This window comes from Medicago truncatula, chromosome 1 (genome assembly GCF_003473485.1).
Source record: "Medicago truncatula cultivar Jemalong A17 chromosome 1, MtrunA17r5.0-ANR, whole genome shotgun sequence".
Lineage (NCBI taxonomy): Eukaryota > Viridiplantae > Streptophyta > Magnoliopsida > Fabales > Fabaceae > Medicago > Medicago truncatula.
In genome coordinates, this window is record NC_053042.1 from 35,085,652 (window position 1) to 35,153,575 (window position 67,924).

At 33.4% G+C, this 67,924-nt stretch overlaps 7 protein-coding genes across 7 annotated transcripts; 4 read left to right on the forward strand and 3 right to left on the reverse strand.

Annotated features, from left to right (window-relative positions):
* The first annotated feature begins 280 nt into the window (after positions 1-280).
* Positions 281-2,659, forward strand: LOC112419114 (probable aquaporin NIP7-1). Its single transcript, XM_039828139.1, has 5 exons — positions 281-935; positions 1,061-1,480; positions 1,585-1,646; positions 2,140-2,348; positions 2,460-2,659. Exons 1-5 carry the CDS (start codon positions 747-749, stop codon positions 2,594-2,596), a joined length of 1,017 nt encoding a protein of 338 aa, XP_039684073.1. The 5' UTR covers positions 281-746; the 3' UTR covers positions 2,597-2,659.
* Positions 2,660-4,605: 1,946 nt separating this feature from the next.
* On the forward strand, positions 4,606-8,739 carry LOC25484326 (calmodulin calcium-dependent NAD kinase). Its single transcript, XM_024775029.1, has 9 exons — positions 4,606-4,615; positions 4,734-4,910; positions 5,272-5,495; positions 5,567-5,628; positions 5,721-5,942; positions 6,040-6,166; positions 6,940-7,262; positions 7,578-7,722; positions 8,473-8,739. The coding sequence occupies exons 1-9, from the start codon at positions 4,606-4,608 to the stop codon at positions 8,737-8,739; spliced, it is 1,557 nt and encodes a 518-aa protein (XP_024630797.1).
* A 1,455-nt stretch (positions 8,740-10,194) lies between these two features.
* Positions 10,195-11,210, forward strand: LOC25484327 (histone H1). The gene is made up of 2 exons (XM_013613108.2): positions 10,195-10,481; positions 10,572-11,210. The coding sequence occupies exons 1-2, from the start codon at positions 10,278-10,280 to the stop codon at positions 11,112-11,114; spliced, it is 747 nt and encodes a 248-aa protein (XP_013468562.1). The 5' UTR covers positions 10,195-10,277; the 3' UTR covers positions 11,115-11,210.
* Positions 11,211-16,246: 5,036 nt separating this feature from the next.
* Positions 16,247-31,261, reverse strand: LOC25484329 (myosin-9). The gene is made up of 23 exons (XM_024779924.2): positions 30,889-31,261; positions 29,514-29,642; positions 28,559-28,702; positions 28,301-28,446; positions 28,068-28,224; positions 27,003-27,061; positions 26,385-26,541; positions 26,140-26,289; positions 25,890-26,026; positions 25,653-25,799; positions 25,413-25,514; positions 24,798-24,855; positions 24,582-24,683; positions 23,384-23,421; positions 20,059-20,185; positions 19,799-19,969; positions 19,569-19,700; positions 19,180-19,289; positions 18,052-18,112; positions 17,590-17,767; positions 17,089-17,303; positions 16,899-17,003; positions 16,247-16,592 (listed from the first exon to the last, which is right to left on the reverse strand). The coding sequence occupies exons 1-23, from the start codon at positions 30,889-30,891 to the stop codon at positions 16,287-16,289; spliced, it is 2,934 nt and encodes a 977-aa protein (XP_024635692.1). The 5' UTR covers positions 30,892-31,261; the 3' UTR covers positions 16,247-16,286.
* Positions 31,262-46,331: 15,070 nt separating this feature from the next.
* LOC25484333 (RING-H2 finger protein ATL39) lies at positions 46,332-46,874 on the forward strand. Its single transcript, XM_013613114.1, has one exon. It carries the CDS (start codon positions 46,332-46,334, stop codon positions 46,872-46,874), a length of 543 nt encoding a protein of 180 aa, XP_013468568.1.
* An 11,041-nt stretch (positions 46,875-57,915) lies between these two features.
* On the reverse strand, positions 57,916-58,979 carry LOC25484335 (histone H1). Its single transcript, XM_013613116.3, has 2 exons — positions 58,700-58,979; positions 57,916-58,609 (listed from the first exon to the last, which is right to left on the reverse strand). Exons 1-2 carry the CDS (start codon positions 58,901-58,903, stop codon positions 58,049-58,051), a joined length of 765 nt encoding a protein of 254 aa, XP_013468570.1. The 5' UTR covers positions 58,904-58,979; the 3' UTR covers positions 57,916-58,048.
* Positions 58,980-63,028: 4,049 nt separating this feature from the next.
* Positions 63,029-64,125, reverse strand: LOC25484336 (histone H1). The gene is made up of 2 exons (XM_013613117.3): positions 63,966-64,125; positions 63,029-63,855 (listed from the first exon to the last, which is right to left on the reverse strand). Exons 1-2 carry the CDS (start codon positions 64,008-64,010, stop codon positions 63,226-63,228), a joined length of 675 nt encoding a protein of 224 aa, XP_013468571.1. The 5' UTR covers positions 64,011-64,125; the 3' UTR covers positions 63,029-63,225.
* Between the last annotated feature and the right edge of the window lie 3,799 nt (positions 64,126-67,924).

The window sequence follows — 67,924 nt, forward strand, 5'->3', positions numbered from 1 at the left end:
CCTAGTGGTTGGTTTGAGATCTTGGATTGTGTTTCTCTTAAGGTTTTAGGCTCGATTCACTCTGGTACCAATTTCGGTGGACAGGTACATACAGTGCTTTGCTCTAGCTTTAAATGGGGCCCACACAAGTGAGCAGTGAGATTGGTCATCTCTAATTAGTCGATCCTTGAATCGGATACCGAGTTTTAAAAAAAAAATTGAAAAAATTGAAAGGTGGGAGAATATAAGGTTGAACAAATATAATACATATATAACAATATTAGAGTTTAGTGGTTGGGAAATTGAAAGGTGGTAGAATATAAGTGGTTGGGGTGTAGAGTTTAGTTTGGATTCTACATGATGAAGAATCAGTAGAAAGAAAGAGTAGATTGACATTTGTAGGAAAGTATTAGCTAACCTTCTAAGCTTGAGCAGTTAATAAGCACAAATTGATCTTCCCTATGAGTCATAGGCTATGACCCTATCTCACTATAGGCAACACATGAATCGTGTGTTGAAGCCATTCTCAGAAATCTTTCATAAGCCAAATACGTGTGAGTAACATAAAGTTCCAACCATAGTAAAACTTACCCTCGGACTGTTACATCATGATGGTTCCATGTAGTTCAACTTTCTTTCTTTCTTCCTTCCTTTTTAAGTACGTAGCATCTTATTTACACCAACTATATATATATGAGGTCTCATCAAAGACCAAGTTAATAAAATATTTTTGTTTCACAAAGTTGAGTTAGACTTTAGTTTTGATCATGAGAGATATATTTGAAAAACAATCATCATCTCCCCAAGGTTCAAATTATGCATCAAGTAGTGGCTTGTCTGGGGATGATAAAGAGCTTGGCTATAGAGCTGCAACATCAGTGCATCCATATCTTTTGGCCAAAAACATTTATCTTCATTTCTTAGCCAACAAAATTGACCTCAATTTCGCTCGCATGGTAATAGTATATTCAACATTTTTATGTGTATATAGAGTGCAATTGTCCCTTGATTATTTTGTCAATAGTCTTTTGATAAATGCAAAATTGAAGTTATTTTGCTATGTATGTATGTATGTATGTAGGTAATGGCAGAGGTGGTGGGTACTTTTATATTGATGTTTTGTGTATGTGGAATCATTGCAAGCACACAACACCAAAATGGTGCAGTTGGCCTTTTGGAATATGCAGCTACAGCAGGATTAACTGTGGTTGTGATAATTTTCTCTATAGGTCCAATTTCTTGTGCACATGTTAACCCAGCTATCACAATAGCCTTTGCAACAATTGGTCACTTTCCATGGTTCAAGGTTCCAATTTATATAATAGCACAAACAATTGGTTCTTTGATGGCAACATATATTGGTAGCCTTGTCTATGGCATAAAATCAGAGGTTATGATGACTCAACCACTCCAAGGGTGTAACTCTGCCTTCTGGGTGGAGGTTATTGCAACATTCATCATCATGTTTTTGGTTACTGCTTTGACATCTGAACATCAATCAGTAAGTACTAATTAAGGAAGAAAGTTACATATTTATATATGTTCCTTAATAATTAGCAATGATTCCACTTTTTTTGCTAGCTTAAAGTTAAACATATTTTGCAGGTGGGACATTTATCTGGTTTTGTTGCTGGAATTGCAATTGGGCTTGCTGTACTAATTACAGGGTACCCCATTCACATATATAGTATAACACAGAAATTTGATTGGATATCTATTTAAAATTCTTCATATGATTAGTAGTGTGTTAAACTTTTATACTAAATGTTAGGTCAGGTATAAGGTACACAACTAAAAATTGTGTATCAACATACAAATAGTAGATTATCACTTTAACCACTATTCTTAGGGTGTATTAGTCTATTTGATCACGCTTTGTGCCGTGCACCATCGTTGTGATGTCATATTCCAACACTCATCACTTTGTGTTTATGAAATTCACTCTGACCGTCATGCTTCAGTGAACCTACAACCCAACCAACAACATAGTCAAGTGCCCCACCTCGAGGCCGACCACTTAGAATGTTATACCTATTTGTCTTGCACTGTAACTTAAGTTGTGTAATAAAAATGTTATATGGATTAATTCTATATCTTACTCTTTATTAACATGATATTTTTATCTAGTAACGAAGTAATTTAATTTAATTTTTGTTGCAGCCCTGTGTCAGGTGGATCAATGAATCCAGCAAGATCACTTGGTCCAGCAATTGTGTCATGGAAATTTAAGAATATTTGGATATACATCTTAGCCCCAAGTGGAGGAGCTGTGGCAGGAGCTCTAATGTTTCATTTCCTACGTCTTAAAGACCAACATTGTACCTCCCCAAACACAAGTGAAGTTGGTCATCCAATACCTTTTTGTGCAAGTTAGTACATGAACATGAACATGAAATACCATGTTTTTAGACTAAGACAAATAAACCACTTATTCAAAATAACAATCATTGGCTATAATTAATTGTACCTTTTTTACCTAGGGAGAAGTGGGCCCATGATTTTGCTGGTAGAGAAAAATTGGAGTATATTGTGTGCCAGATTAAAAGGGTTCAGACAAAGATATGACTTAAGAACAGAAGCAATATCTGATGGTGTTTATCATAAGTTGTCATTGTAATTAGTAGAAGTCTGTTCACGTTCTGTAAGATGGATTGATTACTAATTTACATGATTCAAATCATGGCATAATTGCAATCATAATAATACTAGAAAGAAAAAAATTGGAAGAGAAATATTTTATTTTAGGCCAAATAACTTTTCCGGTCCTTTAAGTTATATGTTTATAACAGATTAGTCATTTAAATTTGTTTGTTACCAACTGACCCCTTAAGTTAATTTTTTACAAATTAGTCATTTAAGTTATAAAATATTTACACTTTCATCCAACTTCGTTAAAACGTGCTTATAGACCATTTAACATTAAGATGGTAGGTCCAAAAGTGCTTATGACATCAAACATGATTACTTATACACATTTTCTTCTTCTTGTTTTTGAATTTCAAGCTTAATTTTACATATAAATATTTGTTCAACAATATTATAAATCAAGTAATCGGTTAATTTTATTTTGAATCAAGATCGAATAACACACCTATGAGCTTTAGTTTTGAGAGCAATGAATTTGGACAAACCAACTTAACATTAAACATCCACATAAACACTTTTTGATTTTGTTTGATGAAATTAAGATAATGGTGCAAATATTTTATGACTTAAAGGATCATTTTGTAATTTTTTTTTTTGAAGAGGTGTAACTAAAAAAACTTAAGACTAACTTATTATAATCATGTAACTTAAAAGACCGTAAATCTGGCTTTTATTTTACAAGGAACTGTGAACGTCAAATTGCAGGAGCTCTTAAAAAAAAGACAAAAAAGAAATGAACTTCTTGAGGATTTTGAATTTCTTTTTTTCAGCCAAATTTATTAAAATCAATTACAAAAGGGTATAAAAAATGCTTAAGAATAAAATCAGAATAAAGAAAAACTAACAGAAGAGTCTATCAAAGGAAAAGGACTCGGAAAAAAGTAAAATCATGCCCCAAATAAGCAAAACAAAACATACACCTTAAGAGTGTGTTTGGATGAGGGAATGTTTTGAGATAATGTAATGTTTTGATGGAATGCAAATATTTTGAGATGAATTCTATTGTTTGAATAATAATTTGAAGAATTTTCAAAATGATGGAAATTTATGAAGTATTTTGTTCAAGTTAAATTTATAGAATTTCAAATGACATCTAAAAGCTAAGAATTTCAATTTTCTTCATTGTTATAATATTTCATTTTGGTCCTTAAACTTTAAAAAAATTTCAAATTGACCCCTAATTCAATTTTCAAATATGGCCCAAAAAAAATTAAATTTATAAAATTTGCCGAAAAATTACGACAATGAATTTTTTTTTGAATACTCCATTCAAACAAAAGTATTGAGAAATGAAAGTAATTTAATCGAATCCATTTAAATTGACTAGATTTCTAAATTCTTTACAATTTCTCAATTACCTGATCCAAACACACTCTAAAAGTGTTCATGAGATTTCTTGACAAAATTGTTAATATTTCTTGAAGTAAAGTAATTTATGTTTAATTCTTTTTATGGATTTAACTTTTTCATTAGACCAAAAGACATGTTCTACTTCTTGAAAGGCAAAGTCGAACCCGAGACCTTGAGAATGAGCACAATCCAAGGTCTCAAACCAACACAATCAAGCCAACCCAAATGGGTTATCTAAGGCTAATATCATATGGAGGGAAGACACTCATGTGACAAGAAATAATTCTATCCTTTTTTTGATGTATACAAAAATTTAATATGAAAATTAAGATTAATTCTTATAATTAAAAACTAAAATCAAATAAATTGAAAATACATTTATATATAAAAAAAATATTAATATTAGTTCAATTTATATGCTATATCATGCAAAGTTTTTTTTTTTTTTTTTGAAGGATGTTGTCATGCAAAGTTGTATGTACATCCACGTGTTATGAATTTCACTCAACATGATAACAAGAAAAACAAATTGTTCGGAAACCAAAGAAACCAATGAGACAAAGAGTGATCCACCACATTCTCTTGTAGCTCCGGTAGTCTCTATCAAACTATCTTTGATTTCTAATCGAAATGCAGAAAGGTACAATGAAATCAATGTTTTTATTGCTTTTTTTTTTTAATTGATATTCATTGATGTTGTTATACATATTAGTCATGCAAAGTAATTAAACTATATGATATATGATTTCATTTCTCAGATTATAATGGCAAGCCTAGTGTCACACAGATCGTGGTGGCCTCTTCCATTGGGTTGATAATTGCTGCAGCAATGCATTATCGCCTAAAAAAGTTAAGAGGTCGAAAGATCATCCCACTTGTGAGATTATCAAAGACTGGCCAAAGTCCTAAGCTTGAGAGATTCTCTCATTATGTAGGTACGTATTTATTTTTGAGATTTCTTTCAAATGGATCTATGATATAATGTATCATCTCAAGGTGAATCATATATATAAATGTATGATACTAGTGTCTAGAACTCGTACACAGGAGAAAATCGTGGTATAATATATGTTAGTTACGATTTATAATTTGTTGCGTTTAATTATTGAGAAGCAACAACGTACACATTCATCTATCCATTGAGACATATTAAACGATATTTTACATTTATATGTCAACGTTGCATTTATTGATAGACATTTGCAAAAATTTACCTACGAAGTGTTTTTTTTATTACTTGGAAGTGTTTATTTTATGTATATTATTAAGATTAAGATTTTGTATGATTTCTTGCAGCTAGGCAAATGGGGTTCAAAGATAGGAGGAACTGTCCTAATTTATGTAAATTGGCTTCTGAATACATAAGAAAATCTGAGGGATGTGAAGATGATATCTATGCTTTTTTTGAAAATGAACCAAATGTGGATTCACTTTTTGTCAAGCTTGTGGAAGAGTTTGAGAGATGCATTCTTAGTTACTTTGCATTCCATTGGAGCCTTGGTGATTTATTGATAAGTCAGGTATTTTAGGATAATTTTTTTTAAAAAAAAAAAAAAATATATCCTCATAACCATGCATTATCACATTGCAGGTCTTGAGCTCTGACACTGAGCCAAAAAAGAAATTCAAGCACATGGTTATGGCAGCAACTAGGTGTGTTTATTTTTGTACATTTTATGAAACATGATAAAAATCATAAAGATTTTAATTTGAGTATTTGCTTTGTGTTGTAATCATTTGTACAGGGATCAAAGGGTTGAAAGGGTAACAAAGAATTTGAAGGTGGCAAGGGTTTTCAATACACTAGTAGAAGAGATGAAAGCAATGGGACTTGTATCAAATGACGAAAATCGCTGCACAGAGGTGATGGCACCAGTGGCTCACAGTGATAGGAGCCCTGTGCTCCTTTTCATGGGCGGTGGTATGGGAGCTGGCAAGAGCACGGTGCTTAAAGATATTCTCAAAGAGTAAGAAATTATTATGTATATTTGCATGAACACAAATGAATCATTGAAAAATAGTAAGAACTTAATGTTGTTTCCTTTATGAATGGAATTTAAACAGGCCTTTTTGGGTAGGAGCAGCTAGCAATGCTGTTGTTATTGAGGCAGATGCATTCAAAGAATCAGATGTTATCTATAGGGCCCTTAGTTCAAGAGGGCATCATGACATGATCCGAATGGCTGAATTGGTGAGATGATTAAGACTCTTCTCTCAAATTACTAATATTCTAAGATGATCCTTGCAAAGTGTTAATCAAATTTGTTATTATTTTTGGATTTATTGTCAAATGCACTCCTAACATTGTTCACTCGGTTTCAAATTCTTCTCTGATATTACCTAATGTACCCCTAACATTATTCATTGTGTTTCAAATTCAAATCCGATATTGCCTACTTAATATCATTGCAAATACCAATGGAAGGGTGACTTTGATTACATTTTGCAACTTTAAGATTCATTTTAGAATAGCGACAATGTAGGGGACAAGATTGATATAATCCTATAATTTCAAAGACAAATTTAGGTATTTGCTTCATTATGTGAGGGTGATTGTTGAATTTGATTACAACTTTTTGGATATACTATTTGACATGAGCACTTACGCAGTTACGCTGCATATTGGTGTGTATATATATGTACTTTGCGGTAACTTGCAAAGCAAGCAATCTGGCAAACTAACTAACTAGATAACTCAAGTTAAGTTCAAGTAACTAACTATAGTTCTGACCGACTAACTACTATAACTGTCTCATGCTTCACTTGCACAGCTGCTATGAGAGCAGCCGCGTTCTCCAATACAATTATTGGAGAAGAATTGTGAAAATGACTTATAAGATGTCTACAATCAACTTATATAAAAAAAAAAACCCAAGATACATGTATGAAAACAAACTCTCTTTAATTATAGAAATAGTTTATACATATAAGATCTTATTTGCATGATAAAGCTGTTTCAAACAGGTACACCAATCATCAACAGATGCGGCCTCATCGCTCCTAGTAACAGCACTGAACGAAGGAAGAGATGTGATTATGGATGGAACATTCTCTTGGGTACCATTTGTTGTGCAAACAATAACAATGGCCAGGAATGTCCATCGCCGTCGTTACAGAATGGGAGCTGGCTACAAGGTTCATAATGATGGTACTACAACAGAGAGCTATTGGGAACGAATTGAAAATGAAGAACCTGAACAAGTTGGAGGCAAAAAGAGAAAACCATATAGAATAGAGCTTGTTGGAGTAGTATGTGATGCTTACCTTGCAGTCATTAGAGGCATAAGGTAGATTCACTTCATTATTAACCTTCATATTCAACAAACTTACATATTAATCATAATTATTTTAGTGAAAATGGGACAATCCTGCCACTGCGGTCTGACACATCGATGGTTGTTCGATAAAGATCATACAGTCCAGATATCAATGTAGATTTTGAATTTTTTTTAAAATAAAAACAAGTTTGAAATACGAGCCATCTCATATTGACCGAACACTTATGAGTGTAGCTGACTGCTTGTGGTCACAAGATTGTGACGGCACACTACTCAAATTCGAGAAAATGGACTTTACTAACAGATACATTTGAATTCCAACAGGAGAGCTATCATGTGTAGAAGAGCAGTAAGAGTGAAATCACAATTGAAATCCCACAGGAGATTTGCAGATGCATTCATGACTTATTGTCAACTAGTCGATAATGCTCGGCTATACAGCACAAATGCTTTGGAAGGCCCGCCCAAAGTACACATTTTTCTTGTCTCTTTTCTTACTCTTTTTTCTTTTTGATAAAATATATTGTTAGTCATATTGATTCTTAAATAAGGAAATTACATTTAAGGATTTTGAATGTATGTATTTAGTTGGTTAAATTAGTTCTCAATCATGAACCCAAGAAATAATTTGACAGATGAAATACATATTCAATGAGGAAATGTATATTTAGCAATCTTAAGTATGCCTTTCATAATCCAATTTTGATTGATATTATATCTTTCATAAACTAATTTATCTTTTGACCATTCATTTCATAGCAGAAAAAAAATCATGTGTTAAGTTATATACATATGACTAATGTTTGTAATAGTTAATATCAATCTCATTTCCTTTCAAAAATGTGTCTTCATATGCATATAAAACTTTGTAGCAATGGGGGATTTTCTGTTCCGGAACAGTAACCCTCAGTCGAGGATAAAGGGCTAAATAGTCTGTCGATGTTCTAACCTCAAACCATATTTTTTATGCATTGTCTGCTTTAGGATCTTGTGCAAAGCCCTCAATGTTTTGCCATTTGTAAAATGTGTCTCAGTGAATATAGAACTGTATATGTTGTTTATAAACTACACTTAATTTAGATTTCTACGCAATGTGAGACTTTTTGGTGTGACGGAATAATGATCATTGAAAATTGTCATTTCTAAGGTGGAACTTCTATGTTATTTTCATTTATGTCCAACATTATAACCTCTTAGTGACCAGATTACTGTTGTAAAGTTGATAGGATGGAAAGAGAGGGACAAGACATTGCTAGTTGATCCAGATGAAATTGATTGTTTGAAGAGAGTTGCTAGGTTGAATGAAGATGCTGACTCCATATATGAACTTTACAAGCACCCTAACCCGACTTGTGAAGCCGGATCAATATGGAAAGACATTGTATTATCTCCTTCAAGGTTGGACATTCAACAAGAGCTGAAGTATTCAATTCAAAAGGTTGAGAGATATGCAATGCAAAATGCTAGCTTGTTGATGGAGCAATGATAATATTTTTCAACCTTAGCATTTAAGATTAGGTTCATAAGATGGAAATGGTCTATGAACTTTCCTAGGTTATTGAAATTTTGACACCAGAATTTTTTTAGTAGCGTTGTATTAATGTGAACTTGAATGTACAAAAGAACACCATATAGTCAACTTATCATATCTAATTAGTTGTTTTCAACTTATTTTTATATGCTCTCATGATAGCTTATAGTTATAGAATCAACTTGTGCAAAAGTTATGTTGAATTTATCCTAGTTTTATTTTATTGTAGAGCAACTTATACCATACCAACCAACATATGGTTGATTGAAGGGGCAAGAGATTCACACGCCTTAAATAAGTGGTCATGAGTTTGATTTTTGACTCTTTCGTATAAACAAAACTTGGATGGAAGGAGACAACTTATCTTATTTGTTCAATGGATTTCCGAATAAAGATTGTCATTACTAAACGGCAGTGAATAAATAGTTAAACATATAAGAGACTTAATTGCTCCCTCACCCTAAAAGCCACCATTTTTTTTTTTTGTTGAGATTTTTCCCAATATAAATGACCTTAATATAACTTTACAATACCTCTTCTATCAAGAGGAAAGTGTGCTTGCAATGGAATTTTATATAATTCATATAGATGCTCAATCAAATGAGAGAAAGAGATGAATATATTCGAGAAATTGAACATCCAATGTACATAGTTTTGCACAAAATAAATTTAACATCCAATATACTACTATTTAGTTTTTAGAATTAACTTATGGTGACTAAATTAACATGATTAGTTTGTGACAATATTAAATTTTTGCAAATGAATGACAATCATCATTATATATGAGTAATGACTATGTCTTATAGTCTACACACAATATTTGGTAACACAAGTTTCTTAGTAGAACTTGTTCAACTTCAATGACCTTTTAAGCAATTGTTCTATATTCAAATCTCATCAGATTTTCATGATTCTTGATGCAATTAAATCCTCAGTTAACCTATTATCACATGGAGTAGGTTAATCTCATCCCCAATCAAAGCATTCCCCTGAATTAAAAAAAACATTGATAACATCAACAAAAACCCTAGTCATGACCACTGTGCCTTCAAAACCAAAATTCTCCCAGACCACAAATCCATTGTAGAAGCTGAAACATTCATTAGAAAGCTGATAAAATATCCTACAAGATGCAAAAAATCCCAGGCAAATCCATGAAGCACAGGTGAAGTTATGAGCAAATGAATATAGCTTAAAAGCACACCTAAAAGGCCAAATCACACAATAACATTCCTTCTTAATTATTTTCCACCGCTCAATTAATCAACACCAACCGTCGATAGCAGGTCAATCGAAGGGCTCATATTCAAACTGGAAGAAAGATATCGATCCTTGTCGGGTTCCCTCAACCAATGAGAATTAAGTAACAGAATATTATTTCACTATTTAAACCATAAAATTCCATCATCTTCTCTCACATTCAATTCCCACTTTCAACAAATTCTTTCTACGTATCAATTTGTTTTCATTCATACTTCAATTCTGTTAACATGGCCACAGAAGAACCAATCGTTGCAGTGGAACCTGTTCCCGAACCAACCATCGCTGCCGAACCTCCAGCTTCGGAGAAAGATCAGTCCGAACCAAAGGCTGCTGAATTAGCAGAGAAGAAGACGAAGAAAGTAGCAAAGGAATCCAAACCTAAGAAAGTTTCCAAACCACGAAACCCTGCTTCCCATCCTACTTACGAAGAGGTTCGTTTCGATTTCAATTCATTCTTTTTCTAATTCTTCGTTTTGTTACAAATTATAGTTTCAATTGAATGTAATTTGAACGAATTGCAGATGATTAAGGATGCAATTGTGTCGCTGAAGGAGAGGACTGGTTCAAGCCAATACGCAATTGCGAAATTCATCGAAGAGAAACACAAACAGCTTCCTTCAAATTTCAAGAAGTTATTGCTTCAGAATTTGAAGAAGAATGTTGCTTCTGGAAAACTTGTTAAGGTGAAAGGTTCATTCAAGCTCTCTTCGGCAACAAAGCCAGCTGCTAAGGTGAAGGCCAAGCCAGCCGCTAAGCCAAAGGCTAAAGCTGTTGTCAAGCCGAGGACCAAATCTGTAACTGCTAAGCCCAAGGCTGCTGCTGCCAAGCCCAAATCTGCTGCCACAAAGCCCAAAGCTGCTGTTGGTAAGGCCAAAACTGCTGCGAAAGTGAAGCCTAATGCAAAGGTTGCAAAGACAACGACAAGGACTTCTCCAGGGAAGAAAGTTGCAACTGCAAAGCCAGCAGCAAAGAAGAAAACTCCAGTGAAGAACGTGAAGCCTAAGACTAAGACTGTTAGGTCTCCGGCTAAGAAAGTTGCGATCAAGAGAGGGGGAAGGAAATGAGAGTCAGAATCTTTCTAGTGACTTAGTTTAGTAGCATTGTAAATCTATAATAATGTTTTTTACATATATAAAAGTATTTTCTGGTTTTATTTTGTCTCTCAGCCATGCAAAATTGTTTACTCTATGATGACAAAAATCAATTTCTTGTTTACTCTATGATGAAAAAAAAAAATCAATTTCAATTTAACTCTAAAGTGGATTTAAAAAACTAAAATTGAGACTCCCTCAACCCCAGTAAGCAACAATGCCTTACCCTTAGTACAGGTGTTCTAGTTTACTTTTCTTATAAGCTAGAACAACATTTTGAGAACCAGTCTCTTTACAAAGGCTGTGACAACCCTTTTGTTTAGTTGTTTTAATAGCAATCATTACATCAAAAAAATCTGCCATTACAGCACTAAAATAACCAATGTTTTGTGATATTTCTCGCATGAAGTTAGCATGATGATCCCTAAAGGATGATTTCACTAGCTATAATGTAGTGGCGGGGAACCCAACGGCAGAGCCATATGTATTGGCCTCGACCCAACTATAGATAGGTGGTTGCGACAAAACCTCTACAATGTTGTTAGCATTTCTGGCCTTTCCGCTTAAGTTGAAGAACTTCGGGACTTTAAAAATCATCCATTAGAATTTAAAATTGCCCCTTAGACAAGCTACCACTATGCTTAACCTCAGCATTTATCAGGTTTACACCACTTTCAAAACTGCAATCATTGCCTTGAAACTTGATTCTATTTCTATTTATCATGCACCTGTAAGCTCTAGTTTCTATAGCAACAACTTAACCCGTCAATATTTGTCATATCAATACTAAAGTTCAAGCAATTTTCAAACCAATTCCAAAGAAAGGCAGCAAATGTGCAGTGAAGGAAAAAAATGCTAAGATGTTTCGTAGTTGTTTGTTCTGAGTTCTGACATAAGCTGGATACAACACGGTCAACACCACAATACATCCTCTAGTCCTAAGCTTTTCATCTGTTTGGAGCTTTTTGTATAAAAGTCTTCATAAGATGAATGACCTAAATGGAAGGGTTGTATAATAGTTTGAAGCATATGCATATGCATAGTATAGAAGTGCCAGATGGATTCTTGAAAGCATATGCATCTTTTGCAGTGAGCAAGCCATCAAATGAAGATGTCCAGTTGATAGTGTCTTCTGTTAGATTCAAATGGTTGGAGTCTTCACGATGGTTGCAACTTCTTAGGGTAATTTCTCAAAGAAGTAATTTAGGATATTCGATTGGCCATTCAAACTATAACCTGAAACCTTCATATCCAACTGCTTGTGAATATTAGCTGGAATGTGAAGCAAATCAGCTAAAGGAGGATCAAGTCATTTATCTGTCTAAAAAGCAATATCTTGGCCATTGCCGATTGAAAAAAAACTTAGTCTCACTTTGGTTAGTTTACGCATATTGTATAGCTTTCAACGATAGAAAGAGTGTTAAACCTTTTGAGAAAAACACATCAATTCTTGACGGCCTACCAAGCTTTCTCTTTTTCCTCTTCTGTTCTACGCACTTTTCGAGCTTCTGCTTCTCCCCTTTCTTTTCTATCCCTTCGAAAAAAATTTACCCTTTGAAAAAAATCTTTGATATTAAACATGGTCATAATGTCATTGCCCCTTCAATATTTAGAGTGGTCATAATACCATTGTCTCTTTGATATTTGAAGTGACCATAGTACCATCGTCCCTTCGACTTCAGAGTGGTTTTTGTACTATAGTGCCTTCAGTTTCAGAGTGGTATCAACACTATATTTGGTATTTGTTGGGTGGCTTATGCAATATTTGAGGGTGTAAATTCTAGAATGGATCTTAAGAATGAATTTAATTATTCGTCGATTAAAAATAATAAGTTTAATATCAATGTTCTTAACAGAAGTAGTCTCACTTTACTGCCAGTGGCACTTCAGTTGTCTGTATGAGTCTCTCATTTATAGTGTCGGTTTAGTTGGTATTTGTGTTTCAATATCGTTTCCAATCCTTAGCCTTATGTACCTGTGTCACTCATTCAGTTATGAGTATTCGTTTGTAACTATGGTGTGGTTTCCCTTTTTCCTTGGAGGTAACTTCTATCATTAAATATGTGTTTGCATTGTATATTTTTATATGCCTAACTTCTATGCATATTGGCTTACTTAATTGTCTGCATGTTCAGTTATTTATTTGTTCGTCTGTTCTACTCAACTTATTGTTTAGTGGATGTTGACATCTATTTGTGTTACTCTCATTTGTTAAAACCAAGTTTGCATCTATTAGGATATTATCAAGTTATCTTTATATCATCATGTATGTCCATCTCAGTTCAATATGAATTAAGTTTTTTATGCTTGGAAAAGATAAAAATGCTGAATGTCTAGGAATAGCTTTCAAGTTCATAGGAAGGTTTTGATATTTTTAATGTTGCATGATTTACTTAGTAAGTATGAACGTCGGAAGAGTGTTAGTTACTTAATCCTAAGTTAATCATGATAGTAAAGACAATGGTGAAGTTAAGAACATCACAATCCATGTGGATATGATCTTTATGATAGTTGAGACAATGTATACTTGCAATATAATTTTCTCTAAGTATATTTTTCAAGCAACATGTGTTTAATGTCTCAGTTTTAGTAATAATATACCCTGCAAATGGTATCATTAATCCGTATCAATCTCTATGTCTTAGTTCTTAGTTAATAGTTTCAATATGTGTCGTATTTAGTGATCGTCAGTCATACGATTTAACTGATAAGTTGTCCTCAATGTATAGCTCTTATCAGTTATAGGTTCTTAAAATTGAGAAGGTGTCTTTAATGTATAGATTAGCAAGTCTTAGTGAGCATAAATGTGTCTTCCCTTATGGGAGAAAGTAAGTAGGATAGAACATAGGATATACATGTTTTAGAAAATAGGGTAGGAGGTATTGTGAATTAGTCTGTTTGTGATGAAGAAAATATTATGGTTAGGAAACAAGTTAGATTAGTATAAGTTAAGAGATACATTAGAACTTAGTAGGTTAGATATAGACAGATTTAGAAAGTAAATAGGAAATAGAAAGTAAGAGTAAGGAACTGAGAGAACATATCAGGAATAGCTCATTCATCACTGCAATCGCTATATCAGTTTTGTCGGTTTCTGTATACTTACATTCGGACACTTTCCTCTACCTTCAATCTTTATGTTTAAAGTAAAGCATCTCAGTAATGTTAGAGTGTAGCATTATTCTAATGTATATTTTCAATTCATCATTGTTTCTAGAGGCTTAACATCTTGGAAGAACATGTATTGTTCTATTTAGGTTTAACATTGTAAAGAGAAAATGAATGCTAAGGCTTAACATCCAAAGAATATGTGAATTGGAAATAAAAAAATTTGAGCTCGCTCTATAGAGACTAGCCACTAGCCACTCTCATTGCGTGAATCCAAAGGAATTAATTGTCCCAAGGGTTTCTGTTGATCTAGTGAAAATTATAATCATAATTTTAAGACAAGCCATAATATAACATGTTTATCAAAATCAGGGGGTTCCTTGAAGTCTGATTAAATATATGTTGCTAGATTTGTGTTTGTATGCATCTTCGTTCATGTGTCATGTCTGCATTTTACTACGTGTCTGGTATATAAATTTGCATTATGAATTTCTTTCAAAGTATGAGTATCATATGTAGGGGGAGATTCCGTGTTTAGTAAAAGAAAATTGTTCATCAATTGTTAGTTGTTTGTCATCATCAAAATGGGGGGATTGTTAGAACCAGATTGATTCGGATACAACTTCTACTATTTATATTTTGATGATAACAAACTTTGTCAACTAAAAGTTTGCATAACATGATATGTGTAAGCATAAGCTCGGGATATCTCGCACCAAGTCAACACTCTAAGAGCAAGTCTGGATTCTATGGTTAATCAGAAGACAATATGGACCAACACTTCAAGTAACTCAAGATAATCTAGTCCTTCATTAAACTTTGATACTTCCTTACTCCTTCCGCCACTTTACTGAACAAAAGCTCAGCCTTATAAACTGGTTCACAGATCAATAAGGTTAAGATTGTCCATGAAAATCGCACTAGTTCAATTTGCATATATGAAAATCGCACTAGTTCATTTTTAAGTATGCAGAGCAATACAATCTACTCCTTACTCCAATTCCTCAAATTACTTTCTACTATTTCCTTTCAAATTTCAACTAACTCTTGTATACTATACTATCTAAACTACATTTGAAACCCACATTACTATCTCAAAAATTAAAAAGAATTAGAGATCAAACATTTGACCGCTTGTTTAAGGTGCCGAGTTCCTTACCACTCGGACCAAGCATGTGTTGGTAGGTATAAGTTCTTTTACAATTAAAGAAAACAATGATGAATCCGACATATGCTTTGCACAGGTTTGTTAGGAAACTACGCAAAATTTCCCCATTGTCAGATAAGTGGAAGTAAAATAAATGCGGAATAATAATAACACACAAAATTGTTAACGAAGTTCGGCCAATAATGCCTACTCTCCGGACTGTTGCAGATCTCTTTAATAAAAAGGGAAATATATGTTTAGAAACACTCACAAACTCTCACAATCCAATTACACCTAAGAATTTTCTCTAAAATTCCCTCACTGAGTTTTTCTCTAACTCTATTGATGTAATTCACTCACTTTACTTGTGTTGTTGTGTTTTGCTTCTGATGCCGAAGCCTCTATTTATAGATGCAGGAAGTTGCTTGTTCTTCCATGTTCATACAATGTGAACTTGTGATGTTCATGTGTCAACAATTGATGCACCGTTTTTTTACGACTTGCCATGCTTTCAAACTTGGTTCTGACACAATTTGAAATTAGCACCATATGCTACTATTCATATAGCATGCTAGTAAATCAAATTGGTTGAGAAAAGCTTTCGGTACATTTACTATTTCATAATTTATTTTAAATACATAACAAAAATGTTTGTCATAAGATAGAACTTATATATGCACATATAGAATATGATGAGCTTTAGGGGGAGGTGTTGTCTCGTATCCATGGAGCTCTCTAAATAGGGACTTCATTAAGATTAGATGCTATTTAGTGATATTGCTTAATTTTTCCTCGTTCTATTGATTCCAGTTAAGAGTCTTGACATGTTTGAAAATCTCTCGTTGTAAAATAAAAATAAAAACAGAAAATACTCATATATTAGAAAACTTTTATTTACAATATAAACAAGTATATGACAAAACTAACAAAAGGTAAAACAAAAAAGAACTATACAATGCTAAGGATAATGCTACTATGATGGGACTAGAGAGAGCTTCAATCTTTTCAGTGTCTCTAAGGGGACTAGAGAAATCCCTAATAGCTTCATTGCTTTCAGTGTCTCTGAGGGGACTAGAGAAATCTTTAATAGCTTGAATGCTTTCATTATCTTGGAAAGAACTTGAGGATTCCTTGTGGAGTGAATTTGAAGATTCTTCCATGGCAGTACTTTCATTTTCAACTGATATCTCCACAACCTGGCAATCCATGATAACAAACCATTTCATTTAGTTAAGTCAGCAGCAAATTCTTCTAGAAATTTATGGTAAAAGAGGGTTCTTCAGGTTTTTATATATTCATTATTGTCAGTGCCATTTAAAGACCAAAGAAAATCCTAATAATGTTTCTTTCTTAGTGAAAAGGAAGTAGTCCACCTTAAAGTTATAACATATTCCCCTATTGTATATAAATCATAATAGTTTCTAAGAATAGTTCTCAAGGCGAGAAATTTAAGAAAATCAAACACATAGGAATCTTAGAAAAGAGTAAATGTTATATAGAACCTTCTTCTCATGTTCATTGATAGAGTGATTGACACTCTGTGAAATGATTGATGCTTTCTTAAGGTTCTGATAGTCAACGGGAGCTTTATGTCGCCGCCAATAGGACTGCATATTTTTTGTTCCTAAAACTTCAGGAAAAAGAAAAATGTTTTGGAAAACCATATTAACATTACAAGGACACGGATCTAACCTGAATAATAGTTGATGACCTAGTTTGCCTTATATGTCTGAATTTATCACGAGCACGTCGAGCAGCCATAGCCTGAAAAACTGACTGTAAGACAACGACAGAAATCTTTATTTCAGAGTAGCATTTTCTGGCTAATCTTCCACGTGTATAGGCTTGAATTTTGATGGTAGCTGCTTTCCTCTTCATGTGATAATATTGTCTCCGTGCCAATTCTCCTAAATATCACAAAAATAAAGTATTTCAGGATTTTTTTTTTTTTGTTTTTGAAGAAGCTAAAATGTATTTCAGGAATATAATGATTGGATGAATGCTTGTGGAATTCTGTATGCAGAACTTCTTAAATCTATGGTTCGGTGTCCTATTGAACCTGTAGAGAGAAAGAAATGAAGAAGCTATTCCAAGAAAAAAGAAATGTCAGGGAGGACAAAACTATAAAAATCCTCAAGACAACCATTTCATTACGAACACCATAACGACAGTTGTAAAATACAAATATCGAACCTCTGCAAATAGACTGCACAAAGATAGAGGACTTCCGCAGTGTAGTATATGTTTTCCGACTAAAATGAGTTCTAGTATGCTTTTGGATAATTGTTGCAGAGTTGCTAAGCATGTATGCTCTCAGAGCATCCAATTCTGCCATATGACCAGCTCTTAGGAATATTTTCGTTTGCCCCATCTGGAAAATTAACTTAACACGATTATGAAAAGTTCGGTTCAGCATACAAGAGCATCTTGCTAAAAAGAGTTTCGGTTAACATATGTGAGTTAGAACACACATTTTTCAGCATGAGCAGTTTACATGCCCCAACAAATGTGTAAGAACCAGAAAAAGATTTACGAAAATACCACAACAGCAGAATCTAAACGACAGCAAGTTTAATGTTAAAGGATAACAATTTTTAATTTTTTTAAATATTAGATGGTAGTAACAAATTAAATTCAATAGAATTCCAGTTCTACCTGATAACCTGTCAGCCCAATCTTCTCTAAAATCATTTTGCACGATTCCTTTTCTTCGAAGCTGCACACATGCAGATAATTTTCAGGATGGGAAACCCGGTAAATATCAAAGCAGAAACCGATGGTATCATGATATTGGATAAAAAAAGCTGTTAAAATCATACTCCCTCCGGTCCTTATCAAAAGAAGCAAAACCAAAAAACATCAAAACCAATGCAATCATTAATCATATAACTTTTTGAATATTTTTACAAGTATACCCTTATAGAAAATTGTGAAACATTAAATACACTCGCTAATATTAAAAAAAAAAAACATTAAATGAAGTGTAAAAAAGTCTTTTAAACAATAACTATAAGTTAAAAGTTGTGACATTTTCTTATAAATAAAACCAATTATTTTTATGGAAATCTTATAATAAGGACAGGAGGGAGTACATAGATACTACCTCCGTCCCAAATTATATGTCGTTTTACAATACCAATGAAGCATTAACGTTCCTTTTCTTTCATTTATCTTTCTCATATCATTTATTAAAGACAATTTTGTAAAACAACTCATAACATCTCTTTCCCACACAAAATTAATTACATTTCTTAATACGTGTGAAATGCCCAAAATGTCATATAATTTGTGACAGATGGAGTAAAATTACTACAAAACACTATTGATTTGCATGTAGATAAAATATAATTAATGTTCTTAGAATTTGTGGTTGGGCCTAACACAACCCCATAAAACCAGCTTGTGAGGTGAGGATTGCCCCCACTTATAAACACATGTTCAGGCCATCTCTTATCCAATGTGGAACTCTTTTAACAGTTCTAATACAACAGTACTGAACCATAGTTAATGTTTTCTTTAAAGTAATTTCTACTTAGACATTTCCATTTTTACAAATAAGGATTCTCCATTTTTAGATGGGTGATGGGAATAGACCATCTCAAACTTAAGATATTCCTTTTACGTTGTGAAACTTCATATCCAAAAAATTCTGCTTCAAATCCTATTTTGCCTAACTTTTTAAGTTGTTTTTGCAGTGATTTATAAGATTCCCTGCAAAGAAAATTACCAAAAGAAGGAGCTACGAAACAGCTTTGGCTAAAATAAGTGTTAAGTTACACTTACTTCCCTCGAAGAATCTCTGGAGCAAGAATGCCTACTTGAGTTAAAAATTCATGAAAGGTCCTGTGAGTGGGGAATCCAGCACATTTTATTCTCACTGCTTCAAGAACACCCTACAATATCAACAACGGGGATAAATTCTACAAACGCTAGTTCAAAGAAAGCAAAGGGCTATTGGCACTTGTGGTTGCTCATTCACATTCATAACACTACTTTAATAGCAAATTATCATTTATTAAATACAATTAAGATTTCACTAAACAAAATCATTATTTAATTGAAAGAAATGTAGGAAAGTGTTAGTAAGTGGAGAATGTGAAGAGACAATGGAAGAACATGTAGTCCAACCCTGTAAGCAATAATGTCAAAACTCAATTTCAAAATCTACTTACACCAGAACGTAATTGCTGCATGACGTTCATGTTCTCAAATATCCCAGGTTTTAATAGATTATTTGGCTTCACACATCTAATATAGTGGGGCTCTGTCAGATTGAGCGCTTCCATCAAATGTTTTAGTTGTAGCTGCACAAATAAGTACAAGTATCCACCTTTCAATTGTGGTCAGGCTTATCAGATAGTATATTTTCTTCTTAAAAGGTAAAGAACTATATTTTAGATACCTTAAAACGAGAGCCAATAGAAGAAAACTTAGCAGATTTTGCTGTCTCCTCAGAAAGTGGAGGAAAAAGGCCTGATACAAATGAACATTTGGAAGTACTTAGCATGACTTGATGTTCAGGGACAACATAGTCTTTGTTTTTATCTATGAAAAGCTCAGATTGATACTGGACCTGAAAAGAAGTACACAAAAAACAGACTAAAGCAAAAACCATAGTGAAAAATGGTATCTTGCATAGACACGATGAAGAATCAAACTCACCACCCCTGCATAATGAACAACATTGAAGTCTGAGCGTGCCAATTTTGGCTTGATGAAGCGTTTGTGATCTTTGAATGTCTGATAAAGCTTTGTTGAAAATGTTTCATGAGTTGATTTGGGAAACATGCTGCATGCAGACAATGATCATGTCAATACAAAAAAAATAAAAAATTGAAAGAAGTTTAGACCTGCATATGAACAATTTTGCAAAAAATCATTAATTACTCAATAGGATGAATTATCAGAAAACAATCTTAACATAGTTTACGTTTGATTTTAGGAAAGTTACTAGTGAACAAGAGACAAAACTTACACATTCTCAAAACCTGAACTCACGAGAAAGAGTAAAGGTATTATTGATTAAAAAGATAAGCAATGTTTCAGGAAAAAAAATCCCCTCTAATCCCACAGCTAAGCTCTACAGCTATGAAGCTCGGATACTCCAAAATGGTGCCGTACCCGTGTCAGATACGTATCGCATACCGATACTCCGCGGATACTCAGGATACCGTATCCACGGAGTATCGGAATTATTTATTTTAATTTAAAATATATATTTTATCAGATACTTATAAGATACTCGACAGATACACACATATACTTATAAGATACTTTCTAGAGACGTATCCTAGGAAAAAAAAATGAAGGGTAAAAAAATGAGACTTGTGAAAATTCAATGGATATGTATATAATTCAATTTGAGATATGAATCACTATAATTGCTTTTCGATTAACCAATTAAAAATTATGTTTTTGGTGATGAAAGTAACAAGAGAGAGGAAATTCAATCAATCAATATTAAACAAACTTTGTTTTGAGTTCTTCTATTGATACATTTGTTGATATCCTAACATATGAAAGAAAATAGAATATGATTTATATGAAAACTTTACATTTTTTATTTTGATTACATGTATTATTTTTTGTAAATGGTGACTTTTATGATTATATAGTATTGAAGAGTAATCAATGTTTTTTTTTTTTAAGTATTTTACATGCATATAAATTTTAGAATAAATATTTTGTTAACGTATCTTAGCCGTATCGTATCCTAAATTTTAAAAATTTTGCATATCCGCATCGTATCGTACCCGTATCCTACTACGTATCCGGACTTCATAGCTCTACATAGAAGAGAGTATTTTCTCTCCACCCAAACCTCTAATCGAAATACAGAATGGTTCACCTTGCCATGCTCTCTCCTTAAAACTATGTTGCATTCCCCCAACTAACTACCACGTCATCAATTCTTCTCCAACTTCCCTATTAAGTTTAGTTGTTGGGTTTAGGCCAAACTTAGTGTCTTATCACTGCTTGCCACTAGAAAAACATATTTGTCTTAAACCTGAGCTTGAGAAGTTGACTACGAACATTGAACTCTTCCTCCCATAGAGCTTCTTCCACGACCTCCCCTCCCCTTTCCACTGAAGTAAAAACTGACTAACGGAGTCATTTCCAAATCGAGAAATGATATTTGTACAACCATTTTATGACAACTTTTTAACAACTTTATCTCTCATGCTCAAATTATATTTTTATTCTCTCTCTTTCTTTTTCTCTCTCTATTGTTTTGGATCAATAAGAAAAGAGAAAATGAAAGTTGTCACATATGATTGTACATATCACTACTCTTCCAAATCAGCAAAATAAAGTTTCCCCAAGCAATTTCCTTTCAGCATACAAAGGCCATAGATGTTAAGATAAAGTGGGATCATGCTGGTTGTTTGGTAATATACAAAGCCATTAATATCACATTCTTTGTCATCTAGTCATCTTCATTTTCTATAAAAACCCAGCACTGCTAATTGCCAGTTTAACGGTAAGTATCCCTCCAGGAATTTTTCCTACCAACAACAACCCACCAGAAATTGAAACAACATGCACTTAAAATATCCAACAAAGGGATTTTCACTGCCTTCTCAACTTCCCAAAAGAGAAAAATAGTTGTTCTTCGGTCCAATGCACTGGCTGAAGTATCGATAGATCAAGATCCCATCTCGACACCATCGTACTTTGACCTACTGTCAAGAAACGTATTGTCGTTCTTTTTTGCTGTGTGATGCAATCTCACTTTAGTTCTTTTGTTTCAAGGTTGTCAACACTCTAAAGACAGCCCCCGTGCTTGTCTCCTAATCTTTTGATCACAGCCACATCAAATGACTTCCGGTCTAAATCTAGGTTCTTTTGGCACCATAAATGAAACCAAAGCATGGCTAAACCTTCCATGCACATGAATAATCAACGCAACTATTCATATAAGTTAAATTCTTGCTCCTTAGAGAACCTTTCAGCGCTAACGATCAACCCAATTGGATATGTCCCCGTAAAGTCTAGCGACTCCACTTTCTTAGCCCAAATTTCCTCCATCTCTGATAGTAACATTGCCCCCCCCCCCCCCCCCCCCCCCAGCATCACGATAAATGGTATTAGTAATAGTGAAAAGATAAGAAATATTACACAAGAAAATGCCCCCTATAGTCCCACAACTAAGCTCCTTAAAGAGGAGATAACTGTCACTATACCTAAACCTCAAAGGTTCTAACCGAAAATACATAATGAATCCCCTCCTTTTGATGCCCTCTCCTTATAACTATATTGCATTCCCCAAACAACTGTTGCGTCATCAATTCTTCTCTGATTTCCCTATAACCAAAGCATGGATACAAATGCCATACTCATGAATGTCCACTGTAACTCATCGTCTGAGTGAAATTCATGGTCCTCAAAGAAACATTCAGCCTAACAGTCCACCCAAATTCGATATGTCCTCATAAAGTCTAGCAGCTCATATTACAAAAGAAAACCTCTTAAAATCCAACAGATAAGCTCCTCAGAGAAGAGGTAACCCTTATATGCCCAAACCTCTAATGTTCTAACGGAAAATGCAGAATAAGTTCCCCCTTGTGATGCGCTCTCGTTATAACTGCAGCATCATTATTTCTTATCTGACCTCCCCATTCATCTTAGGTGTTGGGCATAGGCCCAAACTCAGTATCCTATCACATTCCTTCACCATATACGAATAAATATCAAATCCTATATATCCCAATTACTGCCAAATATCAATTTGCCGCATCCCATTACTTGCAGATATCTTAGACTGAATTTACTTAAACAGTAACCATCAACTCAGAAAATAGAATGCATGGTAAAGTAATGAAACTTAGTCTATCACTTGGTACGTCGGCCTGATAACATATTAAATTATATCTAGCAACCCTAAAAGTTCTCCCATTTCACTAATCTTCTATCTCTTTTACCAAATATACAAATACATACATGGTATATCAATATAAGAATTAAGAAGGGGAAAGAATGTGCATACCAAGCCTCATCAAGCAGAGCAATTATTCCACCTGGTTTCTGCAAAATAATAAATTTGTACCATGTGTTATAACTTTCTGAAAGCAGATTAAGAGGATTAAATCTATTCAAATTCCAAAAGAAATATACTACAGATATTAAAAACATGAATTTTACAGATAGAAAAATCATGATGTGAGAAGCATTTATCACAAATATAAAGCACGGATACAACATGCCGCAGACACCAGAATATAGCCAATTTAAAATATTATAGAACATGACACATCTGTGATAAAACACATTTTCATTTGTATCAAAAATAGTAGAACAAATTTCTTTTTCCATGTGATAAGATAGGCAATGGAAAAAAAATGAAAAAAGAGTGAAACCAAATATTTTAACATTGAAAACCCTCAAGATGTAAAAGAAAAACCATAAGATCTTACGATCAAAAAAATTCTCCACCATCCCCTAGAATTACAATGACTCTCTTGATACAAGAGGATTTCCCTCGTTCTTACCCAACTAGAAGGTTTACAATATCCCTTCCAACTCCCACCAAATATGGTGGAAATCTATAATCAAGACTCTTTTTTGAAGAGGATTATCATTACTCCTTCTCACTCTACAACTCTTGATGCCCTTAAAGTAGGCATGTGCTGAGCACCAAATGGATCAAAATTTGGGATACCTATAGATTATTGAAATTTCATACTCAATAATATCTTTTCTAATTTTCACTTGCATACTTTAAATACAAAATGCATAACAAAGCACGCAACTCACAACACATGTCAATACTTCATTTGATTTGCTGCTACTAAATGATTGGAACCTAACAATGTTCGTTAAGCTTTGTACTAAATTTGAGGAGCATTTTGACGAGCTTATATAGATTTATCTTATCTTATGATATAAACACTTGTATCTTATCTTATGATATAAACACTTGTGGAAGTGTTACTTGATCCTATGAATATTGTTTATACATAAGCTCTCATATGATAAGCAATTAGGAATAAGTGCTTAACAAGTGCTTAACTAAGGTTTATACATAAGCTCTTACCCAACCACCCCCTTGGTAGTGCTCCTTGCACTAGAATCTGGGTCAGTAATTTTGTCTCGTTTCAAAAAGGTTACTAAAAAATACACGGGTACAAATTATATTTTCATAAGTTCCACCAAGAGATACTAAGCCAAAATCAGTTTGTAGAAACCTTTTCAATGAGATCTAGCACATCTTGATTATCTACAAATTCTAAGTAGCTCCAATCAATCCCTTCTTTTGTGTATTCCTCTTGCTCCATGTTAAAAACGTGCTGCAGGACATCATCAACATCAGATTGCATGTCAAGATAAAAGTGACAGTTGAAATTGTCAAATATGTCAAATATATAAAATAAAAAAATAAATAAAAAAAACTAACCTCATACCTGGTTGAAGTGCTGCTGCAGCTTTTCATTCGTAAAATTAATACAAAACTGCTCAAAACTGCCAAGAGTAAATTAATATTAGTTTGGGTTTATCTTCCTTGGTCTAAGGTGTACCTCATTGGAAAGGATACGCCAATGACCCTCTTTTATAGACCGTTGATTCATTATTTACAAAAACGTGATCAATTTTCAATCATAACAATTCACAATTTTTTATTATAATCTGACATTTATCTATAAGGGAAAGACTTGTGATCTCATTTTCATGGGGGAACACCGTATATGCTGTCAGGCTTATCTTATTTTTAGAAGTTACCAAAAGCAAAACTTGTACAAATACATCTGATCTAACTCAAAATGTCAATTGTATTAAGGGATAAATATTATAGAGGATAAGGGTGTTCAAGCAACCTAAGACTAGAAAGAAGCTCGGGATCAATAGGAACATTGAAGATATATAAATGGACATATATATTACCAGGAATGACTGAAGGAATGTTGAATATGTGAGACCCCGTTTAAGTGTGTGTTTGTCTGTTTCTTCCTAAATTAGTATGCAAACATAATAATACAATAGTAAGATCACAGATTCACTGTAATATGATATATTCTTACCTATTAGTTTGAAAGCTTTCAAAGCCATATATGTCAAGAACACCAATGAGCCATTTTGAGTTACTATCCTGCCCAATGGAGATATTAATTTTCTGGACTAACCTGGACAAACAAAAAAACAGATGATTGTAAAAGACATTTTTGTTTGCTCTTTCTATGGTTGAATAAGAAATAGTTCAAACTTAAATAGCAATGATCAGACATTTCACACTTTATTTACACATGACAAAACCATATTACCAGTCAAACAAACGAGAATATAATGTCTTCGCCAAACCATCCCTGCTAACTGTTGCGGCAACAGGATCAAGACTTCTTTCGATGATTTCTTCGGGGGTGATCATCACACGTTTACATAGTGCAACTTCCACAGCATTAGGATCACACCTGAAATAAGAATAAATTCAATACATAAATAAATAGTATTAATATAAAGAAAGATGTTTCACAATGATAATAGTAAAAATTCAGCCATACATTAGAAGTTCTGCAGTTGTTTCGAGATGGAACTTGGAATCTTTATCTGCTAGAACTGATGAATCTGTTTCTTCTGATTTCTCAAATCTAATGTTTCCAAGATGGAGAATAGCAGCAATAACTCTGAAAATTGCATCCTGAGAGCAAGGCCGAAGGAGGTATATTGCTAATTTTACTTAAAAGTTGTTTGATGAAGCATATAGGCAGATATAAGAAATATTGGAGTCACCAACAAAGGTCAAAGCCATACCTGCTCCTCCTGACTGATTCCCACAATATCCATGGCTCTTTTGGTGCTAAGGTACTCTTGAGCAGCATTAACACCAGCTAATTCATAGCAACTGGATTGATTAAGGTAATGAAATGATCTTGGGTCCCCCAACTTATATTTCTCCTTTTCCTAACAATAGCAGTTAAAATTCAGAATGCTCCCAAGAAATTTATACAATTCATGAAGAATAGCCAATAGAAAATATCATGCTTTGACTTGCCTACCTCAGGAGAAGCGCAGAGAAGGTAGAAACAGTGATAATTACGCTCTGGATCTGAGATTTGGCAAACACGAGATTTCTCGAGCAGATAAGTTCTAATAGCTGCACCGGATATTCGTCCATACTTATCAAATTGAATCTCAACAAATTTTCCAAAACGGCTGCAGGAAAAAGAAAAAAAAAACAGAAGTTGATGTGAAGCTGCTACTTGTTATTGAAATCACTAATTTATAATGAGCAAGAACCTTTTCTAGGTTAGCTAATTCTCTCCAGTCTTGAAAATAAGAAGCATGAAATGATGAAATCGATCCTGCCGAAATTTTTTAACAAATGGAGAAATATCGCCATTTTTAATTCCATAATTAACTAAAATTTTCCTAATAAAATTCATAACCATATAACATCCATGGGATAAGTATATGATGGTGAAGTCAAAAGGATGAAGAAAAAAATGATTCAAGTATTCAATTCAAAATTGAACGATATACTAGTAATCACATATAAGGAAGTGTAGGTAAAGTGTTAAGAAAATACACTTACTAGTGTATATACTTATATCACATTCATTTTGTAGCATTTCAAAAGCCAAAGAATCATAGAGCATAACTATGAATTTTCTTACCTGGAATTGTCATTTCTAACTGTTTTTGCATTACCAAATGCTTCAAGAACTGGGTTTGACTGCATCATTAAGAGTTAAAAATTTGTAAGGAATCATGAGTGTAACATTTAACAACTTAAACCACAAAAGAACAAATTAACAAAACAAAAGAAGTAATGGATACAAGGTTGGTTTGTAGCTGGAGGAGTTAAGGAGTGAAGTCGAGGGTTCAATCTCCACTGCCAGCATAATAATGCTGACAATTACTAATAATATTCACATCGGCTGTTTGAAAGAAAAAAAAAAAGAGAAATCAAAATATTCAAAACCATAATTTTTTATAGTAGGAAAATATGCTAAGCTTTCTATTTTATTCATACAAAAATATATTATAAATAAGAATTGAGTACAGACAAGATTATAAGATATGAAAAAAGAAGGTGAAAAGACTAGAGGAGGAGCTTGAACTAGTTTACTGCATGATCAAATCGCAACCTAAATCTAGAAACTAATAAAATACAAGTCTATTTCAGCCATCTCTTGAAACTATTTAAATTAGCCTTATTTTCTTGAACTGTGTCGACCCCACTTAGTGGGATAAGGCTTGGTTGCTGGTGTTTATTTTCTTGAACAGCAGTATGTTACCTATTCTTCTAGTAAATTCATAGTAGAAAGTCCTAAAATAGGCCAAATCCATCTTGAACTTGTTAAATTCATAAAAACCGTGGTACCTGTGTTTCCTAAATGATGCACCAGCGAGAGCTCCCAGGAAATATTGAAGATAAACCAAATTATCAATAAATAAAATAATATTAAATCATGTGCTAACTGATACCTATTTAAGCCTAATATCTCCACACTTGAATACATTTTCCACTTTTTACATTTCACTCCTTAATCGGTTAAATATTTGGTCTTCATTATATATTTTTATACATTCCTTCATTATTGTTCTCAAATGTCCTTGATAATATGTTTTTCAGACATCACTATGTGGTTCTTACTTTGGTCAAGAGCAAGCATGCAGGTATAAACAATATGTCTTGGGATGAGCAACCATAATCCAGAGTTAGATAACCTTCTTACTTCTAGAACTTTCTGTTGAACAGTCCGTCCTTCAGATGCAGTGTTGCCACCCAAATATGCCAAGTAAAGCATAAGCATTTTGGTGGTTTCTGTCTTACCAGCGCCACTCTCACCACTAACAAGAATAGAGTTGCTCTTCTCCTCAGTAATCATAGCCCTTATTTAAGAAAAATAATCAATAAGAATACCATTTGAAAAAAGACAATTTTACAGTAAAAGCAGACCAAACTCACCTATATGCTGCTTCAGCAATAGCAAAAACATGTGGGCTTAAATTTCCGATTCTCTCTCCCTTGTATCTTTTCATTGCATTAGCATCATACAGGTGTGGAAGACTTTGAAAGGGATTGATCGCAATAAGAATATTTCCAGTATAAGTCTGCCATAATGTCAAATTATTATAAAAGAGATGCTCATAGCTTCAGTAATAGGTCATTGTCTTCCGTAAAGGTTAACATACTTATTTCAACTGAACGTGGGGATAATCTTACATATATTTCATTGATCTTATATCGACTTTTCAAATTATACAACACTCCTGGCTCATGCAAATAATCAAGCTTGGTCATGTCATCAACACCATCGGTAGGAGCATCTGTATCCTTGGGATGTAATTTTGACAGACGGGAAACTACCTATGAACATGAAAATAAAATTTAAGATAATTGATCAACACATTATATGACCACAAATGTGAACAGAAGTGTTGCTAATGTAAAGTAAAATCAATTGTGTAGTCTTTTGACATCATAAACAAATGTTCGAATTAATGTTTCTAACCACTTTCTTAATTTGCTTTTTAGTAGTAGACATTTAATTCTTAAGAAGTGAGGAGTGACACAATTATGAGTTGCATTGACTTAAATTGGTTTTCGAAGTCCTTGGATGTGTATTTTTCCCTGCCAAACCAAAGGAATTTCTAATAAAGAATAACTTGTTGAGTATTTTAAACAAGAGGTAGCTTATCAACGTGTTCTCTCTCAATCATTGATATCTAATATGACAGTAGAACAATTGCTTATACTTTCTTTCTTAAACACTTTATGACCTTGCAACTTGGAAGGCTCTGAAACCAATGGTTTTCCTCAAAGAGAACGACTATAACAGAGAAGAAAAAAATATAAGACAGAGCGAGCAAGGGGGTGAGACCATTAAAAACCAATCATGTTAGTGAACTGGAAATGAAAGAAAGTAATTAGAAATTACTATATCCCTGTTGGATAGGAAGTGCAAATTAACTGCTAAGATTGATGTACTCCAAAAGAACAGAAATAGTAATTACATACATCTATCTTAAAATGTAGATAAATAATTATGCCAAGCACAAAATGCGGAAGGAGGTTGAAATATCTAGAATCCTTAAAACTAAACCATCATAAAGTGGAACTAGAGATAGTTAGAAACATAAGACTGAAAGGTTCTAACCTAGAGGATATTTCAACTTACCATCTTCTCATTGCTAGTTTGAATTTCAGCTTCTTCTCCATTAATATTCAGTACTACTCCATCAATCCAAACTAATTCTGGATCGGCAACCCAAACGTGAGAACCGACAATTATGTTTTCGGGCATGCCCTGTATCATATGTAATCAAAAGTATTAAGAAAGTTCTTAGATCTTACATATTTGAAAATTAAAACATTTATGTTTCTATTTTTTGGAGAGCAAAATATGTATAACCAAGAACAAATACAAATTACGAAATGATTAATCAATCATTAGTATCAGTATGTATAGCAAAGAACAATCTACATATTGTTCCATGATTTCATAAAACAACACTCTATAAACATACATAAGTGTAGATCCATAGGCACAACAAAAGAGCAAAAGAGGGTCAAATTTCTGTGCTTGAATTATCTTTTGTAGGGACTATGCAATATCCTTCCAGAAAATAACATTATATCCACTGTGCTATATGGTTTTTAAGAAATAGTTTCTGCAATGAGGTTTATATCAATGTTATAGGCATTTGATGTGCAGGGACGCCGCACTTGAAGTTTGCGTAAATTTTCTGCAGCAATAGTTTTGAACACAACATGAAAATGAAAAGGTGTTGACAAAAGACAATGTTATTTTGCAGTGATTATTGTTCCCGGTATGAATTTTACTTTGTCTTCTGCCCATCATCAGTTCAGATGAGCATCTCAGTCGGACCAGCAGGAGTACATAACAGAATGAACTTAAACAAGAACACACAGAAGTCACAATCTCAAATAAATCATAAAATATCTACATGCAATGGTTACAAATCAGCTAATTTCAAAACCAACCTAAACAAGAACACACAGTTACACTCCTAGGTAACAAAGATCTGAATCTGCAAAATAGAATTAAATCAAATCATACAAAGATATCATATACAGTCTTGGAATTCAGGCTGGGCCTAACTCAACCCCTAAAAAACCAACTTTTAACATTAGGATAGCCCCAACCTATAAACATATTTTCAGGTTTTATCTCGTCCAATCCAATGTGCTACTCTTAACACACACCCCTCAGCCCAATAATGGAAATCTGGAGTGTGACCTTAGTGGCCTGATAGCAGTAATCTAATGCAAGCAGGTGGTCCAATTGATCTTAGATAAGCTCTGCTACCATATTAGAATTTGAGTTCGGCCAAACTCAACCCATACAAAATTGACTTGTATGGTGAGAATCGTCTCCACTTATAAACACATTACAATCAAGTTGAAAGAAGCGAGAATCATCTACTTATTCAATATCATAACATTAAGATAATAGCATACATTTTTGCTCCAAATTAAATCCACTAGGCTGCATACGGAAACTATTATAGAACAATTAAGACCTAACTTACCATTTCCTGGATTTTAACCTAGGCTGAACAGAAATCACCGTCCACCAGTATCATGCGTGTGTACATTTTCAACAAATTGAAATCATCGATCAAACACGCATTGAACATCAAACCTAAGTAACGTAATCGTGCAAAAATTGAAGTTCGTAACAGATTCGAATTCGATGGAAATGCGACGTAAAATGAGAGAGAAAGAAATGAGATTGATGGAATGAGGAAGTTTTGCTTGTCTTTGTTTTGCCTGATTGGAGGAGTGGTGGAAGAGTTTGTGAAAGCGAAATTGAGATCCGAAGACCCTGCAAAATCGCCATTTTTGTGGATATTCTTGTAGCTCGCTCGCAATTTTCCCTCTCCGTGGCGCGTGGACTTAGAAATTGAAGCTACCTAACATATTTGAAAGTTTGAATTTTATTTTATTTTTCTAAAGGGCACTTTTCACCCTAACTTTTAAAAAGTTACGAATTTGGCCCCACATGTACAAAAACTAAAATTTTGGCCCTTTAAGATTTAGCCTTTTTGCATCTTTGGTCCTTTTTGCCAATTCTGACTTGGTCAACGCTGATATGTCATCTCATTAAACGCGCTGGCAGGTCATGTGTGTATATACCGATATTTTTAAAATTTTTAAAGACACACATGAAATTACTTGAATTAAAAAAAAAGGAAAGGATTGGCACATGAGGGAGCTTTACAACCGGAATAAATTAGGGTTTAAAAAGCCCTAATTATTACCCCAATCTCCATTGTTCTTCTTCCTTTCTTCTTCCTTCCTACTTCCTTTCTTCTTTCGATTCATCCTACTCCATCGTTCCTTTCTTCTTTGGATAAATTTCCTTTCCTCTCCTTCGATTTTCTGTTCATCATCCTGTTCGATTTGCGGAAACAAAAAATGGGTGGACCATCTTCATTAGCTTCAACCGTGAGTGGGTCATCATGCTTGGGCAAAACGAAGTTGGTATGTTACTGTGGCGTTGACTCCCCTCTAGTAACAGCTTGGGCTGATGAAAACTCTGGAAGGAGGTTCCATGGATGTGGGAAGTATTGGCAGAGAAGAAAGTGCAGTTTTTTTCGATGGTTCGATCCAGAAGTTCCTGATAGGCAGAAGAAACTAATTAGAGGATTGTTAAAGAAGAATGATGCATTGAAGAACAAGGAGAAAATGCTATTGTTAACTATTGTAATTTTAGGAATGTTGTTGTTTGTGAGTGTGTTGGTGATTCTCATTAAACTTGGATAAGTTATGTAGTGATGTTACATTGCTATTATGTAATGAAAACTTATGTAATGTTGTTATGATGCAAGAAATGAAATGAATTGAGTTTGATGTTTTGAATGAAAACTTATGTTTAATGTTGCCATAATGTAATGTAAAGTTATGTATTGTTGTTATTATGTAAACTTATGTAGCCTTTTTTTTTCTAAATACTTCATTCGTCTCAAAGTAGGTGTTATTAGTTATATATTCACTATATAGTTAAGTAGCTTATAAGTTTATCATTATAAGGTTATTTATCATATTATTCTTTATATTTTACCGAACAAGTCAATTTTTCTTATCAAAATACTTCATTATGAAAATTATCAAAATAAACTTTTTTTTTTTTCTAAATACTTCATTCGTCTCAAAGTAGGTGTCATTAGTTATATATTCACTATATAGTTAAATAGCTTATAAGTTTATCATTATAAGCTCTTTTCTTTTTATGTTGTGACAAAAAAATTATCAAAATACTACTTATGAATTTCTTTTTCACCAAAATACTTTTGTCTCTTAAATATATTGAGTTTATTATTTTAAGTAAGAACATTCAATAAATTCTTAGAGTGCTTTGATGGAGGAATATTTTGAGGGAATGTAATGTTCTGAGGAAATTTAAATATTTTGAGGTGAATTCCATTGTTTGTATAATAATTTGAAGAATTTTTAAAATGATAAAAATTTACGAAGTATTTTGTTAAAGTCAAATTTAAAGAATTTGAAATGACACCTGAAAGCTAAGAATTTCAAAAAAATTCATTGTTATAATTGTAAACTCAATATATTTCCAAAATTCATTGTATTTTGGTCCTCAAAATTCATTGTATTTTGGTCCTCAAAATTTTCAATTTGACCCCAATAAATTTCCAAAAAATTGTAAACTGGCCCATTAAAATTTTCAAAAATTATAATTTAACCCCTAAAGTTTTGAAATTTACAAATAGACCAATAATTTCAATTTTCAAATTTGACCTAAAAAGTTAATATTTATAAAAGTTGCCCAAAATGAAGATAATGACAGTTTTTTTTTTTTTGAGATAATGAAAGTTTTTATTATTCTATCCAAACAAAATTATTGAGAAATGAAAGTAATTTAATAGAATCATTTAAATCACCCAGAATTCTAAATGAGTAAATAGTCAATTTTCCCCCTGAAATTGTAAGTTTCATCAATTACCCCTCTGAAATTAACAAAACTACAATTACCCCCCTGAAATTTCACAAAGTTAGTCAATTTACCCCCTCCGTCAAATTTTTCTGTTAGTGAACATGACGTTTTGCAAATACCCCCCCTGAAGTTTTGCACTTATGTGCAAAATGCCCCCCAAACATAAAAATTTATATTATTTTTTTCTTAAAAACAAACAATTAATAGTTAAATATTAAAGCTAACTATTAATTTTGGAGTTTGGAAAAACTACATACATATATACATCAAAATAGGGAAAAATGTGTATTTTTAAAGTGATAATAATGGTTATTTCTAATAGACAAATTATTATTTTTAGAGGTTTATAAACAAATTAATAATCAGATTTAAATTTATATTTTCTCCTTCACCATCTTAGTCTTTTAACTCCTCCAACTCCTTCAACAATTTGCTCAAACCATTTAAACTCTACAACCCCCAAATTAATCCACAAATCATCTCATTATTGTCACTTTAAAAAATACATATTTTTCCCCATTTTGGAGCCTATTTTGATGTATATATGCATGTAGTTTTCCCAAATTCCAAAATTAATAGTTAGTTTTAATATTTAACTATTAATTGTTTGTTTTTAAGAAAAAAATAATATAAATTTTTAAGTTTGGGGGGCATTTTGCACATAAGTGCAAAACTTCAGGGGGTATTTGCAAAACGTCATGTTCACTAACAGAAAAATTTGACGGAGGGGGTAAATTGACTAACATTGTGAAATTTCAGGGGGGTAATTGAAGTTTTGTTAATTTCAGGGGGGTAATTGTTGAAACTTACAATTTCAGGGGGAAAATTGACTATTTACTCAATTCTAAATTCTTTAAAATTTCTCAATTATCTCATCCTAACACACTCTTATTTGTTCTGTTTCACCTCAAATTTGGAGAAGTTGAACTGTTGAAGCATTATTTTTATGAAAAAAGTTGAAGCGTTTTAAAATCATTGTAATTAGATTTATTTTATTTTTTTGGCTTAAATATGTATTTCATCCCTGCAATTAGGGGTCATTTAAAAATTTGTCTCTGTATTCGTTAATCCTGGAAAATTACCCTTGCATAATCATTTAAAATTTCATCCCTCATCCTAGTTAATCACTGCCACGTCACTGATTAACATCTGATTTCGCAGACAAACATGAAAGGACGAAAATGCCCTTGATTTCATCTTCTTTCTCCTTCTTCTTTCTCGTGTTCTTTGCCTTTGTTCGATATTGTTATTGTTATTGTCATCATCACCAGCAAACATCATCCACACCATGCCCTTTTCACTTTATCTTCAACCTCCCTCTTTTCACCACCACCAAACTCAATAACACCATTTTTAGCTTTAAGAGAATCAGCAGGTTCAAAATCAAAAACCTTTAGAAACACACTCATGGCTTCTTCTCTCATTCCCTTCCATTCATAACACTTTCAATGAATCAAAATTAAGACAAAACTTTCAATGAATCAATGAACCGCAATTGACTATAACATCTTGTGTGCGTTGTTTTTGTTTGTTAAAAGCTAAGAACAAACATTACAAGCTTGTGAACCATGAACCGCAATTGAAAGCTTGTGAATCATTACAAGCTAAGAACAAACATTAAAAGCTATAATCTTGGAGGTATGGGTTGTAGTGCTGGTCTTATTTCAATTGATCTTGCTAAAATCTTTTGAAAGCAAGTCCAAATTCATAAGCTAAGAATTAATGGCTGTTGCAGAAGATGCTTCATGAAAAAAAATCGAATTGAACCACGCGGAATGACAAAAATGGAAAACGGTTGGCGAATTCGGAGAGGACGGAGAGAGCACAATTAGCGGAAGAACGGTTTGAAGGAGAAGACAAAAAAGCGGATTTGAGAAGATGAATGCGGATTTGAGAAGATGAATGGTGATTGTGGAGTTTTTTTTAATCAGGTGGTTTGTTTATGAATGCAGGAACAAAAATCTAGAAAATTGAAGTTGAAAATGGTTGTTGAAGTGGACGATATGCAGCAGAGGAAGAACCTCCTTCAATTGTTGTTCGTGTGTTGCTGGGAATTGCAGTTGAATCTGCAAGGAAACTAAGAGGGAAAAGGAAGAAGATGAAGACAGGGGTATTTTGGTCTTTTCGCAAGTTACATCAACTATTCAGTGTCGTATGGTAGAGCGTACTAATGATAGTATACTCAAAAGAGTGCCAACAAAATTCATTATATGTAGATTTTAGTTCAAGATGCACTCCATTTTACTTGTGGGACGATTAGAGGTGTCAAATGGGCCGGCTCGGGCCTGACTATAGAAATGGGTCAGCCCGGCCCGGCCCGTTTATGATTGGACCGTGAATTCTAGAGTTCGGTCCGGGTGGGCCATGGGCCAGCCCGGCCTGGCCCGTTTATGTTTTATTTTTAAAATTTATTCACTTTTTTTTATGTATTTTCTTATGTATTAGTTACTCACCATTATTTTTTTGCTAAAATATGATTGGATGTACATAAAAATATAAATAATTTTTACATTAACATTGAATAATAATTAAACTCTAGATTATTCTTTCAATTAAATCAAATTAATAATTTATAAACTTTAAAATTTTAAAACTGTAAGCTAAATTCATCCATATTTATTAAGTTTATTTTTTTAAATATTTTTTTGTTAATAAATTTTAAATTAGTTGATATTTTTTTAAAAAAAATATGTTGTTTTTTAACAAAAATAAAATGAAATATGGGCCAATGGGCCAGGCCAAAGCCCGGCGGGCCAGCCCGGCCCAACCCAACTTTTTTATGGCCCAAATGGGCTTGGGCCGAAAAAACCCGAGTGCATTTTTTTGTTAGTTTTTTAGGCCCGGCCCAAAAATATGGGCCAATGTGCCGGCCCATTTTTGACAGCTCTAGGGACGATGACATCAAGACTCCAATACACATGTCTTAGACTACAAATAACAAATTATTTTATATTGTGTAAAATAGTATATTTTATTAAACATGTATTCATATTTTAGGCAAAAGTGTGCAAATAAAAAACCCTCTATAATATTCTAAATATGATAGATGTTTTTGTGGAACCCTTGGTTGGACGAGGGAGTTTTAAAGGATAGATTCAATCGTCTCTTTAAGTTGGTTGAGAATAGAATGGTGACACTTTTAGAGATGTACTTTTTGGTTGGCGGAAGATAGGGAGGTATTGAATTGGCGTAGGCGTTTCTTAGCTTGGGAGGAGGAGAAGGAAGCGTAGTGTAGTACTTTGTGTCATGATTTTGTGTTGTACGATGAGTTATCAGAAAGGTGGAAATGGAAGATTCATACATCTCAGCGTTACATAACCAGTTCGGTTATCATTACTTGGCCGCTGTGAAAAATGTTACAACTGAAAAATCTTCAGACAAATTTGACACAAGGCGATTCCTCAAAAAATTAATCTCTTTGTTTGGTGTCTTTTTCAGAATCGCATTCTACTACTGATTTTCTTTTGCAACGAGGTTACTTTAAAATCAACATCAACTTTGTGTGGGTCGTTGTGGATTTAATGAGGACATCAATCAATTGTTTTTACAATTTAATCTTTTTGGATCAATATGGACTTTGGTTTTGCAATATAATGGTTGGGTTATGTTACGGTGATCCATGCTTCCATCTCAGACCATTGACATCACTTTGGTCATTTAGGACGATCACCAAGGCATCATCAGTCACATATGCTTTATGTTCTAGCTCAACTGGAAGATGACATGTCTTCCCATATACTAACTGATAGGGTGAGAACCCTAGACGAGTCTTAAAGGCTATCCTATATGCCCATAGTGCATCATCTAATTTCTTAGACCAATCCTTCCTATTTGACGCAACTGTCTTTTCTAGTATCTGTTTCAGATAGGGGTGTACGTGGGTCGATTTGGGTTGGGTTTAGCCAAACCCAAGACCCGAACCATATAAGGTATTCCGGTTTGGGTTAGGTAAAATATCCACCCGTTAGATTAATGGGTGGGTTTGGACAAACCCACTAATTTCCGGTTTGGTTTGGGTTGGGTAGTGGGTTACCCAATTTTTTTTTTGTTAATATGAAATGACTAAACGACGAGTCCTTGTATTTTTTTCATAAAAAAATTTCAACTTTTTATTTTCTTAAAATAATTATGTAACCTATTTTCACTATATTTTAGCATCATAAAATAATAAATTTTAATATTAAATAAAAAATTTGATCATCGAATACTTGAAATAAATTAAAGTTGGATGACGTAAGATTGTTTTAACATCAAAGTAACTATAAATTGCAACATCATAATTTGTAACTCTAATATTTTTTTTTTTATTTTCAATATAGAGGATATGTTGTGTCAATTTTAGAAATTAAACTAAATTTATGATCAAAACATTTGTTATTCTTCTTCCTCCCTATGAAAATGAAATTAAAATTTAGAAATTATTGGGTAAATTGGTTTATTGGGTATGAGTCCGATTTTACCCAAAATCCATTATTTTTTTATGGATTTTTCATTTTTTAAAACCATATCCACCCAATCACCCAACCCAACCCACTTTTTTGGGTTTTTTTGGGTGGGTTTGACAGGTTTTTTGGGTTTACCCAACCCATGTACACCCCTAGTTTCAGATGTCGGTTTGAAACCTCTACTTGACCACTAGTTTGTGGGTGATAGGGAGTTGCAACTTTGTGTCGGATGTAATAATGTTGTGTGTGTAGGAATGAGGAATCAATTGTTCATGGACTATCTGAAACGGTTGTTGGGGTTTTGGGTGGTGGGCAATTGGGTCGTATGCTTTGTCAAGCTGCGAATCGGATGTTATCACATGGTTGGAAGCTTTGATGACATCGCCACAGTACAGGAATTTGCAAAGAGGTTCATTCAAGTTACTTCGAATCATGTCATTTGTTGACTCATATTCTCTTTATGTCTGTATCACTTAATTGAAATAATGTGTGCGCGCGTTGTTTGTAATGGTAACGTTTGAAATTGAGCATGTCGATGTTACTACATTGGAAAAACTCGAGAAACAAGGAATTGACTGCCAACCTAAAGCCTCTACTATACGAATTATTCAGGTATTATATTGATGGATGCAAACTTCTTTTATCTGTTTCTTCTCTAACTTCCCTCCAAACTATGCAGCTCTTGGAGGGTTCGATCGTGGTTTATATGCTGAAAAATGGGTACCTTTTGACAAGGTGTGTATTCAAAGGTAACATGCTCAACAAGTACCTTTGAATACAGACCTTTGCTCAACAGTATTCAAAGGTAAATGGGTACCTTTTGCGTCGTGGTATCACTTTTTCTCTTAATTAAAAGTATCCATCAATTAACAGGTTTATTTCAATTTTATTTGCTTTTAAATATGAATTTTGCTGAAGTAATTTTAGTGCATAATTTAATTATGCGTGCCCCTTTTATTTTAATTTAAAAAGTCTACTATGAAGGTAGAGACACCAAGATATGGTTTACGCATTGAAAGAGCAAAAACGCTTCCTACTTAGAAAAAATCAAATTCTTAATTCAAAAGTTAAAACGTTTCTTTTAATTAGGATTTTATTGAATTAAGAAAATATCATATGGTTGAGTGCCCTTCATAAACCGGATCTAACATTTGTGTCATGTAATCTCCCTTAATTGGTAATTGTGAGTTTGAGATTTGAGAATGGGAAAAGTAATTAAATGACATAATTCTTATTTCTTGTTAATTAAAAATAGAAGAGTAGGATTCGATTCCAAATAAAAAAATTCCATGATAAATTAATCTAACATCGGTGTTGTAATCCCTTAATTGGGTTTTGTGAGTTTGAGATTTGAGAGAGAGAAAGGGGAAATTAATTAAATGATATAATTCGTATTCTTGTTAATTAAAAATAGACGAGTAGGATGGTGGTGGAAGATAGTGTGAAAAAATACAGTATTGAAGGTGCAAGTTTACAAAGATAGGTGTTGTGTGGTGTACAAGAGTGAACAATTGGGCATCACGTTGAAGATTAAGGTATGGAGTCGGTTGATGGATTGATGGAAAATGAAGATTCACGACGCACCAAAATGGGTAAGTTTGTACACAAAGGTTTGAAGATTTGTCTGATGGGAGTTGGGGGTGGTGGTGGTGTGTCATGGAGAGGTTGAAGACAATTTGAAAAAATATAGAGAAATGCTAGGGTCACACCCTCTAACACACTCCTCTAACACACCCCAATAAAATTTGATGACTTACTACCGTTTTGACAATTTGATATATTTATTTATTAAATTAATATTGGAATTTGACTCAGAAGAGAAAAAAGCATTTCTTCTTCCTCCTTTGCGCGTGAACCTCTCACCACTTTCTCTTCAATTCAAGGATTCGACAGTGGAAAAAATTGCCATCAAAGACATGATTCAGGACAAACATTCAATAATTTTTTTCTTTTTTTAGAGGAAACCTGGATAAAATTAATAACCTCATTTTTAGAGTTCAGTCCCCACAATCTTTTTAATTTAAGGCGGCAAGTGATGACATAAAATCTGATCCAGCAGCTGTCGTGCTACTAATATTTTGATTTGCTCAGAAGGGATGATGACCCTTTTTTTCCCTCTTCATTTTTGTTGTGCTTATTACTGCCATGTTTTAGTTGAAGGTTAGGGATGGAAGGAAAAATAAGATAAATTAAACCCCATGAAATGATTCACATTTACAGTGTTACGATCTGGGTATCCTTCAACCCATGGAATTTGTAGAGAGAGAGAGAGAGAGGAGCGAAGCAGATTTTTGTGTGAATTGTGCAAGAAAATTCCAAAAGAAAGAGTGGTTTCTCAACCTGTACAACTGGTCAACAGGTAAAGTAATAAAATTAATGGAGAATGTGGCAAATTATTATTGGGGTGTGTTAGAGGATGTGACCCTAGCATTCCTCGTTGTGGACAACCTACTGTTCCCTTTCAAACAAATGGATATAAAAAACAACAACACAAATAAAACAATAGGTTGAAACAATAACATTTATGTTTAAACAAACAACAACACAAATAAAACATGTAATCAGCGTCATGAAAATTTTCAAGAAAAAGAGGATTAGACTCCAGCAAGAGCTTGAACTTTCCTACACAAATCTGAAACCTTGTCTCCCAAAGAAAATTCAGGCGATGTCACAAAATTCATAAAATCTTAAACCATAACCAAACATTTTGCTTCGAGACGAAGGAGCAAGAGCTTGAACTTTTCTACACAAATCTGAAACCTTGTCTCCCAAAGAAAATTCAGGCGATATCAATACATTCATAAAATCTTGATCCGTAGATCCCAAGACCAAACTTTTTGCTTCGAAACTTAATAGCACACCCTCATGAATTAAGTCTGCAAATAGTTCAATTTCTTTCTCATTAAATCCTCTTGTTGTCATTGCTTTTGTCCCAATGGAAATGCCGTCGGAAACTAGGGCATTCTTGTCACCTTTGAAATTAGAACATTTTAGGAATAATAAAAAAGAATAAGCAAAAGTGCAAATTAAGGGGTGTTTGAGAGTGAGATATTCTTACCCACTCTTAATTTGGTACAATTAAAATCAACTAAAAGAATGTTAAACTATATATTCCCAGTCATCAAGTTGGTGGACTCAAGGACCAAATTGATGGGTGGAAGAACACTTTAAGGACCTATTAGTTGATTTTGGTCATGTAGCCTAGTGGTTTGAAATTCACTGCCAACTTCCCTTGCTGACTGAGCTTGAGCTATGCTCATCAGGGACAATTTGGGACATTAATTTAGCCTAATTAGAAGGGCTTTTCAAGAGAAAACCACCACCTTCAACGGAGTCGGGATCTTCCAAATACTACCAAATATTGTCTTCTCTTCCTCATGCCACCTGATGATAGTCAGTCATTCTTTATTTTTAGTGTCATTTTCATTATGTTTTGAGTTCACAAGCAAGCTTAAACAACAAGGAAAGCATGAAAAATACAAGATTTTGAAGAAACTGTTGTTTTGATGTTTTTATTGAGTCTGTAGCAATTTTAGACAGCTTGGGGGTGTAAAAAGCAGAAATTCTGGAAGTTCTGGAAATTAGCAACCGTGGCGCGATTTTGTGACCAGAATGAAGGTTTGGTTCTGCCACAGAAATCGTGGTACGATTTCTGGTGGCGTGGCACGATTTTTCAGAATCGTGGCGCGATTTTAAGAGGCATGGCGCGATTTTGGACGCAGAAAATGTTGCCTATTTAAGCTGAAGACTATTCTGAAAACAAGGGTTACGATTTTGGAGAGCTAAAGTGCGATTTTAACACCCAGAAGACTGCAGAAGGGGCGATTTCATCATCTCTAATCCAGTTTATGTATGTTTTAATTTTTCCATTGATTATGCTATTTGTAAACTCAATTATGAGTAGCTAAATCTCTTAGAGATTAGGTCTGAGATGATTCCTTATAACCCTAATTGATCCATGTTGTTGTGAAACTCTATTTATTATTAATGACAATCTAGTTTTTATTCAATTCAATTGTTCTTAATGCTTTTTATATCCTGATCAAATATAAACATGATTTAGTGAGAACGAATGACTACTGACCCTAGCTTTCGACTTAGACCTAATTGAATTGTTCTAATAAACATGGTTAGTCTAGGAATGGATAATCGTTTGTTAGTGATATTAGGTTAACGTGTTTTAAACCTTCGAGAATTATTAGACCACCTAAGGAATTAGGGGTTGTAGTTTGAGAAGAGGGTCCTAACTCAAGGGATTGATTAGGGATATTTTGTTAACTATCGTGGAATTAGAAAATCATTAATACGAATAGGTGCAGTATACCAATTAGGGGAACATCGATGATTCGAAAGACCTGATCTCATCTCTCTCCTTGTCTTTTCCAAAACTATCTTATTTTCTGTTATTTAAATTTATGCAATCAAAACTACTGCCTCGGGCACTAAAAGAAATTTACACATCCTAGATATTAACGTTATTGCTAAATTGAGATTAACACAGTCCTCGTGGGAACGATATTTTTACTACTTCAATAGTATTTGGTACACTTGCCAAAATATCTATCACCACCTATCCTCCATCAACATCAAACCAATCAACTTGTCATAAGTTGATTTCATCGAAAAGATCCAATCCTCCGTAAGCTTCTAATGTCGCATATCCTCCTCTTTGGGAGACCACACAAAACAGTCCAATTCGTATTTCAACAAAACAAACAATTGTTCCTCCCATTGAAATAAACGTCGTCTCCACATAAACACCCACTCCCCATTAACACCCATCTCCCTCGCACTCGCCTCTTGTTGAATTGAAATTGTGAAGAGTCTATGGTATTTAACTCGAAACGGTAAACCCTCTCTCCAAGCCACATTCCAAAAACTCGTTCTCACTTCATTACCAATCTTCCTCGCGACTTTTGAACTGAACCACCTATCTCCCACTCCATCATCCACCTTAACAATGGCCTTCCGCCAAGTAGAGAAATGTCTTGAAACAAAAGCGGTCGGAGCATCCATAACATTTCCCACCTAATCACCATATTTTTATCTTAATTCTCTAAAATTAAAATTAAATTAAGAACTCTAACAGAACTTAAATTCACATAATTAAACTCTTAAATTAAAATATACACCAAAATAATTGGTTTATGATATTTTAATATTGAGACAAACCAGTATCTATGTTATACTAAAATAATTCTTGGGCTGCTTTATTTTTAGTAAATAAACCTGCTCTTTATCCAAGCGATTTTGCTCATTCCTAAGTGAAATGACCAAAATACTCATACGCAAGTAAACCCACGATACGCGAGTTACCTCACGCAGCGTGCGTTAACTCGCGCTAACCAATTATCCCCAAATTGCAGATTGTAAGTTAAACATCCCCAAGAATGTTGCATATATTATATCCAAACACTTAAAAGTAACATGGTGTGTGCCAACACCAATTGCAACTGAACATGTTATCATCACCATACTCATTTGTATTGCCCTATGTATGGCACATGTGGAAAACCATAGAAACTTGTTTGCTTGTTGTTCTTTATGAGATGTGATAACTTACACTTGTCACGTGACAAAATAATTCATTCTTTTAGGTAGCATTGTCTAGACTAAACTTTTAGTATTTCAGAGCATCCACAATAGAGACCTTCAATCTTAAGGTCTTAAATAAGTCTCACATAGACACATCACTTTTTTATAATTTTTAATAATAGTATCTAATAAATACTCAACCACTCCAATAGAGACCCTCTTAATAAAAATGTCTAAATGGATCCCACCAATAACTCTTTTATCATTTATATTTCAACAAAAAGAACTCAACAATGATTATTTTATTAAAAAGTAATGTGAGACCCACTTAAGAATGGAGTCTTAAGTGAAACCCAAAAAAAAAAATTCCACATTGAAGGTACCTATTAGGTAACAGGTCTTAAATGGGGAAGACCTCACCAATGTGGATGGTCTTACAATAATAAAATGAAATGTAAGATAAACTAATTAATGCAATAACAAAGTTTTAGCAGCAGACAAAAACTGCATCAAAAATAAATTGGGTTGAGTCTAGCGTGAGTTAACTCACGCTAGTGCAAATGGCAACTTGAGTTAACTTCCGCTGAAATTAAAATTGGCGCATGTTAACTCACGCAGCGTGTGTTAACTTACGTTGACATTTGTACCAACGTGGGTTAACAAGTGAATGGGTATTTTGGTCATTTAACTTGGGAATGAGCAAAAACATTTGGATAAATAGCATAATTCTTTAGTAAATTGCCCTTCCCATTTTAAAAATTGCTCTATCGCACCTCAAAATTACTTTTTAAACCTTAGCGGCAGTTACCTGCGGCTCTCCCAACGGTACAAAAGGTTGTCTTCGTATCAATGTTTTTAGTCTATTAGCGGTTCTGCAGCCAAGATACAAAACACGCTCCGTCCATGCCTTTACTAAATAGTTAAGAAAAATTGGGAATTTTTTACAAACATCTCAAACACTTTCCACATGCCCAGTGACCAAAGAAATTTGGAGGCATCGCCAAACTAGAGTTGCATTTAGTTGGAATGCGATTTAGAAGGGCTTTTCAAGAGAAAACCACCACCTTCAATGGAGTCGGTATATTGTTCGTGAAATCTCACCCCTTCTGCTTGGAAATAGTTGCCTTTGCATGGGTAACTTGCAGGTGACCAAGGATAGTTGCTGTCGTGAGTGGATTCTCTCTCACGTGTGTCTTAGGTGCTCTGATACGTAACGGGATGGAAATTTTGTTGTTGCTTTCTGTTCCTTACGTATTATTTTATGAACTTTTATGAACATGTTGGACTAAATTTTATGAGATTTTATGTTGAGGCCCTTGTGCCAAAGTTGTTTAAATGTTGAAATATTTCCGTTGCGATGTAATAAATGATTTTATTCTATTTAGGATTATATGAAAAGCAGTGTGACATTCCGCTTATGTTGAAATACTCTGATATTATGTGAAAAATTTTCAAGTTGGGAAAACGGGATGTTACAGCAACCCTCTCAAAAACTTTTGCGCCTCTCAGATTTAGATCGGAACGCTAACGAAAATCAGAATCTCATTAAAAATTATTGTTCATAATTTATATTCATTAGTGCAATATAAATAACGGAGGACGTGCACACTAGTAGATATAATAGTTTAAATAAATGATAAAATTTGAAGTGAAAAAGTCAGCTCAAAATATTATATCTCCTCCTTTAGAGGATAAAATTATAAATAAATATATATGTTTGTTAAAAAAAAAACACTTTTACTTTTTTTAGAGGATTTTATGTATTTTTACTTCTTTTTTTGTCCTTATAATTATTCAAACTTTTTGTTTTAATCCACCTAATTCTCTCTTTTTTTTTTACTTTTAGTCCCCAAAAGTTTATCATTCCGCACTTTTGATCTCTATTTTTAAGTCAACTTATGTGTAACTTTCAAAATTTTAATTTTTACGCATGCAAGTTTAGATTATTATAAGAATCTCTCCCCAAAAACTTTAATTTTTTTATAAAACATTAATTAAATATGAATTTTTATGTTTCTGGCGTTTAAAAAATCATATTTAATTACTGCTTTGTTAAAAATAATTCTAATTATTTTTTGTAGAGATTCTTGTAATATTTTAAGCATTCATGCAAAAACTCATTTAAAAATCTGAAGTGTACACATAACTTTTAAAAGTCGAACAAAAAGTTGAAATATTTATAGAGATCAAAATCCCTTAATATATAGGTTGTGTAAATTAAGTAAATCTAAACTTTAAAAAGAAAATATGAAGAGGAAATTTGTAGAAAAATATTTACGTTAGGAGTTAGTTTTCAACTTTCCTACAAACAATGTGTATATTTAAATCTAAGCAATTCGTTTAGATCCGGTTTCAATTTCGTTTGCAGATTCAGTTTGTCCTTCATTGACTCTCTTGGCCTCTTTCGTGGTGGAGCACGGTGTATGAGCATGTGGTATATGTTTGTTTCAAGCATTGCTCATGCGTCGGAGGATACGAATGGTTTGGCCAAAAATGGCATTGTTAACATCCTGTCCTTGATCCTAGTGGGTTGTTGGTTGTGGATTTGTAATCGTGTTGGCGATAGGGTTCATCGCCATAAGTAAAAAGTTCAAGTTTACTTGAATTCGTTCTAAGTTTATCCTCGTGTACATTTGTGCATCGCCATTTTTTTGCAATTTGGTTTCGAGTCCGTACGCGGACTTGCTAGATTGTACGGTGTTACATGTTTGTGCACTTGTTGTTTGTTGAACCCTTTAGGAAAGATACATTCATATAAAAAATAGTAATTCTTGTCAAAAAAAAAAAAAAAAAGTAATTTTCATTTAGTTTGTTTTTATCAGATATACTGTTAGTTAGTTGGTTTTGTTTAGTGAAGATATAGCCTATTTTGTCGGTGGAAATTTGATTTGGGATTGATATAGCTATTTAGTTAGTGTTATTATATATTGAATCGAAACTCTAAAACCCCCACAACCCCGCGTTCCTTCAAAAAGAGTAAACTACCGTCTCCTCACATAACACCGTCACAGTAAACTACCTTCCCCTCCCCGTTAGCATGGATAATTATATCTTTGATATTCTGGTGATTGTCTTCTCTTCGTTTCTCGCAGCATTGTGTTTCGTACTTATCGCTTTAATCATAGTCCACACTTGCCGCCGGTTCCACCCTAACTCCTCCTCCTCCTCCTCGTTGAGCGACTTGGAATCCCTTGAATATGAAGTCGAGTCAACAACAACAGAGGAGGAGGCTCCACATGGCTTAGATGAGTCTGTTATATATGCTATTCCGTCCTTCATCTATACCACCGCAAAGTCTGAACAAGAAGAAGAATCTCGTGGTGAGTGTGTTGTTTGCTTGGAGGAGTACGAAGATAATGATCCCATTCGCATCCTTCCGTTTTGCTCCCACACTTTCCATCTCAATTGTATTGACGTTTGGCTTCGTTCTAACCCTAGCTGTCCTTTGTGTCGCTCATGTCTTTACTTTTTCGAGGAGGACTTTATGTTGAAACGCTCTAATGCATCTGGTTCCGAGCGGAGCTTGTCGCCTGAGAGAATGGTTGTCATTGACATCCCTGCCACCGCATCCCCATGGTAGTATTAGAGGAAGAACAATGGTTTCTCGGAGAAAGTGGGCTTTTTAAATCCCCGTTGTAGTATCAAGCCAGCTGAGGTGCAGTGATCCAGAGGCGTTGTTGTGCCGGAGCTACGGAGATAATGTTATTTTCTTTACTAAAGTTGTAAGTTAGGCAAACGCCGACTGATAGGAGAGGTCGTTATGCTTTCTCTTATAACCTTTTTTGTAGGTTTGTTGTATTATGAAGATATAAGTTTCGTTTTGAATGAATTATTAAGTTTCATTGTATGGATAATGATCGATTAAGAGTAAAAAGAACTTTAATTAATTTGTAGATTATGAACTACTTTGAGAATTTTATATTTTATTTGTTATATCGTTGGCGGCGTAATTGGAAAAGATAAGAATAATTTGTTAAGTTAGAAATCATAAAAATTTATACTTATAATTTTAATCAGAACGGTGCGCAGATAGATATGGGAGTATCCGTCTAAACGCTAGTATATATAATTGTTTTTTATTTATTTATTAGTGTAATGGCGAACACTAATGTGTCGGTCTTTTCGCTTTTATTGGCAAAGAATGATAAAAAATAATGATTTTTCATAGTGTCCAATATTATTTCCATCGTTAATGATTGTTCCTCGAATTGTTCCTGTTTCAAATTTAAATCCACATAATTTAAGAAGCTAAATACTAACTACAAATTTTAGTGAATCTTTTTCATTGTTATTTTAACTGTAAAGTGTAATATATATATATATATATATATATATATATATATATATGCAATTTTTATAGTACACTCGATAATTTTGAGTGTACCGGTACACCCGTGTATTTAAATGAATAGTTTAATGATTTATTTTCTTTAGAAAAAAATATTTTCTATCATTTATAATTATAATAATTATATTTTATTTTTCAAAAGTGTCGGCAAAGCAAAATTCAAATTTTTTTAATTTTTATTACTCATAATAGTGAATATTGATTATTTTTTTCAATAAAATGTTAAAAAATTTAGTATAATTCTTATAAAAAATGAAATGATGTTTTTTCTTATGAGATAATATTTTCTAAAATATAAAAGTCGATAAATATCTCTTTATCACATAAAAATTATCGTTAACTTATAGATTTATGAAATAGGTGTACTGGTACACCTTAATTGAAGGGTGTACCGTAGAAACTACATATATATATATATATATATATATATATATATATATATATATATATATATATATGTGTGTGTGTGTGTGTGTGTTTTTTGCAGTTTGGTTCTCAATAATATGATAAGCATGCATGTTAAGTTTGAGTTAATGCAGGTTAAGTCTTTTGATTTTTTTTTTTATGACTATTTTTTATTTTTTTTTCTTTTATTTATGCCTTGTCCACTTCTCACCAAGGGGTGTGCATGCCATTGTGGATGGTGTTGGCTGGCTGAGTAGTTTTCCATTTAGGTTAGAGGTGATCAGGTTGTTACCTTCAGTCAAAAGTCTACATTATCCAGATAATTATTGGAACTAAAAATTGAATTTCATCATTGAAGAATGATAAATCACAATTAATTTTCATGTTTAAATTATGTAATTAGGTGATCAACAATTAATTAATGACTTTTGGTGGATGTTGAGGTTTATCTTTGTAATTCTTTTGGTTTTTTTATATGTTCCTCCTACCTTCTTTGATGAGTTTTATTTGAACTTCACATTTTTTATGAGTAACTTTCAATCAAGCTAATAGAAATTAAATTTATTTGCATTTGTATGATTGATATAGAGAAAAGCAACGGATTCAGTTCTAAAAGATTCTCTTTTAAGTTCTAAAAACCATAAAAGGTTCTCTTTTTCTTCTACTCTATTTCAAGATCAACATTTTTTATGCATCCTTTGAATTGCAATTATGATATCTGTGCTTACCTAGTTTGGTTGATGGTTGGGTCTTGGCATAAATTGTAGCATGTCTTATTTGGAAGGAAAAAAAAAGTATGCATGTACCGTTTTAAAGTGAAGTGTTGGTTACTTTTTTTCACAGTAATGTTTGGAGAGTCTTAAACTGCCACACAACTCGTACTCGTTTCAAAAATCGAAAGGTCTGTTTGCATCTTTAATGATTGTGATTCTTAACATGATGTTGTCGATAGCAGCTGAAAGATTAGGTGACTAAAAATCGGAGGTGAACCTACTCCGACCAGACTTTGAATGGTGAAAATGTGAGGAAGTATTTCGTATTAGTTTTTTCTGGTTTTGAGCAAATAAATATTATTTTTGATGCAAAAATAATTGTTTGGTCTGAATTTTTGCTGCTCAAGGAAGAATTTCACCCGTGCGTCCGCACGGGTTGCATATACTAGTTAAAGACATTCTTCTTAAAATGAGAACCGGAAAAGTATATGCAGGAACAGTTGAAAAATGAAATTAAAGACACTCATTCTCAATTAATTGGATCTATTTCTCAGTGTACACAAGATCAGAAGCTTCCTCCAAGTCTAATAAGGAAGGTATGTAAATGGCTAAATTCATATTATTTTATTTTGTCAAATGTGACAACTCTGTTTATTTGACTGCCAAACACAGCCTAAACATACTGCTGATGGGAGAAATTGTCTTAACTTTCAATGCCAGCTAGTGTTTCACAAACAAGAGTTTCACAACATCATGCAAGGAGTTATCTTTCAGATGAAGAGGAGACACCGTTGGATAACTCTGGTGTTATGCGGTTGGCAAACAACGTAAAACTTTGTTGAATCTATGACATGATGTAAACAACTAAACATACAATTTTCTCATAAAATCTTTGGATACTTTGGGTCCAAAGACTTGCAGTTTTTAAATTGCAAACCAAACATACACTATACTGTTCTTGCTATTACAGAAATGTTGAAATAACATTGACTAATCAATTAACATGGGAAAATATGGTTGGGGATGAGTCTTCTTGTGTTTATTACAACATTCAAATAATTTATTTCCATCCAGAAAAATTTCGCATGGACAAAATAATTTAACACTCCTGTGTATTTCCTTCACACGAGATGGGTAGGGAAAATTTTCTTTTCTTACCTCCACACTTCACTTTTATTAAAGCTCATGAAAATGTAATAATTATTAACCAAACTTCATGAATATAGAACCAGGAATAATATTTGTATCATTGTAATATAAAGGTTATTCCCAATAATCAATTTAGATGACTTGAAACAAACAAATAAAGACTAACTAATATTTCAATTTGAAGCAACCTTCAAAACAAAATTAACAATCATGCCAATCAGTTAGACAATTGGCTCACCACAACACGCCCCTGAGACTAAACTTACGTCTGATGCCGTCTAGGTCTAAGATTGTATCTGGGTGGAGCCCGCCTGAGATTGTATCGCTTCTCCCCTGTAAATGGGGTGGGTGGAGCAACTGTTGACCTTTTCTTTTTGCGCGCACCAGCTGTGATACCGTCTGAATGTCCTTCATTATCAGCAGCATTCTGCTCACCTTCTTCAATCTTAGAACTTTGTGCACGTGAGCGCTTCCTTGTAATGTAATCAATAGCTTTCTCAGTGTGATTGGACTCTCCACTTTTTCCTTTGATATGATCTGTATGGAAATTTTGCAAACTCTCATTTTCTATTTCCTCTGAGGTTTTTCCTAGGAACTCCTTGGCCTCCTCAACCTTTGGGACTGACTGCTGAGAATCATCTAGACCTCCACCAGTCAAACTTTCCATGTTGTTGCGGTCATCTATGGATAAAGAGTGTCCGTTATTCACCTTTCTAGGAATGTTATCGCATTGGAGTGTGCTGTATCAGAAGCGTGAAATCATCTATTTGTCGTTCTTGAAGAGTAATCAGCGGTCCTTCTATATTGGGAGATGATGCGGACTCTTTCACTTTTTCTATATTAACATCAGACTCGAGGGATGTCTCAGCCATATATGAAGTACCAACAGAATTTGTTTCTTTAGATAAACTGTAAAGCTTGGACGTGCAATTGTGGAGCCGAGACACAGGCCTTGCAGAACAGTTTGAGCTAGAAACGATAACATTTGAATTCTCCAAACTTTCTCGATCAGCAAGCATTGACTCTTTTTCCTTCTCCAGCTCTTTCTCTTCTATTTTTTTAGTCTTTTTTAACTCCTTCAAAGATTTCAAATTATTTTCAAGTCCCTTATTTTGAACCTTTATTCTCTCAGACGTCATTTTTTGAGTCATTTCCATCTCCTTCAAAGATTTTAACATATTACAAGTGCCTTGCTTTTGAACCTTTATTCTCTCAGAGATCATCCTCACAACTTGCTCTTTTTCAACAACCTTGGTTTCCCTAAGGTTGACTTCAGCTTCCCTATACTCTAAGGCTTCCTCCTGTCTCCTAAACTTCTTAATGAGGGATTTCCGCTTTTGTTCCATTTCAAGCTCAAAATACATTTTTTTCTCGTCAAAAAGTTTCTGCTGCAACTGCAACCATAATTCTTTCTCTTTCATCTCCAGCATTCTCTTTACAGAAGAATCCACTTTCTTCTCCTTTCGATCTTGGAATACACCCTAGAAGAACAACGAATCATTCATATCTACTGAGAACAGAAGTAGCAGTAAGAGAGAGACAACCGGAAACATGAACTTTATATTAGTTCGAAATTCAAGTGAAATCAATATATGACAAGCAAAGCCAAAGATTATATCTTACGTTGGATTTCCTGGGGAAGAATGTTCGATGGAAATATCAAAAGCTCAGCCCCATTTAAATTTCCTTTTAGAGCCATATCATTCTTGATCATCTTATTCATCAAACTACTATAATGTGTATCATAGTTGTGAAAAGTAAAAAAATATATATAATTAAAAAAAATTAATAGTAGAAAGAATAAAACTAATATTGTCATTATATATAGAAAAGAAATGTCTAACAAACCTATTAACATCTTTAGCAAAAAAGTAGAGACCAATATCTTCCTTGGTTACTTGAGCTCTAAATTGAGACGGCCAGATACTCGATCGAGGCAGTTCATCTAATGTAATAATCTCTGGAAAACTGGACACAAAATTAATAACTTCGACTGCATGACAAGTTGATAGATGAGCCTGAAACCCATCATAAGTCCTTTCAATGACATGTCCATCATAAGTCCTTTCAATCCCATGTCTGTTGCTTATATGAAATTTGCCTCGGTATGAATCATCATGAATATGCATGAGCAACCTCGTAGCAGTATAAACAGTTAAAAACAAGATGAATGGTTAAATGAAAACATAGAATAAGTATCATACTTCCATGAATGATGAAACTCCAACATCTGAAGGAACTGATGAATCGCTTCTTCAGTCATCCCTAAGATCAGTAAGTCAAACTGTGTTCTGTTCTGTACTGTGGCCCTAGCGTGCTTATCAAACCTTGCAACAACTCTACTAAGTAAGTACTATTTCTAAATTTTGACAAAAAATAGGGTTTGTAGTGTAAGGTAAAAACAAAATTTCTCAAGTCTAAACAATATTTTTGTCAAAAAAAATAAAAAATAGAGGATAGGGATATATTTTGTCAACGGTATAAACAATATGTTTGGAATTGGTATAATCAACGGTATATATTTTTTCTATGAAATTATCTCTATAATGTCTCTAAACTTATCTATAAAACGTTCAAAAAAATATCTATAAAAAAGCTATCAAATCTATAAAAATAAAAATAAAATAAAAAACAATATGTTGCAAAAAAAAAAAAGGATCATGCTAACATCTGTCCTAAAGGGTATATGTTAAGAATTCCACAGGTAATAGATATGTATTCAAAAGGAATAATTTTCAAAGGACGCATGTTAAGAGTTCCACATATAGTAAATATTTATTGAAAAAATAATAAATTTTACAATTTGGATAAATAAATATACACAACAATGCATAATTTTTATCTTTGATGTCCTAAAAAAAAGTAAACAACGTGATACATACTATCATGAATAATTAATCAAAGTTATAATTGCACAAATTTAAAGAAGTTCATATACACAAATTTACTCTATCAAAAAAAAATATTAACTAGAATAGAAATAAAAATTCATGAAGATTAAATTACTAAATAACTTCCGAGGGTATGTTTCAGGTTGTTTTAGAGAAATAGAATTTAAATAAGTTTCTAGGCTATGTTTACAAAAAAAGTTGGACGTACCAGGCTTTTTTTCGATCTAAAAGCTACTTTAAAACAAAGTTAAAATAAAGCTCTTTAAGACAAAGGCTAAAGCTGTTTGGTTTCTTTATTTTTTTTTAGTTCTAAAGTTATTTTTGAGTTAAAAGTTGTTTGGCAAAATATATATATGTGTGTATATATAATGAAAATAATTGGTTTTTTCTTTTCCAATTATACTCTATAACAAATTTTGTTATAACAAATTTTGTTATAAGAATACCATACTTTTAGTGTTGGTCAAAAAGATAAGAATTTATATTATATAATATTATATTTGTTACATTGCTGGTGTCATTGAAAAAGATATAGATATGTTTAGTTTTTTTAATAAGAAAAAGATATGCATAGTTTGTTACAATACAAATGTGTAAATTATATATAAGTATAATTTTTTTAGGCAACTACACTTATACTTTTAATTAAAATCAAAATTTTATAAAAATAATTATACGCATTACACAACACTAACAAAAATTATACGCATTAGCATAACAAAAAAAAACAGAAAGATGAACATAAAGTATTACTCTAAACGCTAACGTGTGTGTATTTCCGTGGTTGAAGAAAGGGAATAAAAATATTCGGTGTCATTCATTGACAGCGTGAATACAAATATTTGTGAGGTTGTGATGATCAAAAGATATTGAAATTAATATATAAGTGATAAAAAGATAATAAAATTCCTTAAAAAAATAGATAATAAACTTAAATGGAACCTCATTAAAAAATTAAATGGATCGGTTAAAAAAAATAAAATAAAATAAAATGGAAGAAAAAAGCATATTGAAAAAATAAAACAAAAGGTTGCCAGCGGGAGTTGAAGAGAGGTGCTTGTGAAATAAATTGGGGAGAAATAGTTTTTTGAAGTAGCATTCAACAACTTTTGGTTAAAGTTCATTCCATTCAATTTTATGCATTCTAAAAAAAGTACTTTTTTTCGAAGGTACTTTTTTAATATTGTGTTTGGCCTAACTTCTCCTTAAAAATGTAGAAAAGCTGGAAAAAAAAATCGGGCCAAACGGTACTTTAATGTATACGACCGATAAAGAAAATAATGAAAGTACAAGTTACTTAGTGTATGTTTGGAGAGGCGTTTTTCTCCTCCAAACCTCCGTTTACACAACAAAACGTCGTTTCCTTTCTTTTTGTGTTGTTTGGCTGACAGAAAAAGCAATTCTGGAATCGTACGTTTGCCTTCAAAACGCCAGTACAGGAGAAGCTGAAATTCCTAGCTTCCACGGCAAATCAAAATCACGTTTGAGTTTCAATTTTCAGTGATTGGTACACTTTACCAAATTACCCATAGAATGGACGGATCTAATTGATGAAAAAATGGACAGATCTGTGTTTCCACCATAGAATGGGAGAAAAGAGAGTATTTTTTTTTTTAATTAATGAGAAAAAGGAGATTAGATATTGACAATAAATATTTATGGAAGATGGAGGATATATTGAGAGATGGGGAGAGAAGAAAATCAGCTATGAAAATACCGAATTTACTGGGAAAAAAATAGACAGTCGGTTGTGCCATTCAGATAGAGAAGGATATGAGTGGATTGGATTTATTTTTTATTTCACATGGGGAGTACTACACTACACTACAGTAAGAAAGAGTGTGTGTGTCTCTCTCTTTTAATTGCATTATTTTGATGCCTAGATTCTATTAAAAATCAATCAATTGATTAAAAAAATATATTAAAAATAACTCTTACTATTAATATTATTTTTAAATGATTTTTTGAAGCAATAAAATCCATTTATGATATTTACTTTTAAATACAATTAAAAGTTACATAGATTTAAAAGGATAGTTTGGTCATTACACATTCAAAATCAATTTTAATTCAAACTATCCAAACAACATCAACTCATAAGAATCACTTCTATTAAAGTGTATCCAAACATAAATCAATTCACATCCAACTCACTTTTAACCAAAATCAATTCTCTCAAACTCAATTCTATTAAAATCAATTCTCCCCACCGCCAAACCAAACACACACTTAATTTAATTAGACTACTTTTTAACTTTAACATGTTTTTTAGGAGGCACAATGATAAGTTTTCTTCCGATATATAGATTTGGCATTAAATTTTAGTTGAGGAGTTAAATTATAAATATGAAAGTAGGAGCCTTTGTTCGTAAAATTTGTGAAAAATGTCGATTGATCCGCATGCGAGGTCGAATTATACACACAAATTTACTATTTGTCAAAAAAAAACACAAATTTATTAATGAGTTAAAACGCAAATAACTAAGCATCGTAAACCAAATATATTTGTATTTACCAAAATTTACATGCTTGAATAATTTCTAAATCAATATATAAAAATTCAATACCATATTAAATCTACCATGAACGAAATTACTTTGGGAACATATATTAAAAGCATCCTTCATGAATATATTACTTACTTCATGGACATGAATTTTTTTATGAACAGTGTTGTGGTGTTTTTTTTAATAATAAAACACCAACTTTTTTTTTTGGGAGAAATAAAACGCGAACTTTTTTTAAGTAATACTCGATAATAATAAATTAACCTTAACGTGAATTATGCACATATAACCAAAAAATAAAAAAAATAACTAATAGCACAGACATATATACGAAGGGAATTATGATATAAAACACAATGGATAAGTAAAATTTACTCTCTCTTCTTTGCATTAAAACGAATTTGTCACAAATTCAAAGAGATTAGGGTTTCTTTTCAGTTAAGGTTTCTGAGAAGTGGTATATTATTCAGTACCATATATAAGTACTATTATAAACTCACTTATGTACACTCTTAGATATTATTAAATAAAATATATATCTTTTGAAACAATTTCAAAACATATCTTTGATTTTATTTAAATCCAAAATATATTTTTTGAAACAATTTTAATATGATATCTTTGTTATTAATTTATAAATAAGTCTTTTTTATTTATTTATTTTCTCTCCTTTATTAATTATGTAAATTCTCGTAACGTCTGTAATAATATCAAATCATATATATTTAACATTTTAAACAGTGATAAGCATCCAACAATATGTCACTATGCCACTGTCACCCAAGTGACGAAAGTGTCTTGTGATTCGATATAAATCAAGAAGGAAAGCTTCTATTTCCACTCCCACCGTTGTACCTAAACTGTGTTTGCCGAAAATATATGTGTATGTATTTTGTTTGTATGTTTAGTACTACATCGCAATTCGCTTATCTTTCATTGAAGATTTCATACACTTTCTTTCCGATTTCAAATTAATTTTTTATTGAATTACTACACCATAAATTTGTGCCCTTTCGACAATGATGTCGTTGACAGATATTCACTTTTAAGATGCACAAATTGTAAAATTTGTATACCCATACACAAACACACTTCTAATCTTTGATTTATGGTTTAAAAATTGAATGACTTAGATATAAAGCTTGCAACATGTATACTTTTTGTGGTCTACAAAAGTTGTTTATAAAGTGGTTCCTAAAAAGAAATTGTTTTTCTCTCAAAAAATGAAATTGTTTTTAGGATAATTTACTTATTTATTAATAAAATATATATTAAAACTCCAATAATGAGTTGATGTGTTTTTCGTCAGCTCCCTTAAAAAAAATCGTCAGCTTCTAAATAATTGTTGCTATAGTGATAGTAGGGTTGGGAATAGACCAGGCCAGCCTACAAGGGCCTATGGCCTGGCCTGTTTAACCCTGGTTTGGCCTGGCCTGTTTATTAAAAAGGTTAGGCTTAGGCTTTTTAAAAAGCCTATTTAAGTAAATAGGTCAGGCTTAGGCTATCAAAAAAACCTATGAAGTCTAATAGGCCGGCCTGTTTATGCATGTTAGGCTTCATAGTGGACTTTTTAAATAGGCTTTAAAGTTTTATAGTGAAATAGGCTTTTAAGGCCTTATAGTAGTGATAGACAAGTCTTACACTGAACTAGGCTTTTAGGCCTATTAAGCCTATTGAAAAGTAGATAAAATGGAATGTTTAGTGACTTTAATAGTAAGTATGCTTGTAAATAGGCTTTCAGGCCAGGCCAAACTTTTAAATAGGTCAGATCAGGCCAAAAAAATAGGCCTATGAAAGGCCATAGGTCAAGCTCAGACCTATCAAAGTCTGGCCTGACCTATTCCCAACCCTAAGTGATAGTAATTAAAGAGTCCGTCTCTAAATTAATTGCTATAGGAATAAACAAATATATCTAAACCAATCACTAAACAACAAATTTGTAGTAAGTGGGAACTTAAAAAGAAAAAACTTGCAACAGGAAAAAAAATCTAAAAGAAAAAAGATGCATGTGTATTTAAAAAAATTGTGTAAAACTAGATCTTTGTGTATTTTAAATGTGTGACAAATAAAAGGAAATAGTTCAACAATGTTGAAAAAAATACATTAATCCTTTTTTTAATGAAAAAATGCATTTCAAAAATATAAAAAAAATTTAAGACCCAATTTATTGAGCTTTTGTACTCTACATATCATGTATCATCTCATCACTATATCCAAACCATTCAATTTCAGAAGAACAAATTTAAGGTTAATAATCTGTTTGTGTATGGGTGCACCTAAAAGTCACCGGAGAAAAAATATTATTATGGAGACAACAAAACCTTTTATTTTTGCAACATTACACTATTAAATTCTTTGATTGGCCTAAAAGGCTATTATCGGCACCTTCCACTTAACTAATTAAGCTCGTTATTTAAAAATAATAATATACATGAGTATATTTTTCCTAATTAAGCTTGTATTCTATTTTTAATTTATTTTTTCTAAATTTTGAACAAATTATACTTCAGGTGCGTCGAACATTTTCCCATAGAAATTGAAATCTATCTCATATTTAATGTGCTTAATCTCAATTATCGAAAGCAGTAAATCGAAAGAAATCCAGAAAGAAAGAAAGAAAGAAAGAAAACTTTATTATGAACTACTATTAATCTATTCCAAGCAACTAAACCGAAAACTTAAAAGACCATAGTTAAAAAAAAAAAAACTTTACAATGCCAACGCTACAAAGACACTAACTCTCATTTCCTTCCCCCTCTCTTCACGGAAACCTTCTTCGCCGGAGACTTAACAGTCTTAGTCTTAGGCTTGACGCTCTTCACCGGAGCTTTCTTCTTTGCCGCCGCAACTTTCTTTGCTGCTGGCTTTGCAGCTGCGACTTTCTTCCCCGGAGAAGTCCTTGCTGTTGTCTTTGCAACCTTTGCATTAGGTTTCGCTTTTGCAGCAGTTTTGGCCTTAGAAGCAGCTTTTGACTTGGTAGCAGCGGGCTTGGGCTTTGTGGCAGCAGCAGCCTTGGGCTTAGCAGTAACAGATTTGGTCTTCGGCTTGACAACAGCTTTTGCCTTTGGCTTAGCGGCTGGCTTGGCCTTCACCTTAGCAGCTGGCTTTGTTGCCGAAGAGAGCTTGAATGAACCTTTCACCTTAACAAGTTTTCCAGAAGCAACATTCTTCTTCAAATTCTGAAGCAATAACTTCTTGAAATTTGAAGGAAGCTGTTTGTGTTTCTCTTCGATGAATTTCGCAATTGCGTATTGGCTTGAACCAGTCCTCTCCTTCAGCGACACAATTGCATCCTTAATCATCTGCAATTCGTTCAAATTACATTCAATTGAAACTATAATTTGTAACAAAACGAAGAATTAGAAAAAGAATGAATTGAAATCGAAACGAACCTCTTCGTAAGTAGGATGGGAAGCAGGGTTTCGTGGTTTGGAAACTTTCTTAGGTTTGGATTCCTTTGCTACTTTCTTCGTCTTCTTCTCTGCTAATTCAGCAGCCTTTGGTTCGGACTGATCTTTCTCCAAAGCTGGAGGTTCGGCAGCGATGGTTGGCTCGGGAACTGGTTCCACTGCAACGATTGGTTCTTCTGTAGCCATGTTAATTGATGAAACTGAAAAGTAATTGATGTTTGAGAAAGAGTTTGTTAACGGATGGGAATTGGAATTTTTGTGTGAGAGAGAATGAACGGAATTTGATGATTTAAATAGTGAAATAATATACGGTTACTTAATTCTCATTGGTTGAGAGAACCCGACAAGGATCGATATCTTTTTTCTTGTTTGAATGTGAGCCCTTCGATGGGGATGTTATCGACGGTTGTTGTTGATTGATTGAGCGTGGAGAATAATTAAGAAGGAATGTTACTGTATGATTTGGGGGTGTTTGGTTGTTTTGGCTGTGCTTTTAAGCTGGATTCATTTATTCATAACTTGAGCTGTGGTTCATGGATTTGCCTGGGATTTTTTGAATCTTGTAGGAAATTTTGTGCTCTTTCTAATGAGTGTTTCATCTTGTAGAATGGATTGGTAGTCTGGGAGAATTTTGGTTTTGAAGGCACATTGGTCATGACTAGGGTTTTTGTTGATGTTATCAAAGTTTTTATCTAATTCAGGGGAATGCTTTGATTGGGGATGAGATTAACCCACTCCATGTGATAATAGGTTAACTGAGGATTTAATTGCATCAAGAATCATCAAAATCTGTTGAGATTTGAATATTGAACAATTGCCTAAAAGGCCAATGAAGATGAACAAATCCTTCTAAGAACTTGTATTGCCAAGTATTGTGTATAAGACCATAGTAAACTGTTATTACTCATATTATGTTGAAATGTCATTCATTTGCACAAATTTAATAATGTAACAAACTGTTATTACTCATATTACTCACATTGGATGCAATTATCCTTTTTTTTTTTTTTTTGCAGAACTGTGCATATGAAGTTAAATTTCTCCAACATCCTTCTCTCTTTTTTCTCATATAATTTATACAAACTTTCATATATTATATAACTATAATTTGCTCTTCTTTTTGTTTTTATGATGCAAGCAAAATCAAGTCATTTCAGTAATCAAAGTATGGGTAATACAATTCAGTGCATGAAACTGTGTGAGGAGCATATAAGATAGAGAAGCTTGTGTTGAGAGTGTGAACTCTACTATTTGCTTGTTGCCTAGGATCAAACCGTATACCAAACTGTTGTGAATTTCTTTGTCAGCGTCATGCACGACCTGTTTGCTATTCATCTCGAAAATCACATTTTGCAGTCCCACCGATTCTATCCATGCCATTGCTTGAATTAAACCTCAAGCTTCACCTTCAGCTACACGCTCGCGGAGCACCAATTTGTTTTGGCTACAATGAATTTACCATAGTCATCCCTTGCACACATGCCAACACATAAACACTGCTCATCCGCAAAAAATGCAGCATCCAGACTGCATTTTACATAACTGGTAGGTAGAGGTATCCAATTTTCTGTCATGCGAACTTCTGGCTGGTCTGCTCCAGCTGATACACGCTGCCTGTGCTGCTGCCATACATGTAGAACAACACTGGATCGGTTCACAACATGGTCCACAGTCTCATTTATATTATCCCACAGTTGCACATAAGTATGTTCCTTTTCTTCCATAATATACTCCAAGATATCATGGCATAAGTCCTCGGCTGGTCCATATTTAATTTCTGCCAAATCTGCATAAAAATTTCTGCAAAACATTCTGCATTGTGCATAATACTTTCCAAAGGTGAGTCTTCCTCCTACATTCAACACTTATATCACAAACTAAAAAGAGATGCCATTTTGACCCCATGTAGGATTTGACAGACTACACATTCAAGTGAACATTCCACTCTGATTTTGCAGCTTTGATCTATTTGGTAAGCAATCCCTCCCAAGACGCCACTTAAAATGTTTAGAGGAATTTGCAGAGACCAAAGTTTATTCCAATCACCTTCAACACACCATTCTTCTCTATCAAGAATACGATCAAAATACAACTTATAAGCACTTTTGACATACATACATGCCTCTCTAGTCAAACTGTCAAATTATTTCTTAGGAGAGGTCTTGTCAAGTTATATTAAGGTCACTGGATGTTAACATCTTAACCTATCCATGATTTGAAAACAAATGGAGTATTTTGTTAAACAAAATGATTATACGTTTATTAATAGACACTCGTAATAAAAGAGTTTAGGTAATCAAAGAAAACAAGATAAATTCAACATAAGTTTCCACAAGTTGATACTACAAGCTATCATGAGAGCTATTAAAATAAAAGTAAGTTACAAACAACTAATGACCATATGACAAGGTATTTTTATAATTTCGTTTAAATCCACGCAAACATGTTTATATCAAAAGATGAAACTTATATGCACATAATATGATGAGCTTTAGGAGGAGGTGTTCTCTCGCATCAATGATGCTCTCTAATTAGGGGCTGCATTAAGGCTAGATGTTATGATTTACAAATGTTTCTCAATTTCATGCTGGAATGGGCATCAGTTGATATGATATGGCTTGTTCTATGTTATGATCAACAAAATTGATTGAGATTTTTTTTTCTTGGTATGATCACTCAAAATCAGTTAGACCATACTTTGTTGTCAAGACCTCTTTCTAGATAGAATTCATGTCCACCAACAAGCGCCATCTACACCTAACAAGTAAGCTTAAACTAAGCAATCTGAGATCTCTAACCCCCGGCCCATCCATCGATTTTGACCTACAAACATCTGATCACTTGACCTAAACAATTTTACTCATATTTCTTGAACTACCCTAAAGAAACCTTTTTTGAGCTTTAACAACTATTCTCCAAACCTTAACCAATATTTTCATAAAGGATAGATTGAAAATGGGCATACTTTGTAATGATACTAAAATTGATATAAGGAAATCTCAATTAATTGCAGGAGTACAATGAGAGAGTACAATTGCAGGAGGTAAAATTGCAGGGAAATAAGGATAGTAAAACAAGAGAAGAGGTTAGGAGGAGAATGTTGACATCACAATTTCCATGCTTATTCCATTGGTTTTTCTCATATTTATAAGGGTCCATATTCCTATTTCCCATAACGCCCCTTCTAACTCTAAGACTCATTACATACTTCCAAGAACTGAATTAATCAACGCAATTCTTTCCCCAAAACTAACAAACCTCTTCCGCCATGAGTGCAGTCTTTTCTGAAGAACCTCCGTCATTGGATTCCAATTGGCAAACTCCTTTGACTAGTCCCAACTGGTATCCCAAGTACGTAAATGGGATAGCCCCCACCTTGAAGTTTAGGAACGTAGCTGCCAATTGCAAGGAGTCTTTGATATTTACACCAAGCAATCGACTTTTGTGGAAGTTTACCATACAATCGCGAAAGGAACCTCAAACCACTTTAGGACTGTCTTCACTCCCCAAATTATCAATGAAGCTCTCTCAACTAATAGTGTATCATATGTATATTGAAGACGAGATACCATATACCTCCATTACCCAACTCAATCTCCCCAAATCTACCTCGAACACTCGTCTCCCTCATCAAACCACTCAAGCTCCCAACAAATATCAACTTTTAGGACTCTCATTCACAAGAACACCAAGACTAAACATGCCTAGAAGCCAACATCTCCACCTGGTAACAACCCCAAATCTACTGAACATATAATAGTTTAGAAATGACCAAGTTACTAAGGATGTAATGAACAACTTTTGGGGTTGTTCATTAATGGAGAATTACTCTAAAAGAACCAAAAGCTACAGCTATACTATTCTAGCAAACTAATTTCTTCTTCATTCATTTGATAAAGATTACAATCACCAATCATTTATTTATAGCATTGGCATTCCAATGACTTGTCACAAAGGATATTCTAGAAAGCATGACTCATTCACACATTTTTTCGAATCCAAAATTGAAAAATATAGAGATGTGATAAACAATGGTCAAATATGCATCCAAATACTCCATGTTCACAAATCAAAAAGTTTAAGCCTCAAAGTACACGAAAATCACAAATCCAATTTCCATTATTATTATCAAAATTAAAAAAACTACATTCAAATGAAACTATGAACAAAAAACTGTAGTGGACTGGCCTCACCCTACAAACATTTATCAACTAAACAAAACTATACATTCATACGCAGAACCACTTAGAAACAAAACAAGGGATAAGATAGTTTCATTGTTCAATTAATAGTAAAGAAATAAAACAAATCAAGAGATAAAATAATTTCATTGTTCAATTAATAGTAAAGAAATACAAGGCAAATCCAAACGTTAATTTAGAATCTAAAAACTTCAATAAAAATCCTATTTGATGTTGTAATTGTAAATACACATGCAGAACCACTACATTCAGCAATAAACAACTTTACAACAACACTAAAACTATAAGCTAACTATTCTCTAATTCTCATTTCCTTCCCCCTCTCTTTGTCGACACAACTTTCTTCACCGGAGACTTCTTAGCTGCCACAGCTTTCTTCACCGGAGCTTTCTTAGCAGCCACAGCTTTCTTCACTGCTGGCTTCTTAGCAGCAACAACTTTCTTCCCCGGAGTTGTCCTCGTCGACGTCCTTGAAGCCTTAGCAGGTTTCACAACTGTCTTTGCCTTGGCAGCAGGTTTGGCCTTTGCAGCAGCAGCTTTAGGTTTGGCAGCAGGAGCTTTGGGCTTGGCAGCAGCAGGCTTGGGCTTTGCAGCAACAGGTTTAGCTTTTGCAGCAACCTTAGTCTTGACAACAGCTTTAGCCTTGGGCTTAGGGCCGGGCTTGGCCTTCACTGCCGTCACCTTAGCAACTGCCTTTGTCTTTGGCTTAGCGGCTGCAGGCTTTTTCTCCGCTGATGGTTTCGTCGCCGGAGAAAGCTTGAATGAACCTTTAACCTTAATAAGCTTTCCAGAAGCAACGTTCTTCTTCAAATTATGAAGCAATAGCTTCTTGAAATTTGAAGGAAGCTGTTTGTGTTTCTCTTCAATGAATTTCGCAATTGCAAATTGACTTGAACCAGTTCTCTCTTTCAAAGTCACAATTGCATCCTTAATCATCTGTAATCAAATCAAAAATTAGATCTAATTAAAAGTTGAAATCACAATTACAAAAATAACATAGTAAGAAGAATTAGAAAAGAGTGAATTTAATTGAAATTGAAACAAACCTCTTCATAAGTAGGGTGAGAAGGTTTGGAAGCTTTGGTTGCCATTGAAATATCTAGGGTTAAGAAAAGATTGGGAAAGTAATTGAAATATCTTAGGTTAAAATTAAATGGATGTGTATGAGAAGAAAGTTAGAAATTTTGGTGTGAGAAAAAGATTAAGATTTTGATAGTTTAAATAGTGAAAGGTATTTGTGACCATATCTTATTACTTAATTCTCATTGGTTGAAAGGCTCTTCACGCGGATTGATACTTTTTTTTAGTTTGAATATAAGCCTTTGGATGAGGCTTTTATCAACGGTTGAGAGAGTGTAGTTGAGGAGCTGAGGCTACGTTTGCTTGGATTGGAATGCTAGTTGTTGTTTTGGGTGTGCTTTTAGGCTTGATTATTTTGCTTGTAACTTGAGTTGAATTTCATGGATTTGGATGACGTTTTTTTTATCGTTTAGGATTTTTTGTGAGCTTTCTAATGAGTGGTTTTGCGTGTTGAGTGGATTTGTGGTTTAGGAGAAATTTTGATTTGAAGGTACAGTGGTCATGACTAGTGTTTTTCATTATGATATCAAGGTTTTTCCTTAATTAAGGGGAATGGTATGATTGGGTATGAGATCAATCCACTCCATGTGATAATAGATTAACAGAGGATTCAATTGCATCAAGAATCATGTAAATCCGATGAGATTTGAATATTGAAAAATTGTCTAGAAAGTCGTTGAGATAGAACAAGTTAAACCATAGAAAATGTGTAGCCAAGTTTTATATGTAGAACAAGAACAAAGACTAGTCAATTATTATCATTTGCACAAATTCAATACTTTGAGGAATCAATAATCGTTTATTGAGCATATGTGTAATCCTAAAAATAAATATTCACGAAAATACTTATTGTTCTAAATATGTGTAATCCTTAAAATGCATGTAACAAGTTTGTTGTGGAAAGCAATGTATGTTGGATGTTAAGCTACATGGTTCCTTAACATCATTCCACCCGTGTTGATTAAATTCTTAATGCAAATACTTATTGTTCTAAATTTATCATGTCAGATTTTCTAAATTTTAGGTTTATTGCATTTTGTTTATTGTTTTGTGTAAATATATGTTAATTAGATGTTAATAGTGATACAATATTGTTGGAGTTTAAGTCTGAAATGTTAGTCTCACGTCGACTATCAAAAGGTTAAGTGAAGAACAAATAAGAGAGGGTGACTCACATCCTCTCTCATGATAAAGACATTGCTAGCATTTTTCAATGAGCAGTGTGTGAAATACTTAATGTATCAACACACTAATCACTTGAATTTTGCACAAGTTAAAATTAATTCTTCCATCAAATTTCTCCATTTCAAACTCCACAACACTAGAAGAATTTGTTGGGATTTCAAGGGGAGATTTTTCAATATTTTAATCCTCTTGGCTGAATAAATCCCTATGAACGGGACTTGATAAATACCTTGAAAGGATTCATGTGTTTACCTCTTGAAGCATAGTGTCGTTAATAGTTGAAACCAAAGTGGTTTATCACAAGCATCGCTCAAACGACAACACCTCTACTCAGTCCACGTGAACAATTTTCTTCACTCATAGTGCTAGCTGCTTACGAATGAAGGCTTAGAAAGAATGGGTGGTTTCGGGTTCAGAAATCCAGGGTTTCTGAATTATGGAACTAAGTTAAAAGGTGTGATCATGCTTCATTACAAGGGTTTTATTTATTGAACAACTTGTGTGCTCTGCAAGTCAAATAGTCATTACTAAGCTTATGTAAGCTCAATAACCATTTATTTGGCTTTACTAACTAATTAGCACCATATTCTAATTGCACCCCAAGTTATAAGTCTCATTTATTTCTCTCATTTAACTGTCATTTTGTGTGTGACCCTGTAGGTTATGGTCACGTTGACAATAAAATTAAATATTATATTTAATATTATAAACGGTGAGTGGTATCTAACAACACATCACTGCTACCAAAGTCACAAGAATGTCATGTGATCTGACGAAACCTTTATGTGCTAACAATCTTGTGTAATATTACTATTTTGCCCTCATGTCTATATTGAACACAAGGCATAGCGTGTCACCCTTGTCCAGTTCAATATTGGACCTTAGACAATTTTTCTGTCATGTAAGAGGGACAAATTTCATCTAGGTCACTCATGTCCCTCAACATGACTTGTGAAGTGCCCATTAACCGACTTTATAGTCATCATATTGGGCATCTCTGATGCGCTTTGGGCATATCCCAAGTTGCACTTGGTGCGCCTTGGGCATATGCCATGAGCCCCGAGCATTTGAAATGCGAGGGGCGTAGGCGTAATTTTATGCGTTTTTGTGGGTTTAGCCTGCGTTTTTAGTTCAAACCCAGTTAAAAACGCTCACTATAAATATCAGCCTTCCTCGTTCAGAACTATGGCAGTTTAAGAGGAAGGCAACTTTGGAGTTTCAGGAGAGTTTCTATCTTCTCCTTGATTTTCTAGGGTATGTTTTTATCTTTACTGATTTGTTTTTAATTACCATGTGTTACTAATTCTTTATAGGTTAGAGTTCTAAAACGAACCTCTATTTATTTTTGTTGGATATTTGTTTAATTTAATGTCGTTTTTATTTTATTTATCTTTTATTTGCTATTAAGTTTTATTTAGGAATTATTTATTTCAAAGGATCGTAACCCTAGATTAGGTACTTAGGTTGTGGCAAGACCTAATATTGTTATTACTATTTTGATATTTATAGCTCGTATACTAATAATTATTTGTCTATGAAGTAATTAGTTAGTAACTAGCGAAAGATACCAAAAGCGAGTTGACCCTAGTAGTAAATACTTAGGAGGTGACATTACCAATACTGAGTAAAATCTGCTGAGCCTAGGAGGTAACTAGTTAGTAATTAAGGAAACAAGCGACTCCATGGAATAAACTTAATAGAAACATTCTCTTAAACCTTTGGTAAGGTAGACGATGATAAAGTTGTCCGTTTGTAGAACTACTAAGTGCAAGAGAGAGTGTACTGTGAGTGTCCTAAGATTCGTAGATGGGCTGACCTATAAGAACATTGGCCAAAACCTAGACTAATAAGCCTTACGAAGGTGGCAGAATCCTATAGGATTAATAACCCTATACTGTAGTGTGCGTATAACCTTAGTGTGACCATATTGCTTTTGGAAATTTTGGAACGTCAATTTAAGTCTATGCTTTCACTTACCTTTGAGGTGGTAAAAACCCACATGTAAGGATCACCGTGTGGCCAACAGGTGCAACCAAACATTGGAGGGATAAACCTAGTTAACTAAGATGTATAGACCCCAAACGTAAGAATCACCGTGTGATCAACGGGTGCAGCTTCCAACCTATTAGGTTAGTAACATCCCAACAGCCTCATCACTTGTATAGTCTACCAAAGATAAATAAATGTGACATGACTGTTATTTAATATCCAACAATATAAATAGAGGGAATTCAAAGAATCTTAACCGTTGCTTACTTTTATGCAACCAAAAACAAGTAAACTTGCTCTGTTGCAAAGAGATAAAAATTGCAACTCTCTAACCCTTATATTTTATTATATCGTCAACTTAAAAATAAGTAACGCGAATTATTTGGACAAAACGACAATCTTTGTAGATATAATACTCTGCTTATCACTTTATTACTTAGTAAACGATTCGGTACACTTTTGCCTAATCCATGACCATTTAGCTCATTTAAAGTTTATGTGGAAGCGGAAATGTATAAAACGTTTTCCCTACGGTGAATTTAGGCAACATGTTTGTTGGCTGAAAATAGTGGTGCAAGCACGATGCATGAGAAACTTACACTTGAAAAAAATTGTTCGAGTTAATGACAGATCTAGACCCCTAATAAGTCTTTAAGTGCTTTATGAACTTTATTTTATTTTGGTGGTTTTCATAAGTTTAAGTGTTTTTTGTCATTATGAGAATATCTTACGACACTTTCATAATATACTA

Bases quoted from the DNA above. Each gene is read 5' to 3' on its own strand.
- LOC25484326 (XM_024775029.1), top strand. The intron at 5,943-6,039 runs GTAAGAAATTAT...GAATTTAAACAG, and splicing joins CTTAAAGATATTCTCAAAGA to GCCTTTTTGGGTAGGAGCAG. The intron at 7,263-7,577 runs GTAGATTCACTT...GAATTCCAACAG, and splicing joins GCAGTCATTAGAGGCATAAG to GAGAGCTATCATGTGTAGAA.
- LOC25484327 (XM_013613108.2), top strand. From the start codon at position 10,278: ATGGCCACAGAAGAACCAATCGTTGCAGTGGAACCTGTTCCCGAACCA. The intron at 10,482-10,571 runs GTTCGTTTCGAT...AACGAATTGCAG, and splicing joins CCCATCCTACTTACGAAGAG to ATGATTAAGGATGCAATTGT.
- LOC25484335 (XM_013613116.3), bottom strand. From the start codon at position 58,903: ATGGCTACAGAAGAACCAATCGTTGCAGTGGAACCAGTTCCCGAGCCA. The intron at 58,610-58,699 runs GTTCGTTTCGAT...AACGAATTGCAG, and splicing joins CCCATCCTACTTACGAAGAG to ATGATTAAGGATGCAATTGT.
- LOC112419114 (XM_039828139.1), top strand. From the start codon at position 747: ATGAGAGATATATTTGAAAAACAATCATCATCTCCCCAAGGTTCAAAT. The intron at 1,647-2,139 runs GTACCCCATTCA...TTTTTGTTGCAG, and splicing joins CTTGCTGTACTAATTACAGG to CCCTGTGTCAGGTGGATCAA. The intron at 2,349-2,459 runs GTTAGTACATGA...TTTTTTACCTAG, and splicing joins TCCAATACCTTTTTGTGCAA to GGAGAAGTGGGCCCATGATT.
- LOC25484333 (XM_013613114.1), top strand. From the start codon at position 46,332: ATGGATAATTATATCTTTGATATTCTGGTGATTGTCTTCTCTTCGTTT.
- LOC25484329 (XM_024779924.2), bottom strand. The intron at 28,447-28,558 runs GTAAGATTATCC...ACATTATGGCAG, and splicing joins ATAAGATCAATGAAATATAT to ACTTATACTGGAAATATTCT. The intron at 19,701-19,798 runs GTATCTAAAATA...TTATTTGTGCAG, and splicing joins CTATTGGCTCTCGTTTTAAG to CTACAACTAAAACATTTGAT.
- LOC25484336 (XM_013613117.3), bottom strand. From the start codon at position 64,010: ATGGCAACCAAAGCTTCCAAACCTTCTCACCCTACTTATGAAGAG. The intron at 63,856-63,965 runs GTTTGTTTCAAT...ATTTGATTACAG, and splicing joins CTCACCCTACTTATGAAGAG to ATGATTAAGGATGCAATTGT.